This window comes from Gallinula chloropus (assembly GCF_964237585.1).
Source record: "Gallinula chloropus genome assembly, chromosome: 8".
NCBI lineage: Eukaryota > Metazoa > Chordata > Aves > Gruiformes > Rallidae > Gallinula > Gallinula chloropus.
The window spans coordinates 5,470,829-5,538,922 of NC_140093.1; the positions used below are offsets into that span (position 1 = coordinate 5,470,829).

Genomic DNA, 68,094 nt, shown 5'->3' on the forward strand with positions numbered 1-68,094 from the left:
ACTGTAGAAATGCTTGTTGAACGACCGTGCTATCTAGAGATGAACAAAAAACCCCACTAGACAATGCTGAGCTGCTTTAGATACAGAAAATCTGGTCTAGCCCTTCTCCTGTACCACTGCTATCATCAGGGTAGTAACAGGGAGACGTTAAGCATGTCTGAATCTAGACACCAACGGCATCCACCGCACCAAGCACGCGACAATCTCAGAGCAGTTGTGTCAGTGGCAGGATCCAGAGGAGGCTTCTCACTCAACAACTTGATAAACACAACTACCACACTAACTCTACAGAGCTGGAAGCGCCACAAAATTATGTGGAACACAACTGGAATAATCAATACTTAAAACACGGCTCAATTTATTTTAATTAAAACTCAAACTGTCTTACCAAAACCCAAAGGTTTTGACATGGATATTGGCACGCACATGCCTTGAAGTTGCTCTACACATACTATCCTCCTTCTCCTAAGTCACACTTCAGCCCAACCACGGCTCAACACTCCCCACACCACCCTAGGAACATGCAGAAAGCCCAGCGTGGCTGCCCACAGCTTCCTAGCATAGGCCAGTCACCAAGTCACCAGCACCCATCACAGAAGCCTTCCTCCTTCTCTCTGTCACACAAAACCCTCGCTATTTTTGCTGTCCAACAAGCTCAGGGCCTCCAGCTTGGTGTTTCTGCCTCTTCTCACCTCCCAGCACCAGTCAGAAGCCATTGCCTACACTTGGCTTCTCCCCAGAGCCACAGTTCCCAGCTCCGGTACCACCAGATGGTCCAACCGCTGCTTCTCCCACACCTAAGGCGAGGGAAACACCACAGCTACACGGCGGGGGTCTGCGTCCCCTTGACGAGCCAAGGAGCGGCCTCTCCCCACCGCGGCAGGCAGCCTGCCCGCCCCTGCCCGCCATCCCCTCGCCCCGCTGCCGCCGCACTAACAACTCGGGGTGAGCAACAGGAGCAGCGGGCCAGGGCGGTGGGGACAGAGGGGCCATCCCAGCTGCGGGGCTCCAGCCCCACACCGGCCCCGGTTTGTGGCGCCCTCCCTCCCCCCCCCCCCCCCCCCCCCCCCCCGCCTCACACACACCAACCCCGCCTGTCCCGCCTGGACGCCAGCCAGACGCCGGCGGCGCTGGGGCGGCCCGGGCACTCCCGCCGCCCGCCCCCGGGCCTGGCTCAGGTGGCGGGCCGGGCCGGGCCGAACCGGGCAGCTCCCGCAACTTTCCCCTCCCCGCGGCCACGGCACCAACTCCGCCGCCGCCTCCCGGGCCGGCCGGGGGCCGCCGCCACCGTGCCCCGCGCGGCGGAAGCGCCACCCCCGCTCCGCCCGAGCATCCCCCGCCGCCGCCGCCCGGGCCGCCCCCGCCCCCGCGGCCCTGGGCCGCGCAGCGGGAGCGCCGCCGCCGCCCGGAGCGGGGCGCAGGCCCGGCAGCGGGAGAGGCCGCCGAGCTCGGCCCGGCGCCCCCGGCAGCCCCGGCGGGGACAATGAGATGGCGGCGAAGAGCGCCGCGCCCGGGGGACCCGTTGCTCCGGCAGGAGCCGCCCCGCCCCGCGCCGCCTCCTCTTCCCTCCCCTCCCCTTCTCCTCTCTCCTCGCACGGGCAGCGCCCGCTCCCGGCCCGGCCGCCGCGGAGACCGAGCGAGCGAGCGAGCGGCCCCGGCCCGCTGCCCCCGCCCCTCGCGCCTCCATCTTGGATCGGCGCCTCAGCGCCCTCCCTCCCCCGCGCCCCGCTCACCTCGGGCCGCGCCGCGCCGGGCCGGGCGACACCCCGGGAGCCTGCGGAGCGGCTGGCGTGCGGGGTCCGGGCGGGTGCGGGCCGGGGCCGGGGCGGCGGCGCTGGCGGGGGCCGCGCTCACCGGAGCCGCAATCCTAAACCGCCATCTGGCGGCATTTCCGACCCGCCAATGGCGCAGCCGCCGCCGCGCGCCGGACCCCCAGCGCCCCCTGGCGCCCGCGGACCGCCACTGCCCGCCCGGCCCGCCGCCGCGCGGGGAAGCGGCGGGGGGGGTGCGGGGGAGGGTGGGTATAGCGGGGGGGGGGGGCGCCGCAAGTCGAGACAGCCCCGCCCAGCACGCGGGCGCCGCAAACGTCTTTCGCGCGAAAACGCCGCGCATGCGCGCCGGCGTGGGCGCCCGCGCGCGGCCGCGGGGCGGAAGGCGGCCGGCAGCGCCGCGGCTGAGGGGGCGGGGCGTCGCCAGGGCGACAGGAAACCTCCCGGCGGCGGCGCGGATGCGGTGGTCGGCGCCTGTCGTGACAGACGGCGCAGGCAGCGCCCGGGTCGGGGCCGGGGGTGGTCCCGGGCTCCGCGAGGCAGCAGGGGCGCGGCCCTGGGGTGGGGCGGGCGCTGTCGCGTTCTGCCTGCGCGCCCCCCTCGGGCGCCGGAGCGGCGGCCTCTCCTCGGCGGCTCGTCTGGGACGGGCCCGCGGCGATGCGGCCCGTAGGCTGAGGGCGGGCCGGGGGCTTCCCGGGATGGGAGAGGTGCGGAGCGGCCGCTGAGGGCGCGGCGGCCCGAGGCAGCGGCGTCGGGCGGGTGTTTCGGCACCGGTAAGTGTTTCGGAGCGGGAACGGGCGATGGGGGGGGTGGGGGGTGGGCGGGGGGCGACAGGGGGTGGGGGCGAAGGAGGAATGGGGAGCTGCAGAGCCGGCGGCGAGCGAAGGGCCTGGGGGGGGAAGGGGCCCGAGCAGCCCCTCGCTCGCCTCTCTCCCAGCCGAGACGCCAGACCTGCCCTGGCCACGGCGCGGAGCTGCTGCTCGCTCTTGGCTTGGTTTGTTTCTTTATAAGCCTCACAGAACCCGGTGCCCGTGGTCTCACTCCAGGTGCCCTATTTCCTCTGCCAGGCAGCCTCTGGTTGGTGGTACAGACGCGGTACCTGCCGTCGCAGCCCCCTCCGTCCTCTGCGTGAGGGTCCTGAGCCCCGTCTCCCGATTGTCACTCGGCTGTCCCCTGCTGCACGCACCTCCCGCACCCCCGCGCTCTGCCTCGCCGGGTCTTACGCAGTTTGTCTCACTACAAGAAGGTCCTTGAGTGAGTCCAGAGAAGGGCAGCCAGGCTGGGGAAGGGGCTGGAGGGCAAATCCTCTGAGGAGCGGCTGAGGGAGCTGGGGGTGTTCAGCCTGGAGAAGAGGAGGCTGAGGGGAGACCTTATCCCCACCTCCACTGCCCTGCCAGGAGGGTGCAGAGAGGTGGGTGGTGGTCTCTTCAGCCAGGGGACAGGAGATGGGACAAGGGGAAATGGCCTCAAGCTGTGCCAGGGCAGGGTCAGGTCAGATGTGAGGGAAAAGTTCTTCCCTGCAAGAGTTGTCAGGGCCTGGCACAGGCTGCCCAGGGAGGGGGCTGAGTCCCCAGCCTTGGATCTGTTAAACAGATGGGTAGTTGAGGTGCTCAGGGATATGGGTCAGCACAGGACAGGAGCGGTTAGACTTGATGATCTTAAAGGTCTTTTCCAACCTGGTGATTCTGTGAGAAGAATCAGAGCAATAAATAAATTTTAACCTGTGACGTGTTCTAGTAAACATGAATGTTCTCATGCTGTTTCATCCCATTGTAACGTACCCTTTAAGCCTTTCTTATGTCTAGCCAAGCTGTTTTCACGTGCTGAAGCAGACTATATTTAAGGTTTGGTGTGTTCTCTGGTCTCTCCTCCATGCCTGGAACTGCAGTCAAAAGGGGTTTGTTCAGATCAGGGGGTTTTGAGCGGGAAGCTTGCCAGTAATAAAGCAGCTCTGCTGAAATCATGTAGTGCAAGTATTGCTGCTGCAGCAGAGTAGTCGCAACAGGCAAGAGAGATGAATGCAGAAAGTAGGGAAGAATATTTTCTTGTGGAACTGGACATGTTTGGAGCCCTTATACAGCAAGAGAAAAGGTTAGTGACAGCAAGGGAAATGAGAGGCGTCACATGTAATCCCACTGAAATCTTGTGTGGCAGCTTTATTAAGCTAGCACAAATGCAGGTTGGGTTTTTGGGTAGTAAAAGACTATCAGGAATGCACTGACAATTTGTGGGGCTTAAGCACTTGTATTTGAGTTCTGTGAAGGGTGTACTGGCTCTTCCCTTAGGCAGTGCTGTTGGACGTGACTCAAATTTGAAGAGAGGAGTTACTGGTTTGTTGTTTTATGTATCTTTGCGCTTGTGCTTAAGTACCAGAAACGCCTTTTGTGTAATTGCAGTTTCATTTCCTTAAATACCTTTTATTATTCATTAAGTACCTTTTATTATTCATTAAATTTTAATAAGGATTTTAGTTTCTTTGCATATATTTTTAATAAACCAGGCCATCTGGCTGAAAAGATAAAGGCACTCGGATTTTTCCAGCGTGCACCTTATCAAAATAGTTTAAAAGCATGGAAGAAATGTTGGCTGTTCCAGTGATACTGACATTTGATTGCCTGCTGTGCACCTTATGCTGCCTTTCTCCCTCCCCCATTCACATTGTGTTACACTAGTCAGACATCCTACCAGCCTGGACCCCTTGGCATGTGCAGTTGCCTGAACTGTCAAGCAGCGAACAATCTCCAGCGAGGTTAAGGTGGTTTAATGGAGACGGTGCTGAAACTGGAGTTTAGATTCTTTATCAGATGCAGGAAAATAGAAAGAAAAACAAAAAAAAAAAACCCCAAAACCTGAGATCTGGGTTGTGAGAAGTCAGTGTAGTGTGCATGGAAGGGCTTAGCGAGGGTGGCACGAGTTCAGCCAGTTGCTGGGAATGGTTTGTAGGGATGGAGCAGGGCTTTCCCATATCTGGTCTGGGGCCCATAATACAAGAAAGATGTAGATCTGTTGGGAGAGGGTTCGGAGGAGGCCACAAAGATGATTAGAGGGCTGGAGCAGCTCCCCTACAAAGAGAGGCTGAGGGAGCCTGGAGAAGAGAAGGCTGCGGGGAGACCTCATTGCAACCTTCCAGTCCCTGAACAGAGCAGAGAAACAGGAGGGGAATCAGCTTTTTAAAAGGGTAGACAAGGGGGATGGATTAAAACTAAAGGAAGGAAGGTTTAGATTAGATATTAGGGGGAAGCTTTTTACAGAGAGAGTGGTAAGGGGCTGGAACAGGCTGCCCAGAGAGGTGGTGGGTGCCCCATCCCTGGGGGTGTTCAAGGCCAGGTTGGATGGGGCCCTGGGCAACCTTGTATATCTCCAGGCCTGGAGGTTGGTGGCCCTGCCTGTGGCAGGGGGGTTGGAGCTCTATGATCCTTGGGGCCCCTTCCAACCCAGACCATTCTATGATTCTCTAGTTTTCAGGGAACATCGTTAGTCTGCAGTTGTCCTGTAGAGATTGCCTGCAGCCCCTCTGCTCATCTCGGTTTAACCCGGTCAGGATTCAGGGGCTTTGCCACAGAAGAGGCGAAGGACAGGACCATCCCTGCCAGGCCTTTCAGAGCGTGGGGATAGCAGACTTCTCATTTTTTACTTTGTATGGACTGTAATTGCTGTGTCTGGAAATCTTTCAGTCAGCTGACTGATATGGCAGGAGATGAGAGGATTTTCCTGAGCCTTTATTGAAAATTGGTGGTTAGAATTGACAGCCAGACCTCTTCCTGCATGGCAAGGAGAGCGCAGCCTCCCACCACCAGAAGTCAAGGGGCATATAATCACCTATTTCTGCCTTGCTCATCAGCACGTGTGTGGTGATTGGAGCAGAGGAGGAGTTTTATTTTAGAGATCCTGGTGTGTATTCTGGTAATGATTTGTCATGTGTATTGAATCCATTGTGAGTATCTGCTCTCCCATGAGGAAAAGGGGGTTCGCAGTTTGGCAGTCAGTGATTTCTGTGAGCTGGTAATTTAAAGGGGTGTCCCAGGTCATCATTTGAATTGAGAATGTTTGCTTTGTTACATAAGGTGATAATTTGGCACAGTGTTTAATCTTCAGCCTTGTATTAAGACATGATTCAAAGTCAATTTGTTTTATTTGTGGAAAATGCAAATAAACCATTTTATGTTTCCAGATACGAAGAAAACTTAAAACTTTGTGTGGCCTCCACAAAAGGCACTAGCAGAAAGAGAAGTGGCAAGTTTTCCCATGTAGGCTGTGCTGATTTTCATTTATTTTAAACTGGTGTCTGGGCCAAACACTAATCTCAGGCTCAGGTTGAGATAAGCAAGGTCTCCAAAAAGTACACTCAATTGTTCTGCATGAGCATTGGCGTAAGGCTTGTCATATACTCAATATGTAGTAGAGAAAATTACCCTTTGGGTTGAACACCCCTGTTATTTTGAGCACTCTGTTACTTCTCATCTCCTGCCTTTCTGTTTTCTCATGTGCTTGCCCTTCTGCTTCCCAGACCTGCCTACAGTTAGTGTTCTCAGCACTGAGTGCTGGAGGGAACACGGCGTCTGCACAGCACAGCCATTTTGAGCTGCGTGCTCATGATCTATTGTTTTCCTCCAGAGAGCTCTCTGAATGCATGATGTGGGTGCAGCACGAAATTTCCCACTGCACCTTGTCTCTTGTCTATACCCTTTTTCTGTATTTGTTGGAAGAAAATGTGATCTAAACTCGGGAAGCAAGAGGAAACACCGCTGTGTGCTGACTGAAAAGCAAACAAAGAAAAATTGGTGATTGTGGGTTTGTTTTCATGAACCAATAGCTGCAGCAGGTACTTGGCTCTTTCTCAGTCAAACCACGGAGCTGGTGCAGGCTGGATCCACTGTCACTCAAGTAACAATGGCTGTTGGGCACCTTTTGTCTCCTTTTCCTCCCACGTACTCAATTCCCAATCAATATAATCTGTATAAGGCACAAGACATTTTTTTTTTAAGATGTGAGGGCAGCAAGGCAGAGCCTTGAAAATGCAACAGGATGAAAATGTGAGGTAGGACAAAGCTGTGCTTAGGGAAGCCACTGCCTTCCTGGACTCATTCAGTGCTCCTGGCACTCCTGTATTGAAAGATGCTGAGATTAACAGGAAACCTGCAAGTAGCAGGTGAGGCTGGGATAGATCTCTGCTGGCAGGGTGTTTTTAAACTGGGGGCTGTTTGAAGTGCCTGCTAGTGCAGCTGATACCCAGCTCTGACCCTCTTTCTTTACCCTCCTTGGCATTTCAGCCAGTTCTTCTCAGGTTGCTTGCAGGGTTTGCACTGTGTGTTACCGGGCACTCTGGAGAAGCCTCTGCTGCTGATCTGTGAGCAGGGCATGCTTTGCTTTCACAGCTCCTCTGAGAATGCGCTGGCAGCAGAAACAGGAGGGTTGGCACACGGCCTCCTGCATTGACAAGGGTGTTTCTTGTCCTCAGAGCCTCTCACTGAGGTGTATCAGGGCTGGGAGCGTGGGCTGCTAAAGCAGGAGTGAGGTAGTGCCCCTGGATACCTCACTGCTGGTCCAAACCGCTGCTCTTCCTGCTCCCACTTATCCAGATCCCTACCAGGGACTTGCTCTGTCTGCAAGAGGTAGGCTGCAGCTTAGCTTGGCTGCAGCAGGGGCTGCAGTAAACACTCAGCCTGTGAGGGAAAAGGAAGAATGTCTCATTCTTATGTAAATTTTGCCAGCAGACACAGGCAGCGCTTGGTTGTCACAGATTACAGATGCGAAAATGCAGTGATATTTTAGAAGTGTTCCTATGAAGAGCTATCCCACCTACTTTTACATTGCTTTTTGATCTGTGGTCCCCCAACAAGCTGCTCTTGTGCTGTTCAGCTTGATTGTCCACTCAGTTGTGGTCTTGCACCTTCAGGACCCACCTGCTCTGTTCCTTCCACATCCCTGCAGACTAGGACTGTCCATGCCCATCTCCTGATGATGCCACAGAGGCCAGACTGCTGCTGCCTGCCTGCCTGCAGGGCTCCAGTGTGTGAATAACTGGATGTGGAGAAGGTTTCTTCCTGGGCATCCTCTCCTCAGCAGCACTGGTGAGGCAGGACAGCAGGCATGGGATGGTGAATTTTCTAGTAATTAAGTTCTAGGAACCTTACCCTTGTTCTTTGGATTAGTTCCATAGGTAATTCTGAGAGATGGCTGAGGAGTGGTTTTGGGAAGACAGCACCAATCGCTTTCCTTCCATCTGAAGCAGTTTGGGTTTGGGTTTTGTGGTGGTGTTTTCATAATGATGTGCCCGGGCTGCCCGTTCCCAAGGAGCGTGGTCCCAGAGGCGTGCTCATGCTTCTCAGATTTTCAACTTTGAAAAACAAGCATAATGTTTTATGCCTCCCTTGGGTATTGCTTTCTGTGCTGAGGTGGTTGTAACCTTTTTCATTGGTATCTGAGACCATCTACTGTTTCTGTTTAGACACCTGGACAAAGATGTAGATGACCGAGAGGTGTTTTCCCCTGCTGGCTTGGGATTAGATCTCAGTTGCAGGTAAAGTCTGCACGTGTTTATTGCTGGGGCAAACAGAAGGCAGGGAAGATTGTGTTTCTCCTGCCACCCTATTTGGAAGGGTGGAGAGCACTGTGGAATCTCTGTGACATCCCTTTGCCTGAATTCAACCGATCCAGTGATGTCTCGCTGGGTCTGGGGACAGCGATGGGCACGCTCTGAAGAGCTGGAGGGGTTCAGGCCACAGGTGGGCTGTGTGCAGGCTGCACCCATCTGTGGCAGCAGAGACAACACAGTGGTCGTGGTGGGGAAGGCTGGGTGCATGAGGGGGTTGCTTACTTGTTTTGGGGGGGCTGATGCCACTGTTGTGACACCAGGCGTGTTGCTGCGTGCATTGGGGCAGTGTCCACAAATCAGGGTGCTGAGGGGAGAGCTCACCCCATCTGTGCCCCGTGAAATGGGCCTTCAACAAGAGAGGGAAGGGTGGTGGTTCTGTTGCTGTGGCTTTTAAATGTTTTCCAAGGGAAGGTCTGGTTAGTAGCTGCATCGGCCCTTCTACGTTTTCCCCATTAAAAAAAATAAAGTATCAGATTTGAAGAACAATTCTGTTTCAAAAATCAGTCACTGGAAAGGGGAGGATGTGAAAAGAGGGATTTTTAACACTGTCAGAGCATTGTTTGGAAACGTGTTGTTTACTCATACACCAACTATGCAGACATGCTCAGGGATAGTCTCAGTTTCCCTGTGTTACTCCCAGTGAGTTTAGAAACAAGGCAATCCTCTCCTCCAGCCAAATTTCTTCCATAATCTTGTAACATTAGGGAGCAATTAACAATAAGTGTAATTCATAATTAACAGGGTATTTACTGTCCAAAAAGCTTAGCAAGAGAGAACTTTCTCATTAGAGTAAGAATATATGTCATTTTCAAAAACTAGCAACTGAAATGAATTTCCTTGGTTGGCTTTTAAGGAGAGCAGAAGGGCTGGAATACCAAAAGTATTTAGCAGCAAATCCACAGAAAATTAAAACAAAACCAAGAACAATCTACTGGTATTTGGACTCAGTTGATAAAAACAGCTTGTAAATACTAACAGCATTTACATACTAATGACACTCTTGCTATTCATTAAATAAAAATAATAGTGCATCTCCACATTTTTTTTTTCTTGAGACCAGGACATTTCTCTGAGGAAATGGATACATCTCCCCAAAAATACCCAGTCAAAAAGCGAGTGAAAATTCATCCCAACACAGTAACAGTGAAATACACTTCTCACTATCCCCAGCCAGGGGAAGAGGGATATGAGGATGTCAGTGAAGACACTGGAGTATATATGGAGGATAATCCCAAGAAAAGACTACTGAGTGATGGGAAAAGGAGAGAAAGGACCTTTTTTGGTACAATAGACACCAAGCTTCAGCCAGCACAACTGCCAAAACCCGACGAGATTGGGCAATCCCAGCATTTCCCTGAAGGAAATATCCTGCAGTCGAGGAAAACATGGGTAGTCCTGTTTGGATCTGCCATGGCTCATGGCTGTGTGGCTCTAATCACGAGGTTGATCTCTGATCGTTCCAAAGTGCCATCCCTAGAGTTAATTTTCATCCGTTCAGTCCTACAGGTGCTGTCAGTTACTGTTGTGTGTTACTACCACGAGCCACCCTTCGGCCCCAAAGGCTACAGACTCCGGCTCTTCTTTTATGGGGTCTGCAATGTTCTCTCTATTACCTGTGCTTATACCTCCTTCTCTATCGTCCCCCCCAGCAATGGGACCATTATGTGGAGAGCTACCACTACAGTGTTCAGTGCCATTCTGGCCTTTTTACTCATAGATGAAGGAATGGCTTACATCGACATCATTACTGTAGTCGGTAGTGTATTTGGTGTTTGTCTGGTCATGATCCCCAACATTGTTAAGGAGGAAAACTCTTTGCTAAGCACCTGGAAGGAAGCCTTTGGCTATACCATGACTGTTATGGCAGGTTTGACCACTGCTCTCTCCATGATAGTCTACAGGTCAATCAAAGATAACATCAGCATGTGGACGGCGTTATTCACCTTCAGTTGGACAGGAACAGTGTGGGGAGCATCCACCATGTTCTTACTTCAAGAGCCAATCGTCCCACTGGATGGAGAAACCTGGAGCTATCTCCTTGCCATCTGCCTGTGCTCCACAGCAGCTTTCCTGGGGGTCTACTACGCCCTGAGCAAGTTCCACCCTGCTTTGGTCAGCACCGTACAGCACCTGGAGATAGTCATTGCCATGGTCCTGCAGCTGCTCGTGTTGCGGATCTTCCCAGGTACTTACGATCTTGTTGGGGGAGCAGTTATTTTGGTTAGTGTTTTTTTCCTTGCCTGTTATAAACTGTCCTGGAAGAATTTAGGAAGACAAGATTATCAGGAGATTGTGGATTCTTCCATTAAATGAATGGCAGTTTTGCCGTCCGATTCTGGCTACGTGACCACGCAACAGTAATGTCATTTCAGCTCTGTGTGGTGTTCTAGCATAGTGGCCGAGTCCTCTACCATTTAAATTCACAGGTGACATAACAATGTTTGTATTTCCAGGCTTCCATGACAGGTGAATTTGTTCTAGTGCATACAACCACTGCCATTCTGTCAGACAAGAAGAGGCTGTTTGTCTCAGGTGCATGTGTGGAAGCAGAGGCTGGCCCACAGACGTGCAGGCCAAGCCGTGAGCGTGATCTTCCTCACCTTCCCTGGGTCTAGTAGTACAGACACAGAGGGATTCACCAGCAGCTCTCATTCCCATGTGGTGTGGTAGTAGGAAAACGAGCAGTAAACCCATTCAAATGGTCAACCACAGCATTCCTATCCTCTGTGACACATGTTGTGCTTTGGCTGTAATGCTCTAAATGAAGTAATGCTAATATTTCTGTGGTGAAAACTCACGCCTCCTGTGTGTGTAAAGTAGTAAAGCTTTTTGTGCTTTATGGTTAAATTTCTGTCTGAATTCATGTAGAAAGCCCAGAGCCTCCTGTGGGGGAAAGAGTAACCCCCCCGCCCCATACTGCATCTCAGGTGCAAGGGAAGGTCCCAGAGACCTGTAAGGTCCATGGTAGGTTAAAAACCTACCCTTGAAGCAGAGCTATATTCTTTTCTCTGGAACCACTTCTTCTAGAAGAGGTTTCAACTATTATACAAGGGAGAAAAAAGGGCAAAGAAGGTGGAGGTTGAGGCGTGAGCAGCAGCAGTAACACTGACAGGCATCCAGGGACACTCAGTCGGCACACTTGGGTCCTAACACTTCAGCTAGAAATCTGATTTACAGAAAGCCCCAGGGCTTTATGGTTCCAAACAGTGTTCCTGGCTGTGCTAGTGCACAGCCAACCAGGGCTCCGTGCCAACCAGAACCAGCGAGTGCTGCACCGTGAACTGTGCCAGAGGCACATCAGCATTTAGGAGGCACATGGGCATGGGACATGAACATTTTCTGATGGGAAAGACAGCACTTGGGTAACCCCCCAACCAGTCCAACTTCCCCCATGGAAAACACATTTTACTTGGGAAAAAGCTGCAGCAGCAATCGCTTTTATTCCTAAAAATTCCCAGAGAAACCAGGTTCCCTGACATCAGCCTACCCAGCCAGCACTGCTCCCAATCCATGTGGGTCTTGTGTCCTCTTGTCAGTGATGAGAGTGACCACCTGGGCCACGCTGGGCTGATGCAGTTCCTTGGGTGCTGGCAGAGTCACGGCTGCCTGGACAACTCCATTTCCTTTGGGAACACGTGGATCTGGCAACAGGAGCTCTGCCCACTGTAGGAAGAAGAGGAGCAGCTAACGCAGTGCAGTGCCCAACACCTTCCCAGCCAAAGCACCCCTTGGGCAGCTGAGGGCCCTAGCAAGGGCAGGGCAGCTTGCCAGCAGGTTGCTGTGCTTCTATCCACTCATTTCCCTCTGGGGCAGATGGCCTCTCCTCCTCTGAGCGGTGAGGCAGCGGGAAAACTTCCTTCATGGAAAGCAACCAAGTCAAAGGGCTCCACCTGCTCTGGCTTCCACGCCTGCTACGCTCAGGAGGGAGTCGAGCTTTGAGACTCCATCACGCCAACGTGCACACAACCAGCTGGGTAGGTGCTGGCAAGCCAGGAGCACCCAACGGCGAGACTCCCCAGCTGCCTGTACTGCACAGTGGGCATCAGAGTCCAGAGCAAGGCCTGGATGAGCTGCCCCAGCCCCAAAGCAGCCAAGCCCTCTCCCTGTCACAGCTCCCTGCTGCCTCCAGTGACTGCACTAGCTTCTCTGCAGAGCCATGCCAGCCCTGCTGTGATCCTGGCGAGCGCAAGCTGATAGAGCAAAGCAGACCTAAGCACACTGTGCCGAAACACGTGGTCCCACTTCCTCCTCCTGCCACTGCCAGCTGCCACTGCCCTCACGTCTGAGCCATGATGACAAACCACAGGCTAGGTCAGTTCAACTCCAGGATCAGGCACAAAACTAATCCCACCAAAACCTGAGCCCAATCTGCCCCAGGCAGCCAGCACCCAGGGGCCAAGCAAGGTGCAACCCCATCCTGAGAACCTGGGTGACAGCTACCGAGCGATTCCTGTGGCTATGGAGCTTGGTCCTGGTCCAGCTGCGCCACAGCCTGCACAAGGTCCTGCACAACCAGGTCTACGTCTGCCCGGGTGGTGTCTCGCCCCACGCTGAGCCGCAAGGCATTCTGTGCCACCTCGTAGGGGATCCCGCTGCTCAGCAGAATTGAGGAGGGCCTGAAACACAGACAAGGGGGCAGCAGGTTTAACTCGAAGGCTGAGGAAGCACGTGCATCACCAGAGAGCTTCACCAAGCCGTAGGAGGGAGCACAGCTGCAGATGCACTCCGGGCAAACCTGTCTGCTGTGCTGTGCCCTGCTCACTTCCCACAGGCACCTGCTCACACTGAGCTTGTTGCCCTTGGGTGGATCTGAGTCTCCCTCTCCAAGGAAGAACGTCTACCATTTCCCCATGGGTTGGTAGCTCTACCATGGCTCAAGATCAGGCCAAAAACACCTGCTGTCCCTACAAAGCCCCAAGGAGCCTACTGGGGACCCAAAGTGGGCTCGAGCAGGTGAGCCAGGCACACACGGATGTAAGGCAAACTCTTCTGACAGGGCCAGGCCCTGGGAAGTTAAGGCTCAGCGGGATCACCAAAGCCAGGAGTGACAAAGCCCTTCCAAGCAGCAGTCTGGCATTCAAGCATTGTCTCCTGCAATAACCTCCTTCACATCCCTTCAGCCCCGCTGGAGGGCTCTGCACCCTCTTTGCTCCAGGTGACGCCACCTACAGCCACCCACTGTCCCTTCTGCTGTCCTACTTCCCTCCCTCCCATCCGCTCTCCTCAGGGAAGACACCCTAGGCCTGGCAAAGCCAGCTACTTACCGATCCCCCTTCTCAGAGTGGCAGGCAGCCCCAACACTGGCGAGAAGAGTCTTGCAGCGAGACAGCACCATCCGCCCTGCAGCACACACAAACACAGGTCTCCCAGCACCCAAGGCTCTGTCCAGGGGCTGCTGCCAGCTTTACCTCGCTGCTGGCTTCATCTTCCTGCCCGGGCCATGGCCAAGCATGCACCGCTCTCTAGCCACAGGACACTGTGTGGGACAGGTGCTTGTCTCCATGGGCACCACCACAGGGCAGCAGTGGGGTAAGAGCTACCTTGAAGGCCTGGGCCCAGGATGGAGAAGTTAGAGGTGTTGCAGAGACGCTTGGAACCCGTAAAATGGCTGTTGAAGTGGATCCTCTGCTTCCCAAAAGAAGCCTGGAGAAATCAGAGGGCCATGAACCACTCCACGTTTATGAGCAGCTCTATCCTAGTGATGTGGTGGCAGGGCCAGAGGAACATACCCAGCCTGGCTCTGGGCCCTGCACTCTGCAGGCTGAGACCCCAGGAGGGAAGAGACAAACAGGAACTGGCTCCGCTCACCTCCAGCCTGGCCTCCAGGTAATCCCGAACACCCCGCATGTGAGCCTCGTAGGCCTCCCAGTTCTTGCTCACTAACTCTGCAGCCTGTGGAGAGAAAACAGGCTCCATCAGCACCCCTCCCTGCTGACACCTGCCTGGCACGTGAGCCCAGTCTGGGCATAGGCTCTGCAGGTGCCAGGTCCCCGGCGTCCCTGACAGGCTCTCAGCACACTGTGCTATGTGAGGTGCATGCCTGCCCACAGCAAGGGCTGCAAAGCCTGTAGTGAGCACTCCAGAGCCCCATTGCCTTTCCCTGGACTTTGCCCACCCTCCTACACCCTGGGTTTGTCACTTTTAATGACCGGGGAGTGCAGGTGGCTGTCCCCATGCTGGCTGGGCCTGGCAGCACCCCCAGGACACTGCTTACCCATGACCACTGGTGACTCACCTGGCCAAGGCCAGCGATCATTGGGGTATTCTCGGTGCTGGAAGGGAAAAGGCAGCAGTGCATTAACATTTCTCCAGACCAGAAACCCAACTGCAGGTCCCCTCACTGCTGGCAGGGACTCCTGCACCCCTCTCTGAGGTGGCTGGAGTAAGACAGTTCCACTCTCCAACTCCTCCTCTGGCAAAGCCTACACACCGAGCTCCTGTGGTTCCCACGCACAGATCCCTGTCCCTGCTCTGGGCTGCTCGGCCCAGAGCCAGCAGGTGACAGAGCTGCCAGCTCAGCTCAGCACTGGCTGTGTACCCACACATGGTTTGGCCACGGGCCCAAGGTCCAGCTCTCCAGGCCACTATCTGGCCACCTTACCCTGGACGGAAATTCCTTTCCTGTCCCCCTCCAAAGAGCATGGGGTGCAGTGGGGTGGTGGTGCCCGGGCCACGCACGTACAGCGCACCGATCCGCGGGCCATAGAACTGCAGGGAGAAAAAGCCATGGTGACCCTGTGGACACACTGACAGCCGTCCCTTTCCTGTACTCCTGCCCAAATCCAAGTGCTGAGCCTTGTGGGTCCCCCATGCACAGACTGCTGTCCCCAGCCATCAGCCTCCTCCTGCTCCCCCCCACCCCGACTCAAAAGCCTTGTCACCACCCAGCTGAAGACTTGTCTTCAGAGCACCATCCAGCAGGAAACCTTAGGGGCCTGATGAAATACTGAGCTGGGGACAGATGGGGATGGACCCAAAGTCTCCCTGGCACCCCAAGAGAGATGTCTTAGAGGGTGAACAGTGGCTGGGCCACGTGAGCAGGGCCGTACCTTGTGTCCCACAATGGTGAGGTAATCCACCCCCAGCTCCTGCACATCCACGCACCCCTTGCCAATCATTTGTGCCGCATCTGTGTGCACCAGGATTCTGGGCAGCCCCTCTGCCACTCTCCGCTGATTCAGGGCCTGGACACGCTGGCTCAGCTCCATTACAGGCTGGCAGGAGGGAAGAAGATTGGCATCCCAGGGACTGTCTGCTCCCTCTTATCAAGCACCTTTTTCCTCATTCCTGTCCCACTTGTGTCCCCCCCATCACACAGACTCACCATGATGACCCCAGTCTCGTTATTGGCCAACATTATGGAAACCAGGCAGGTTGTTGGCCGGATGGCAGCAAGGATGTCATCCACCTCAGCCCGCCCGCTCTGTGGTGACACAGCCACAAAGGTGGCTTCTGCAAGCCAAGAAGCAAACTCTGAAGTGTGCTGGGAAGCCCGACGGTGCCCAAGGCTGCCTGTGCCCCACTGAGCAGGCAGGAGAGCTGTGCAGGCAGCTGGCACACAGGCTCTTGGGGCTGGCACTGGATGCCAACAGGGTAAGCACTCAGCTTGAGGGCCTGGGCACCACATGGGGTGTCAGGGCTCTTTGTGGCAGGAAAGGGGAACTTCACAGAGCAAGCAGGTCCCCATCCTCAAAGAAAAGCCCCCCTCACAACGTCCCCAACCCGACCCCTGTGGTCCCTCTGTCGCTCACCTGCCAGGCCATCCTTCACCAGCTGCTCCAGCGGCAGACGGATGGAGTCGTGCTCCACACCCGACGTCACGACGTGCGGCATTCCCGAGCCGTCCCCAGGCCTGGCCTGGCTCTGCCGGGAGTGCCTGCAGGCGGTCTGGATCACCATGTTGTTCGCCTGAAGAGAGGAAGGCAGAGGGGAGGATGAGGAGCCAGAGGGAGCACGGTGCCCTTCGTCCCACCTGGCTGCCGTGAAGCAGCAGGCAGGGGCCCGGCACAGGGATCCCACCGCTCCCACCTCCGTGCCCCCGGAGGTGAAGACGATGTCCTCGGGCCGGCCTCCCACCATCCTCGCCAGGCTCTCACGGGCGCTGCCGATGAGCTCCTTGGCCTTCCTGCCTGCGGGACGAGACGTGCGAGCTCCGCCGCGGGCTCCCCTCCGCCATCACCGTCCGGGAGCCGCCACGGGGCCCTTACCTGCCGGGTGGGAGCTGCTGGGGTTACCCCAAGCCTGGCGCATGGCGTCCCGCACAGCCCGGGCCACCTCCGGGGCCAGCGGGGTGGTGGCGTTGTGGTCCAGGTACACCCTCCTGCGGGCCGGGCGGCGGGTGAGACGGGGGGGTGGGCTAAGGGGGGAGGACAGGGAGCGAGGCGCGGAGGCGGGGGGGAACAGGGCAAGGCCTCACCCCTCAGCCGCGTCACACCGCTCCTCCGCCGGCTCCGGCCCGGCGCCCATCGCTGCCGCCGTCCCAGGTGCCCGCGGCGGGATCCAGGTAGACGCCACTGCCGCCTATCCGGCCGCGCCTACCAATCAACCCCTTCCCCGCCGCCGGACGGATGCGCGCCCTGGCACCAATCAGCTCCCCGCCGGCTGAGCGATGGCCAATCAGCTCCTGCCATCCTCGCCGGCCCCGCTGCGGAGGCCAATGGGAGCCCCGCGGAGGCGGGAACCGTCCGGGGGAACGGACCACGGCTTCGCGGGGCTCCCATTGGCCTCCGGCCCCCGCAGCTCGGCCAATCGGCTCCGCCCGCTGTCCGCGCGGGACCCTTCTCCTCCTCGCCTCCCCCTCGTCGGGCGTGTGCTCTTTTTCACGCGCTGCTTCATGTTGCCCGCGCAACAGCTCTCCCGCCGGCCGCTGACGGCCGGAAACGGTCAGGAGCGAGGCGGGGCGCACTTCCGGCGCGCGCCGTCCCTTCCGGGAGGGGGCGGGCGGGAGCCGCCTTGGCGCTGCCCCTCTCCAAGATGGCGGCGGTAACCTCGGCCTGTTCCCCCCACTCCTTCCTGCGCAGGCTCCGCAGACCCCCCTCCAAGATGGCGGTGAGCCCCGGGGAGGGGAGGGGCCGGGCCGGGCCGGGGGCAGGGCGCGCCAGGCTCCGCCGACCCCCGCCCGGGGCCCGTGGGCCCACAGGAGGCCTCAGGCGGGGCGGGCGGGCGGCGCCCGGGGCCCTCTCACGGTGCCGCGCCGTGACTCAGCGCTGCGGGGGGGAGGGGGCGGCGGGCGGCTTCGGCCCCGCTCCCCCGGCGGCGATCCCGCAGCACCCGGCGTCTCCCACCCCACCCCACCCCGCCTCCGGGACCCGCCGGCCGAGGGGGAGCGGAGGAGAACCGAGGCGGCGGGAGGCCCGTGGGCCTGGCCGAGGCCTCCCGGGGGCCCGGTGTCCTCGGTGGGCTTGGGCCTCGTGGTTCCCCGCGTTCCTCCTCGGCGGCCGGGCCGGGTCGAGCCGCGCCCGGCGATGTCTCCTCGCCCCGGTTCCCCGGCCGGCCGGCGCGGCCGGGAAAAGCGCCAGTCATGCGGCGGGGCCGGCCGGGCTTCGGCAGGGCCGCAGCGGGCTGCGATGAGTAACGCTTGGCCGAGGCCTCGGTGCCGCGGGCGGGGCCGGGCCGGGCGCCGGGGCCGGGGGTGCCGAGGAGAGTCGCGGGGGAACCGAGCCCGCCTGTCTCCCGCAGCCCCTTACCGGCGTCGCGGCACGAGTGTGCCCGACGCCCTTGGGCTGCCTCCCTTCACTGTTCATTTACAATCCGCAGTCCCGGGCCCAATTAAATCCCAATTAACGCACGCAGACACACCGTGGCGCTGGGGCAGCGAGGCACCCTGCATGTGCAGATGTTTAGAGGGGCTGAGCTTGACACCACAGCTGCCTGATGGCAATGGGGTTTCACCACAAAAGTCCCAGACCTCGTTGGCCCGAGCTCGTTTGCTCCTCTGTTTGTTCTTGCTGTGTATGTATGTAAAAAACAAAAAGCAGCTTCATTTGACATAGTTCTCCCCCCCTCCCCCTTTCCCTCCTGGTCTTTCAGATTATGTCTTAACTACAAGTTAAACAAGCAGTGATGGAATCACTGGATACCGAGGTGAGAGTACGGAAGACTCTGGGGACTGTTGAATACATAGAGTCTTCGGGTTTCACCCAGGGAATACTCCCAACCAAGAAGGATGTGGTTCAGAACATGCTGTACCTCCTGCAGCCCAAAAGAGCTGGCCAGGCCCAGCGCTCCAAAGAGGATGCCGCCCAGCTGCTCGCTGAGCACCTGCAAGAGCACTGGTTGGTTTGCAACTTGCACACCATTGCGACGCAAAACATAAAGAAACTCATCCTCAAAATGTACGAGGAGTTCACCAGGTTGTACCAGACCAGAAAGCAGAGACAGAACCAGGCTTTCTCCGAGCGAGCAGACAGATTCAACGAGAGTTCGGAGAAGCTCTTTGACGTGTTTTGCACGGACACGCCGATGAGAGACAAACTGGAGGAGTACAGTGGGATAAAAATGACTAGCATCGAGTGGAAGTTTCTGGAAGATCAAAGAAGCGAAAGGAAAATGTACTACCAGGATTTCACAGACAAGCAGGAGCTGAAGATGATGGAAAGAAGACAGAAGATACAATGCCTGGAGCACTTCAGAAAACTTGCCAGGGAGGAGAAGGAAGGAAGCAAAGCGAAGGAAGCGAAATTCAAAAGCGACGAGCAATCGGACGAAGGCACGAGCGTGGATGAGTCCTACCCCGCCGAGGAGGAGAACGGCGGCCCTCCCGCCTTCTCGCTGCGGGGCCGAAGGAAGCGCCGCTGCACGGCCACCGCGGGGAGCGCCGCCATGCCCCTGGAGTGCCAGCATATACGGATGAGCATCAGGAGGGTTAGGCCTGGCTTCTACGAGACTGTGGAGAAGGTGAAAAACTGCTAGCGCACGCGGCGCGGTCGGCAGGCAGAGCTGCTGGAGCACGAGGTGGCAGTGCACACGTGAGGCAAGTTTGAAACCCCGCCATCGATTGGAAGTGATTGTTATAGATTCCCCAAGCCAGAGCTCAGAACATCCAGCCGCCGGGGAAGAGCGCCGGGACGACAGCAACAGCGGCAAGGACTTAAAACACGTGAATCTGGAAGGACAAGGAGTCGGTGGCCAACGATGTGAAGGCTCCAGCGTGGCTGATGAGCTACAGTTACGTAGCATGTAAGCCTCATCTTCCAAGGTCCCGTCCGCATCAGTTGGGTTTGGGAAGTCTCTCACCGTTTCTGAGCCAGTGGTGGCCTAACAGTACAGAACAGGACTCGCCGTTGCTGCAGGGAGATAACTTGGACTGGTTTGCTAAGGGAGAATCGGTGTGCTGAACAGCCTGAGCTCCCACGGGTTTCAGTGGGAGTTGGGAGATGCTCGGCCCCTTTCGGCGGCGCTTGGCGTTGTTTCTACAAGGAAGAAAGCTGGTTTTCAGCTTGAATTACCTGGTCCTGGAGAGGCACCCTGCAGATTTGGGAAGGCATTGCTCTCTTGCTTGAGAAGGGGGTGGGGGAGAGAGAGAGAGAGAGATGGGGAGACGTTTGAGTGCTTTGGATGTAAAAGCAGTGTTGATTCCAAATGTTTTATTCTAGATTCTATTTTACTGACGTTTCCTTGGTCAGGATAAACCTTCCCATAATTGGATGAGTTTTAACATGAAGTCCCTAATCTAGGATCTGAGGTGTGAATCCTAAACAGAGTGGTAATGTTTTATCTTCTGGGGGGTGGGGGGAGTGAAGCAGGGGTAAGGCTGCAAATCTCCTTGTTTCTAGTTTTAAGATGGGAAGACTTGTAAACTCTCATCCTGCCGCCTTAGGATGCAGGGGAGGAACAAGCCTTCCCAGGTGGGGTAGCTGTGGTACATACAGCAAAAGGCACCTGAATCTGGGCTTGTTCCCCCTTCCCTCTCCCCCAGGCCCAGGTCCATCCAGGTGGAACTGGCTGTTTGCCACCTGGAGTTAGAACAAAGCACAAACCCCCTCGCCCTGAGAGACCTCAGTCTGAGCGATGTTGTGTCGGTTGTAGTTAGAGTTGCTTTCCCGGTTTCTAAAGGTGAGAGACTTGCCCTTTCAGTGCAACCCAGTGCTGCAGGCCTCTGGTGAGATGCCCAACCCTCACCAGGCTACACTGAAAACAAAAAAAACCCCCGAGTCTCCATCTGTCCGCAGAAGTTCTCTGGTAGAAAGAGTGCAAACTTGCCTGGTTTTCAGATTGCCCTTTCCGTGTGAATGCTGGTTTCCCCACTCCAGTATCCTCCCCAGTTCCTTCCCGCTCCGTCCCGCCCATGGTTTCACTGATGCCGTTTCATCCTTTCTGGCTTTTGCTCCCTTTAACAATAAATGCATGTACGAATGATTTGACAGTTCCTTTGCTTTGAATGAATCAGCTCTTGGACTGCTTTCCAGTCCTATGCCAAAGGAGGAGCGCAACGTGCCGTGAGCTGCTGGTCCGAGCGGGACGCAGCACAGCTAGCGAGAGGCAGCGGCGCTGACCCCGGCCTTGCTGCTCAGGCAGGTTCTGGTGTAACTCTGCTCCGTCCCTCTGCCTGTGGATGGATCTGTCCGGCTCCGAGTGACACGCCGGCTTCCCAGTGACCTCACTCGTTAGTAGTTACCGGGATCCTCATTTCATGTCTCTCAGAGGTTCTTCATGGTAAGTTGCTCCAAAGTACTTAGTGAGTCCAGCGTATTCCCCATCGCTCGTAGCGTCGTTACAGGTTCCATTCTGCGCCACCCTTTGGCCTCCACTGCTTGAGAGCTCGCTGCCCTCTCTCCCCTCCTCTCTCTGACGCGCTTCACTGACTTCCCTGTGCGAATTATGTCACGTTTAAACTATTTGTCTTCCAGCCTGGAGGTGCTGGACTCAGAGCCTCTCACTGGGCTTCCACACCAGCAGCTCTGTTTGAGCAGGGAATTGAGCTTGGACCTCACCGAACTTCAAAGAGTTCTTATGATATAACTGCTGTAACCCCCCCTTTGCACCACAGGCACAGCTGGCAGGATCAGCGCTCGCGTGAGAAGCAGCTCCGCCGGCGCTGACTCGAATGTGGAACGCGGCTGTGTAGTGCTTTACGATTTTCAGGGATTCAGGGAATTGAAGGGGGTCGAATCCGACTTCCTGCGTACCCCAGGGAATTACATTTCATTCACAAGCCCCACGACTCAGCCTGCCGGCTTTAGTTCAGCTCATGTGTCTTAAAATGTCGAGCCGAAGGCGTCAGCAGTCCGCTGTCTTCCTCGGTTACATACTTAGTGGTTTGTCACCTTCACTGTTTTTAGCTAAATGGAAAAAAAAAAAACCAAAAAAAAAAAGCAGTCCGACTGTCTTGTAGGCTGTGAGTCTTTCCATGACATCACGTACAGGCTGAGCAGTGTTTATCACATTTAAATCATACTTGGTTGGTTGTTTTTAACTGGGTTTGACTGTGGATAGAGCCAAAGCCTGGCTCCGATTCTGCTGCAACCGGGTGGGGGGGAGGGAAATGTTTCTAAATGATGTATTCTGATTACTATTCTTTGGGACCATGGTGCCTTTTTAATCAGGACAGTAAATCTTGTCCCAGGATTCTGTACTTTTGTACGTTAACAGTTGTTGACTCTTCCTTTTATTTTTGGTGTGTCCCAAATAAATTAATATAACGTACCTCTGGGGTTTGGTCCTTCTTTCTGAAGGGGGAGGAAAGAGGAAACTGAAGCTAAAAATCAATCTTCTTTACTCCAGCTCTCCCTGCTGGGCTCTTCTGAGGCATCCGGACCACGTGGGGCAGCGGTAGCTGCTGCAAAGGGGAGTTCAGGATGAGGCCTCCCCCTTTTCTTTTTAAAAACCAAAAATGGTGAAAAGGGAATGTCAAAGGGAAGGGGTGAGGGTGGGACCCCTGCGCATGGTGGCAGCACTGCACTTGGGCTCTCGGTGTCCGAGACACAGTGTAGGGGCACCTGCCTTCCCAGGGTGATCCCATGGGTGGGCTCCCCGCTTCTGCCTGTTCTCTCCCGACTCTGATTCAGGGATGTGTTGTATGAGACCAGCCTGGGGCAGGTGGTGTCCAAGAGACCATTGCACTGTGGGACCTCTGCACAGATGGGAAATGGGAAGGGAAGGGAAGGGAAGGAAGGCAGGAGGGTCTGTTTGCTTCAACGGCTTTTTGAGGGAGGAGGGAATCGAGGCGCATCCCGGGGGCTACAACCGCTTTGGGCGGAGGCCGAGGTGGTGATTTAACTGGGGTGTAACTGGGGGCTTGTGGAGAAACAAGTTCAGCCTTTGCAGTCAGATTTGAGCTCAAACTGAGCTTGCCTTCCGTGCACCTTTCGCTTTGGTCTCTGCAAGGGGAGTGATCCAAAAGAGAGGGCATCCCAAAACCCTGGCGGGGAAATGCTTCTCTCATCTCCCCAGGGCACATGTGCCTCTTCACCTTGTTGCTGCTCTGTCCTCTCAGGAAGGGGAAGAGGCATGAGAAAATGCAGCCCCAAAACACAAATTATTGCTGCCCCTGAGCAGGTTGGGTGTGGGGCAGCCACCACCAGAGCTTTGCCCTGCGTGATGGTGACAAACCAACTGTGACTCTGCAAGCGGGACACGGGTGACAACGCTTTTCCTGGGAAGGGTGGATCAGGCATGTGAAGCAGTCGTGAACGTGCTTGAGCTCACCTGCACCCGTGGCTGGGCTGCCGGGGATCTCTGGGAGGGGATGCTATAGGTCCCGGTGCCTCTGCAGGGAAAGTCACTCCAAGTCCTGAAAGGAGCTTCAGGTAGTTGCTGTGGGTAAGACATCAGTCTATTAACCAGAGACATATGTGGGCGTTTCCTGCTCTTGCAGAAGGTGTTGGAGTTCTGGGACAGCAGTCTCTGCCATTGGAGCCAACGGATATGGCTCCAGTGTTTTAGGACTTGCCAATAACCATCCCTATGTGTTACCACTGTGCTTCATGCAGTGCAGCACCCCCTCTTGCACCCCTTTCCCATCCCACTTGGGCTGGGTTTCACTGCACAGCAGGCGCAGGCACTGCCCTGTGGCATGGGGATGGCTGTGCATGGTCAGGGCAGCCGGGACACAACTCTGGAGGGAGAGAGGCTGGAAACTACTCTTGGAGAAATCCCAAATGTTCAGGAAGAGAGATGGGAACTTTAGAGTTTGCTCCTTCTTGGGGTGCCCTATAAGGAGCAGCCAGGCCCCCTCACACACCCCCCCCCCCCCCAAATTTTATACACCTGATGCTCCCAAGGAGCCAGTTTTGCTCCAGGTTTTTGACTGCTGCGCATTTCCAGTGACATCACTTTGTTGCCCAATTTCCCAGAGGGTGATGACAGAGGTGTGGGCAGCACCCGCCCAGGGAATCCCCAGGCTCACCCGCGGGGCTGCTGCGCCTGTGGCAGGCTGGTGGGCAGCAGTGCAATGCATCAAGCAGGCTTGTAACTGTACCCCAACTCATGCTCGTGGAGTTCCTTGGGTGTCAGTGCTTCCCCAGGGGCAGCAGTTTGCCAGCTGCCATGGGCAAATATTCCCAGTTTCCCCCACTGTGGAGACGTTGCTTCCCACGTGCTCCCACGGCCGAGTTTCTGGATGAGAGCAGAAGGTACTGTGGAAAGTCCAGAAATTTTGGGCCGATGCCTGGCTGACCACAGGGATGAGTGAGAGAGACGGGGGGTCCCTGCACCAGCACCCTGTCTGGGCCCTCTCCCTGACCACCCTGGGGTGGTCACCATGGGGTCAGGTGTCCTTCACGGGCAGCGAATGTCACACCGGCTGTTGATGTCCCAGGCTGGGAAACAACCCGACCCTCACGCAGGGCTGGGGGATGTGGTGGTAGTGCCAGGACAAGCCCGGCCACGCCGCAGGGACAGCCAGCGCGGGAGGGGGGATCTCGGGTTACGCAGCCTCTTACCCAAATGAGTGGGGCTGCCGGATCCTGACCGAGTCACCGCTGTCTATTAAAGGGGAGCGTTGGGGCGCGCTGCTCAGCCCGGCATGGCGGGACCGGGGGGCGAGGGTGACCTGCGGCACCTGCTGAAGCTGCACCGCACCGAGATCGCCATGGCGGTGGATGATGTCTTCCCGCTGCTGCACGGCCTGGCCGACCACGATGTCGTCCCCGAGCACGTCTTCAAGGTGAGGCTGTGGGGTGAGAGAGGATGCCCGCGTCGCAGGCACCGGGGTCGGCTGGTGGCACCGGGACGCTTGCCGATGGGCCATGGTGGCACTGGCAGGAGACGCTGAGCCGGACGGAGCGGGAGGGCTCCCACCGTGCTTTCCACGCGCTGCTCACCTGGCTGCTGGGCCGCAACGCTGCTGCCATCCACGACTTCTGGACCGTCCTCTTCAAGGACTACAATCTGGAGCGGTACAGCCAGCTCCGGCCCCTCCGTGGCTCCTTCCCCAGAGGTAGGAGGGGGACAGATGGGCACAGGCTCTGTGGGGGCTGCCAGGGATGACGCCTGGGGCTGGCTGTGCCTGTCCCTCTCCCTGTCCCCTTCGCAGAGGTTGAGCTGGGGAGGCAGCGTCGCAGCAGGCGCCTCTCCCCCAGCCCCACGGCCCCGCACAGACCCCAAGGCAAGAGGAAAGCCCCCGAGGAACAGGGGGATGGGGCCCGAGCAGCGCAGCCCTCCCTGCGGCACGGAGCCAGTCCTGGTACGGAGACCTGGGGTGGGATGGAGATGGAGTGCGATGCTGGGGATCCCCAAGGTGCAATGGGGTGCTGTGCTCCCTGATGCCCACCCTCTTGCCGCTGCAGGGCCCCTGGCAAAGGCAAGGGCTGTGAAGAAGCCTGAGAGCGCAGATGCCCCCCGCACACCTCGTGCCAGTGGTGAGTTCTGAACCCACCCTGGGACAGCGTCTGCCCGCATACCTTGTTTATTTGCAGGCAGGGAGGGGGGGGCTGCCTGCCATGCTGAGCACCCCCCACCTCCTGTCTGCAGCTCTCCAGGTGGTTGCTGCTTCGGGGCAGAGACCGGTGGTTGTGGCGGGCAGTGAGGGGCCGGTCACCCATGGTTCTGTCGAGGGCATCCTCCTCAAACACATGCTGGAGCCAGGTAGGTTCAGCCCAGCCCAGCTGCCCCTGCCCAGTTCAGTCCCCAAATTCAGAAGTACCTCCTGGGCAGGAGGGCATGGAGGAGCTGCACTGGAGCTGCTCTTGGCCTCTCTTGTAGGTAGCACCAAGTTGGGCAGCAAAACCAGGGATGAGCCATACGAGGACCTGGGCACCAAGAGCAGAAGTCGCAGCCTGAAACCCCCGACAAGGCCCAAGGCATCCCAAAGTGTACAGACTTCCCCCCCCGTGCACACTTTCACCCCCCTTTTGCAGCTGCCTGAGGCTGGAGCAGGGGGTCCCCATTACCTGCACCACGGTCATGGCCTGGTGCTGTCCCCCTGTGCTGGGCTGTACTGGCAGCTCCTGCAACCCCTCTCTCATCATGCCCACAGAGCGGGGAGCCTCGACTGCACACCCAGCGTCAGCTGCCAGCAACCCCTGTGCAGAGCCTGGACACCGCACCCCACCAGGTGAGCCCTGGGCATGGCACCTGATGCACCCCAAGGGGTGTCTGGTGAGCTGGGGGCTTCCGGGCTGTCCCTGACATCTCCCTTTGGCCTGGCTGAGCACAGGCAACCCAGGGCTAAGCTGATGGTGGTCACCAGGCTGTGGCCCCCAGAAATGGGCAGTTCCCACCCAGGAGAGGTTTTGTGTGTTTGGTGCAGGGTGGGTGTCAGAGGGGCAGAGGGTGAGGAGGTTGAAGGACAAGGAGAGGGGAGTCTCCTGCCAGCAGGAGCCCCACCACAGCCAAGGTTGCAGCTTGCTGGGTGGCCATGGCGCTGGCAGTGACCCCCTGCCCACTCCCCCGGGGCAGGAGAACGAGGATGAGTGCGCGGTGTGTGGTGATGGAGGTGAGCTCATCTGCTGCGACGGCTGCCCCAGGGCCTTCCACCTCGCCTGCTTGGTGCCCCCACTGCCCCGTGTCCCCAGGTGAGCCTCAGGGTGCCACAAGGACCCCACTGTCCCTTGGCTGTCCCTCACTGCCCCGCTCTGGCTGTACAGCGGGACATGGCGGTGCGGCTCCTGTGTGGTGAACGTGTCTGAGCCAGGCCAGCTTCAGGAGGGGGAAACAGCTGCAGAGGAACCCTCCAAGAACCCAGAGGAAGAGGCATGCAGCACCCAGCGAGGTGGAGGTGACGGGAGCATCTGTGGCCGCTGCTTCACACAGATCCCCATGTCCCAACACTGTCCTGCACCCAGCAGGGACCCCAGGTGAGCCCCTGCCACTCCCTACATCCCAACCTTAAACCACCCCCTAACCCCCCCAAATGGTCTGTGTCACCCCCAGCGATTGTAGGGGGTTGCTGCTCTGCACATCCTGCGTGGGGACCCTGGAGACAGGCAGCCGGGAGAGCGCAGTGATGGGCAGTGACCACCTGCTGCAGGCCCCAAAGGTCAGTACGACCAGTGCTGGGGGGGGCAAGGGGGGCAGGGGGTGGGAAGGGGCTGGAGGCGGCAGCAGCAGAGGGTGCAAAGGGAGCGATGAGGCAAGCAGTGGTGGTTGGGGTGGATGGGGACAGGCTGGCTGCAGCAGTGGCGAGTTAGTGAAGCGATGCCAGAGAGGACGAGAAGGAGGAGCGGAGGCTGCAGCAGCTGAGGGCCTGATGGCTGGCACCAGCCCTGTGCTAGAGGGGTGTGGGTGGAGGGTGGGCAGGGAGGCTGGCAGGACACCTCTCCTCCCCCAGGCAGAGGACGGATGCCTCGATAACAACCCCGTGCTGAGTCGGGACGAGCTCGACACGCTCCTTGGTGAGGTACGGTGATCAGGGTACCACGACTTTGGTGTCACCCACTGGGTGACATGATGTGGGGTGGGGTTCAAGGCAGGACGAGCCAGGGGATGGTGAGGGGGGTGGGGGAAGGGGGACAGAAAGGGATTGACTCTCTGGGGCTGTTATTCAACAGGGCACCTGGGATGGGATCCTACAGTGGGCATTCCAGAGCATGGCCCGACCCTTCGCAGACACCCATGGGGTCTTCGCATAGGCTGTGGTGACCTGGGAGCAGCAGCTGTGAATGCAGGAACAGCCTATGGGTGTAGGAAACACAGAAACACATGGACAGAACAGTGGACAGAAACACACTGGAAAAGAGCAGCCAGAAACATGAGGATATCACCACACAGTGCAATGCCAAAGGTACCAAAACCTCAGAGAAAACAGGAAAAACACACTACAGCAGATGACTCCCTAAAAATCATGCACACAAGATAAATGAATATATAGAGATGTAAAAAGAAAAGTTACAGAAGTTTCTTTCAAATGGAAAAAAAATGGGAAGTACAAGGAGTGAAAAAGTGAACATAGTCTGCAGACTGAAAACAGAGTAACACACTGGACACTGCTGCCTTTCTGACACAAAGCTCCTGCAGTTTCTGGAGCTGGGAGAGGAAGGAGCTGTGTGTCCCATGGTAGGATCTGTTTTCCTCCTGGGCAGCGGATCGTTGACCACCTGCTGCTTCCAACCCCAAAATGCCTCCACACCTCTGTGGTCTATGAACCTGTGATACCAATTGGACCAGGCAAGGCAGGAGGCTTGGACATCCCCTTGCCTACCTTGAGGAGCCCAGGGCTCATCCCCTCCACAGCACTGCTCCTGCTGGCCAGGTCCTCAAAAGCTTCCAGGAAGAGCTGCCTCAGGCCATCAATCTCTTCATGCAGCTTTTTCCTCTCCTTCTTTCACTTTTCCAAGTCTTTCCTGCCCTCCTCTTCTTGCTGGTGAGCTCTCTCCATCTCCTAAAGGGAACAGAAAAAAAACCAGGGTGGGAGATGTCTTGATTGCAAAGCAGAAGCACCAAGGGTTGGGGCTTCTGCCCTGACACTGGTGGGATAAGCACTAACACTCTCATCACACCCACCGTGGCTCAAGGCTGGCCTGCACACCATGGGGAGGTTAAGGCAGCACAGTGTGCTTCCACAGTCCTTCTTTCCCATGGGAATATTTTGGGATGGATTTTCCAAAGGAATAAGCACAACCCCCACCATAAGGTACTTCCCAGATACTTCCCAGGGACCTTTTCACCCCTGCTTCCAAAACTGCTCCGGGTCTCAATGCTGCTTCTACGCATTTCTTATAAAGGGGCAGTGGTGCCCTCCCCCAGCCCCCCACCCCACCAACTTGCTCCCTGTGCAGCCTCTCTGCACCCTCTCTGCACCCCTCTGCTTCCAGCTGCTGCTGCATCTCCTGGAGTTTTGCCTTCAGCTCCTCAGCCTCCATTTGCTCCACCTGCAGCCTCTCTGCAAAGCCCCTGGGGCAACAGAGGTGCCGTGAGCAAGGGATGGGATCTGTCAGCTCCTACCAGGTTTTTGCATGGGGTGGGGTGGAAAAATGCTACTAAAGCACCAAGTGAGACCACGGGAGGGTCTAGGGTTGGAGGGGCAGGTAGCTGAGCTGCAGGAAGAACCATGCTGGATGTGGCCACGCAGCCTCTGATTGTTTCTATTTATGTATTTATTTAATTTCTGGTAAGCTGGGAGAGCTGAGCAGCTGGTGGAGCAGTGTGGCTGCACACTGGGCTTCCTGCCTCAAGCAGCTGAAACACCCTGGTTCCACGTTTGGGGCTGCACCAGGGAAGGTGCCTCTAGAGCGCAGCTCAGCCTGTTGCATTGCATCAGCCCTGGGCTGGGGTTTCAGCCTGCCAGCAAACAGCACAGGCAGCTTTTTTATCTGCCAGCTTCAAGTGCTGGGTGCAGGTGAAGCTGAAACCGAGCCCGGGGCTCTCTCACAGCACGTTGCACCTGCACCTCTCAAAGCGTCTTGTAAAGAAAATTGATTTCTTGCCAAAAATGGGGCATGGGGAAGGTGAACCCCTCGCCCACCCTAGCAAAACACTCTCCTGAACTCCCCAGTGCAGCCCCATCCCTATGGATTTTTAGGGTGGAGAAGGTCCTTAGGGAAACTGAGGCACAGAGATGAGCTGTCTAATACTCGACTGCATGTCCTCCCTGTGCTTGAGGGGAAGGCTGCAAGCAGAAAGCATCCAGCTGATGTTCACAGAAACAAAGAAGAAAGAAGTTAGAAGAAGTTGCCTTTACCCTCCTATGATCACTCTGGCTTCCAGCAGCTACATCCAGTGGGGAAAATCCTTCTCTGGGGAAGGGGAGGGAGACACTGTCCAGTGCTCACCTGCCTCAGTGGCCTGTGTGTGCCAGCACTGCACGTGGGCTTGCAGGAAGGAGTTGTTCATGAAGGCTTTGTTGCAGAGGTGGCACTGGAGAGGGGGGGAATAGTCAGCAGAGGGACTAGGGTCTGCAGAAAGGGGCACTCCACAGGTCCCCCGCAAGGCAAACAAAGCTTTGCTGCTTTAAAGCAGCAGGGGAGACCTCAAGAGATAAGGCTGTTGTGTTTGGAAGCGCATAGATGGAAGGTATTAAGAGTCTGTTTGGTCTGAAACCAAAGGAGAAGGCAGAGGACAAGGGTCAGGGATGCTGCTCAGGTAAAAAAAAAATCAAATCCTGCTTTCCACAACAGCCTGGTGCAGTGAGGGGACTGAAGTATCAGTGAGGTCCTGCACGGGCCTAAATCATCTGCTTTGGGTGGCTTTTGCTCTCCAGGAATCAGGGAGTGGGTTGGTTTTGTGATGGGGAGGAAGCAGGCAAGGCACTCCCAACCCCAGCAGGCTTCCTGCAGAAAGGGTGGGAAAAGCTCAGAGAGGGAAGAAGAGGAATCACCAGGAGCATCCATAAACCCTTCACTGGTCTGAAGGACAGTCTCCCTGGCATGAGGCATGACATGGGGCTCTCAGCAGATGTCCCCAGCCAGCCCTCCACAGACCCCCTCCCTCTCTCCCACACTCTGCAGCTTTGACTACCTGTAGGTAGCAGAAAAAAGGGAGATTCCCCAGCAAGGACCTTTGAGGTCTCCGTGAAGGTGGTGAACCAGCTCCAGGGACAGTAGCAGGGCTGGCCAGCACTTTTCTGGGGTCAAAATGTAACCCCAGCAGGGCTACAAAGACAGGATGAAGCAAAGAGCATCCTGCACGGGAGTAGATTTTACACCCCTAATGCCACGTACCTTGCAGTATGCGTTGGGGCCAGCTTGCAGGAGGAGCTGCTGTGTGGCAATCAGCTTCTTCCACCTCCTGCTCTCCTCTCTTGCCCCGCAGAGCTGTGCTGCCTGCTCTGCTGCCTGCTCTGCTGCCTGCTGCCAGGTGCCAGCCAGCTTGGTGTGGGCATCTTGCAGGCTCCATGTGTGCATGGCCAGGCTGGTCCCCAGGCACTCCTGGCAGTGCAGCTGGTACTCGATGCTCAGCTGGGCCACCCAGAGAACCTTCAGCAGGATGGGGTCTGCCAGCTGCCCGCAGTGAGGGTACCACTCCCTGTCCAGGTTGCAACCCTGACCTGCTGCTTGGTGGCATCGCCCCATCGCCTGCTGCAGGCGTGCCTGGGGTTGCCAGAGCCTGTAGGTTTTCTCCTGTTTCTCAGGCAGCTCAAACTCTGTTGGTACACTAAGACCACCACCTGAGGCAACCAGGGAACCCAGCTCTGAAGAGTGATTTCTTCTCTTCAGTTCTTGCTTGCATGTGCCCAGGACAGGTCCTTACCTGGCATAAAGCTGTCAGGATAAAAATATTTTGATTTCCATGCTGTAACGTGATGCAACGGCGGCTGGTCGGATGGAGCTGCTGAAAGCCATCCTTATCACCTTTATGCTGATATTCCTTTGCTAGGACTGAGATTTTACCTGCCAGGTGATGAAGGCTGCATCATGAAAACCCCCTCAAGGGCTGCAGAACTGTTGCTGAGGTAGCAGCTAGTACCACAGCTCAGAGCTGAACATGGGCACCAGCACTGTTTCCACACTGCTGTGTTAAAACCAGCCCCACCAAAGTGGTCTCAGAAAGCATCTTCTGGGCTGGCAGATGGTATGGTTCCTGTCCTGGCTTGCAGTTGCTGGGCTGGCCTGTTGCACAGTCCCCTTCACTGCAACCCAACTTCTCGTTTCTTCCTCTCCCACCGTTCCCCATCACCACCACCCCCAGCTTCCCAAACCCTTCTAAGGGCTTCTTCACTCCCATCAAAGCCTAAGGATGCCCTAGGTGCCAGCACCCCTCTGGTCCCATCGACCTTTGAGCCTGGAGACTTTGGGAGATGCCTTACCACCCTGCTCACAACCCACTCAGGCAGGACACGTCTCCGGACTCTTCCCAGAAGCAGCCATCGCCTCCCTCCCTTTCCCAGCCTTTTCCTCTCACCAAAACATACATTCCCAGGACTCATGCTGGGTGGGTGCAGGTGAAACCTCCCTCTAGTGAGACTGGCTGTGCCTGCTGCCACCAACCCTGTTTTGCTCTGAGTCCTGACAGCACACGCGGGCGGGAGAGAGAGAAGTAAGACGGGGTCTGACCTCATCTGCAGACGAGCTGCTACATAACCAACAGAGCCTCAGAAAGAAGTAAGTACTCACGTGTTGCCAGAGGCAGAGAGCGAAGAGAGGGGAGGAGGATGGGAGCAGAGCGATGAAAGGCGTCTGGGAGCAGCCAGGGCTGTGCAAAGCAGTGCAGGAAACAGGGAGGACTTTCTGGGCTGTAAGTCTACCCTCCTCCCCAGCATCCTCACAGCCCAGTCACAGAGGAAAAGCAGCTCCTGATGCCACTGGCAGGAAAAACCGGCTGTAACAGAGCAGGAGGCAAAACGGAACCAGTGTGGATGGCACCAGGATGTGAAATTCATAATGGGAGCTTCACCCTGTGACAAGGAACAGCAGAAATACTCCCCAAGTGCCACATGTCTGCTCCAACAGCCCACAGCACTTGGCTTTGTGCTGCCTGCCCTTATACTGGTGCAGCTTGAGTGCTACTGGTGGGGGACTGGAAGGAGACCAGAGCCCGGTGTCCAAACTCAGCACACAGCACACACCAATGTGGTGTGCAGAGAGGGCTTTCTTCTCCCAATGAACACTGCTGCCATCTCCAGCTGCAGGACCCAGGCTGCCCATGGCAGCACGCTCGTTAGGCAGCACGCTCATTAGCTGCCATGTTTACAGAAGATAGCATTGTGCGAACGGCAAACATTGGATGACGGGCGAGCGAGTCGCCCCCGCCTTTCTGCTCCCAAGTTAAAAACAGCTCTTCACATAGAGGAGATTTGCAATCTGGGCTCCTATTTTGGTTTTTTTTTTGGGGGGGGGGGGGGGGGGGGAGGAGGGGAGGGATTGGCATTACTCAAGGTGGGGGAAGGAAATAAATGCAATGGGATGCATTGATTTCCTGCATCAAAAGAAGTCGCTGGGCACTCTGCTGGGGTTAACCAGGGATTTTCAGGCAGCTGGACCTGAGCTACTGCACCTCATTTCCACACAGTTGAATTCCATTTATTCCAAAGGGCCATCCCTATCCTTTCCTGGTGACTCAGCATCACTTTTCCAGGGAGAGATGTGACTCCCTGCAGCCAGAACTGACCTCCAATGCTGACACAGCGCAGCACTGCCTGGAAGGAGCCAAAGCAGGACTGCAGAAGCACAAGCATTTGGCGAACAGGATGCGCTTTCCAGGGATGCTCAGAGGAGTGGTGTTTATTAACCATTTTATTGCCACTTGCACTGGTAAGGTCCCTCTCAAAAATGTAGGGTGTAAAGTTCATGTGAGAAAAGCACAGATTAGTGAAAAGACGGTAGTTTGGGCTTCTCTTCATTAGCAATTACTGCCATCCTTCCTTTGCTACACGTTTGCATTACGCTTGCCTCAGAGGCATCAGCCCAGTCCAAAGCCTGTTGTGTTTGCAACTTTTCTGGCACAAGAAGCTGCCAATAGTGCCAGGAATTGCATCCAAAGTTCCTCCCAGGAAGCCATGCCTCTCTTCAGGAACTTTCCTCTTGGAAAAGCTCACTAGTAAGGCCCACAAGTCCCTCTGGCTCAAGAAGGTTTGGTTCATGAGCACCTCTGAAGAAACAGAACGAAGGCAAAGGTGTCCTTGAAGTCACTGGAGGCTAAGTCTGGTGGATACCCACCACCATTCTGCGCGTGCTCTGTAGCATCTCAAGGGAGTAGGGCTGGGTCCATCTCTCTCCTACAAAGGCAGCTAATGACACCAATGGTGACTGTATTTTGACCTCAGGACAGGGAAGGCTGGGAGGATCAATGCCCCCTTCCTCCCTACAACACGTCACACAACATCCTCAGCGTCCGTGGTATCCCTCAGCTCCGCGTTTTGGATCAGGTCCTCGTAGGTGGTGGGGCAGTAGGCTTTGTACAGTTTCTCAGCCAGCGTGTTGCTGCCTGCGACCACAGCTTTCCGGTTGTGGTTCATGAAGTTCCACAAGTGCAGCGCGTAGGAGTGGTTGAAATCGGGGCTTTTGTCCCACACCTCGTAGTACCGGCTCCAGGCTGGGTACGGGATGGGGTAGAAACGCTGGGGATTGAGGAAGGAGATGTTCCTGCAGCTGTGGTCCTCGGTACCTTTGAAATCCGTGAGATTGCAGAGGGTTTTGAGCATCCTTGTCATTAAAAAGGGCCCCTGGTTCCCCCAGAGGTTCCCGTTGTACTTGAGAACAAAGTTCTCCATGCAGTCCCAGATAAATTTGTGGTGGGCAGGGAAGCCAAAGATCCCGTTGCTAGAGAACTGAGACTTCTGTGCTGCCAGAAAACTGTCCTCAGGGATGGGCCTGATGGAGATGACATCTGTGTCCATGTAGATGCCCCCATACTTCCAAATGAGTGCCAGTCTGCTGGCGTCGGAGCTGACGTGAACCCAGTTCTTCTCCTGCTCCGGGACTACCTGCAGAGTTGGAAGGGTGAGACTGTGATGCCGCTGGCAGAGAATGGATCACATCCATCCCCTGGATGCAAACAGCACCAGAAAACTACACCTTGCACACCTGCCAATGCCACCCACAGCCTTTTCCTCCTCCAGCTACTGAATTTTACCGGGAAGAGATAAGGGGGGCAGTGTGGGGCAAGGCTTGCTTGGTAAGATGAAGGCAGGAACGTTTCACGCGTGGTTCTGAAATCAATGGGACTGTGAATCACTGCCTGCTGCTTCAGTGGGACACTGCCCCCTTCACCCTGGTCCCTTCCAGCTCTTTGGGATGGGCAGGAGGGGTTTTTTATTGGCATTTGGACTAATTTTCTTTCCCTGGGAGGAAGAGCTTGGAGGAAATACACCCGCCCAGCACAGACATGGAGCCAAACAAATGTAACAAAGCCACTTGGGAGGGGTTTGCCAGGAACCCATTCCCACCTTGGCTGTGCATGTTGCTCTTACAAAACCTGCAATCGCTCCCACATCTTATCTCCTGCGGGCTCTGCTGGTGTGTGGCAGCCCCAGCACGTGCTGAGGTGACTCAGGCAGCACCAGCTTCTGTTGAAAAAGATTATCAAGCGCTGGTTTATCGCGACACGTAGGTGATCTAACTTTACCAATGGTTTGTTTGCCAAAAGAAGAGAAAAATTTGTAGCAAACCCAATAAAATCTGATTTGCCAGATATGGGAGGGGTGGTGAGAGGGGAAACACTGGTAGTGTGTTCAATAAACACATGAATCTCAGCATCACCAGCTTGGAGAAGACCTTTAAGCTCATCAGAGAATCACAGGGTTGGAAAAGACCTTTAAGATCAAGTCCAATCAATCCCATCCTAAGCTAAACCATATCCTTAAGTACCTCATCTACCCTTTTTTAAACACATCCGGGGTGGGGACTCAGCCCCCTCCCTGGGCAGCCTGTGCCAGGCCCTGACAACTCTGCCAGGGAAGAACTTTTCCCTCCCATCTGAGCTGACCCTGCCCTGGCACAGCTTGAGCCCATTGCCCCTTGTCCCATCTCCTGTCCCCTGGCTGAAGAAACCATCGCCCACCTCTCTGCACCCTCCTGTCAGGTCAGTGGAGATGCTGATAAGGTCTCCCTTCAGCCTCCTCTTCTCCAAGCCAAACAGCCCAGCTCCCTCAGCCGCTCCTCATATGATTTGCATCCGTTCCTGTCCTGTGCTGACCCATATCCCTGAGCACCTCATCTCCCCATCTGTTAAACACACCCAGGGGTGGGGACTCAGCCCCCTCCCTGGGCAGCCTTTTCCAAAACGTGGCAAAAATTAATCTATCCTGAACCAAAAAGTCAAAAGCAAATACAGTGTCACATTCCCAAGCCCACATTCATCTATCTGAAGCCTACTTCAGAACTTCCCCCTCTCCCCATTTACTGCACCTGGTTGTACCACTGGAGCAGAGGGGTCTCCTGGAAGACAGTTTCCATCTGGAGAGGGAAAATGAAGACATTCTTCATAGAAGACAAAAGTGAGAAGGCTGCATAGCTGGAGTTCAAGTCCAAGGCTGTCTCATTTGTAAGTCCCTTCATGAAGAGGATGACGGGCCGGTCCTGGTAAGTCCTGGCAGCAGACTCCACAGAGCAGGACACCAGTGGAGGTGGCTCCAGGCGCTCTGTTGTCTCCAGGAAGATGATGCTTTTGCCAAGGTTCAAGACCTGCTCAGGTGTCAGGAAGTGCTTGGTCATAGGCATATAGGAGAAGAAGCAGCCAGACAGCAGGGAGATCTCGTATAAAATGCCCGAGACAAAGAAGAAGCAGAGGCATATCTGGATTTTCTTCAACATTCTTGCTTTCCCTGGGCCTTTGGTGTCATGCCTTGGACATGGATGCTGAGGAGAGACAAGGAACAGCAAAAATACATGGCAGTGTTATTACTTAGCAGGATTGGGAAGTGGTAGGATGTAGGTTTGGATGGCATAGCATGAAGGCAGTCTGGTGGTGCTCATGCCTTTACCCCAGGACAAGCCTAGCAAGATGCCTGATAGTACAGAGGGCTCTGCCCTGGGTGGGTGAAGCACCAGGGTCTCACCTCCTCCTTCCCAACCAGGCATGGGGACCTGCAGAAGTCTTGGGGAGAAGGCACATGTGGCTGCATCTCATGGCAGAACTACACAGCCAGTGGGTTGACAGAGAGGGAAGGACCAAGGCAGAGAGAGTGAGGAGAGCAAGAAGGATCACCAAGCCCCATGCAAGCACCCCCAAGCCCATCCCTGGGGCAACCTGGTGTAACAAACTGTTCCCAGGCACTGTGGCATCGTGCTGACATGTCCTTGTGCAGAAGCAGGAGATGCCCTGGGAATTTGAGGATTACAACTTATCAGTGGAATTAGGTGGCCAGGGGAGCTGTGAGTCCCAGTGAGGGGAAGGTTTGGGATGCACCAGTCAAAGCTAAAGCATTCACACCTAGGCACCAAAGTATTTTTTCTGATCTGCCCCTTCTGCCCACAAGGGGTATGAAGGACTCAGGTCCTGCAGGGATGAGAAGGACCTTCCTGGAGAAGGACCAGAGAGGGACAGATGGACAGAAAATGGATGGGTTTATACAAGAACTAGGACCTACCTGGATTATAGTTCTGATAAATCCACATTTCCAGCTTGTCTGTTTGCCATCCTGGTGGCAACCAGGCCCCCTTGAAGCCCAGGTCCCTGGAGAGGACACACAAACTGCCTGGAGCATGTACAGGGCCTTCTGAAGGCAGGAGACCGATGCACGGAGGAAACCTGACTCTGCTGTGGGCTGAATATCACTCCCAGAAATAGTTTGGGGCCAACGGGACCCACCTAAAAGGACAAAGAGACAGGTTTTAGGTGAGACTTATCCCGTGCCTGCATCATCCTGGCCCAGCTCCTCATCCCTGGTCTTGCTGTGAACCCGTACAGCACCAAGGAGTTCCTGCTGGTAAGAGGCAGGATTGAATCTTATCTGCACTGCCCAGTTTGACAGGCTGGTGACGCAAGGAAATTCCCTCCTGAAACACCACCTGCTGACACGTGAGCAGCCCGAGTTTGCTCACTGGGGACCAGGAGCCAGGGTCCCATGGTGGGGAGACACTTTGAATGACACCCCCCCCGTCCAAGCGAGCTCTGCAAGTGTTTAAAGCTTGGTTAATTAAAGGGAATGGGAGGAAATGCAGCTCTCTGTGCTCAGTTAATTAATGAGATATGTTCATGTGTCACTCAACTGGAACGTAGATCAGTCCACAACGTAGCAAACCCCATGGAAACTCCCCTGCAAGCGCTCGAAGCTGTGGCAGCTCCCGATCTGTTTCTCAAAGCCAGATCTCATCAAACTAAATATTAAAGCCATGACTGTTCCCACCAGCACAGCTCTCCAGGCCACACAGCAAATTCTGTGGCTTTTCCATTCCCGCTGCCCACTTTCTCATCGCACCCCACGGTTCCCACAGCAGCGCAGGGGAAGGTGCCGGGGCAAAGTGGGTGATGATGCTACAGCCACTGGGCACCAGTGTGGCTGTGGGCATGAACTGCTGGACAAAGACAGCTGGTTTGCAGCCTGCAGAGGAGGAAAGGCCGGTATTTTTATTATTATTATTATGGTGATTATTCATAGAACCCTAGAATCTCCTGCGCTGGAAGGGCCCCATAAGGACCATCGAGTCCAACTCCTGGTTCCACAAAAGGCTGGTCAAATCAAAGCATGGCACTGAGCACATCATGCATATGCTTGCTGCCCTCACCCCAGCTTGAGGCTGTGACCCCTTCCCTGGGGAGCCTGTGCCAGCGCCCGACCCCCCTCTCAGCACAGAACCTGTTCCTCACATCCAACCTAACCCTCCTCATTGTAGCTGATTCCTGTCGTGTTTTCTTTCTGCCATTGGCCCTGTACTCTGCAGAAGAGCCCCTGCTCGGAAAGGCAGCACCCTGCACCCAGGGCCTCCCTGCAGATATCAGAATTGGACGGAAGACAGGGAAGGGAGAGTAAATACAAGTGGTTTGGAAAGGACTCATTCCCAAGGCTGCCGATAACACGGCCCGTGCTGCTGCAGAGCCTCACAGCGCTGGCAATACCCGGCTGCAGCACCAACGCCTGCAGCCAAGCCGAACACAAACCACCTTACTTCAAACTCAAGGTTTTCCGTCCACATTCCCCTCCTGCCTCTTTCCCAGGCACTTGTTTTGTAAATGAAAGAGAAAGAAGAAGTTGCCTCCTGGCAGCTCCCTCAGCAATCTCAGCATGGCCAGATTTTATCTGTGCAATATGAGCTGGGGAGCTGCTTTGGCAGGGGGTTGGACCCGATAATCTCTCGAGGTCCCTTCTAACCCCCCTGTGACTCTGTGATTTTCAGGCTTCTTTTTCTGACCTAAACCATTCCTGACGCTGTTTCTGTGCTGCTCCAGTACAGTCCAGGGGCCGGAGCTCCCTCCCTCTGTTCCTTGCAATTTCTAAATCTTGATGCTACTCTCCTGGCAAGTTTTGCTCCAAGCAGAAAACTCGGGCTTTGCTTTGATTAGAAACGGGACCATCAGAACATTCCCATTACCAGATTAATATTTCTTCTTTGATGGTCTAAAGATCGATGGCTGTGGGCTTTCTGAGCAGCCCAGCAAAGCCATTCACATTTAAAATAGTCCAGGAGGCATTTTATTTGCAGATTGTGGGGAAAGAATAAGTAGCACCTCAGACAGATATCGGCTGCAGTGTATGACATTGTGAAGGGAGACGTGAATCTTCATCATCTCATTCCAGGAAATGGTTTTGCTTGGTTGGTTTTCCAAAACTCCCTATGTGGGGAGTTATGAATTCTCATCACATCTGACCCGGAGGCTTCTGTTATCAAAATGTTCGCTTCCCAGCTCAAGTTAAAAGGACTGCAGAACCGAGTGTTAAAAATAAATCCCAGCCATGGAATAGATTACCCTGCTGAGCGGGATGCAGTCCTGGGGGCAGCTGCCTTGGCCTGTGTATGAGTGCAGGATGGGGACGGGTGGGAGCCTGCAAGAGGGACCTCTAGGAGCGTGTGGGGATTCCTCTGAGGTGTCCGCAGCACACGTGTGGCAGAAAGAGACAGAGTCACAGAGCTTGTAGGGGTTGGAAGGGACCTCCAGGGCCCATCAGCTCCAACCCCCTGCCAAAGCAGCTCCCTAGGACAGGTTGCACAGGTCAGCATCCAGACGGGTCTGGAATATCTCCAGAGAAGGAGACTCCACACCCCCTGGGCAGCCTGTCCCAGGGCTCCCTCACCCTCACCAGAAAGAAATTCTTCCCCAGATTGGTGCAGAAAACTGTGCTCTGACTTGAGGCCATCACCCCTTGTCCTGTCCCCACAGACACTGAGAAGAGGCTGCCCATGTCCCTCTGTGTCCCAGCCTTCAGCTATTGATAACAATTGATCAGATCCCCTCTCAGGCTTCTTCTTTCCAGGCTGACCAGCCCCAGCTCACTCAGCCTTTCCTTATAGGGGAGATGCTTCAGGCCTTTAATCACCTTTGTAGCCTCTGCTGGGATCTCTCCGGGGGGACATCCCCCTAACCCCCCCCAACAAAGCCCATCACCGCCTGACCCCACGACCAAAGGTAGGGTGCTCCCCGGGGCTCGGTTCCACCACAGCCTGGCTCAGCAGTGGGGTCCCAGGCCAGCAGCCGGACACCCCCCCTGCTGCAGCCACCACCGCAGCTGTAACTTTAAAGCTAAAACTTGGGACAGGGGCTCAGCCGGCACGGGAACTGCCTTCTCACTGCCCAAAGGAATTGTTTCTAATGAAAAATAACAACAGTAAGAAGAAGAAAAGACCAGCCCCTGCAGCTTTCTGTCTGCGAGGCCCTCAGGTTCAGATTGGGTGCGAGGTTTAAACTACCCTGAATTAGTTTACAAGTGAATACACATGGCAATGCTGGACCATTTTGTCACTGACCCACTCCCTCCACCCCCCAACCCCATCCCCAGAACTTCAGAGCATCCCCCAAACTCCCCATCCACCCTCTTTTGCTTGTCCCCAAGCTGCGCCTTCCCTCTGGCGGTCTGTACCCAACCCAGGGGTTTGGAGTAGCGGTCCTCATGCCTTTATTTCGGGGGGAATGACCCCACGGCTCTGTGTGTGTGTGTCCCCGTTTGTAACGCCCGCAGCATCTCTCGGGCCGACAGACACCCCGTTCCTTTCGTGTCTTCCCGGGGCAGCGGGGCTGGATTAGAGCCGCAACCCCGTTAGCACACGCGCCTGCACATCAAAGCCGACCTTCCCTCCCCATGGAACCCCGGGCACATTTGGGACCCTCATTGGGATGGCGGACCCGCGGAGGGACGAGCCGTATTCCCCGCACACTGCCAGCGAGGCAGCTTTTCCAACGCCCGCCGGCGAAGGGGCTTCACCCCGCACCCCCCCCCCTCGCCCCTCGCCCCCCCAGCAGCCCGTCCCGTCCGCAGGGACACAGCACAGCTCACCTCCCGTCTGCCAGAGGCGGGCAGAGCCTGCAGCCCGCTGCGATGCGGTGCCCAGCGGGGCGGCGCCGGGAGGTACCCGCAGCCCGTGGAGGGTCCTTTGCCTGTGCCGGAGGAGCCGCGCAGCCTCTCCTCTGCCTCTTGCCCTGCCGGGGCTTGGAGCAGCCTCATGGCTCGCTCTCCTCCTCCAGCTCTTGGTGTTTGCATTCCCGAGGAACTGAGATAAGGCCGGGGAAGGAGCTGAGGGCTGGGTTTTCCAAGGCGCAGGCACAGGGGAGCAGCCAGTGGAGGTCTTCCTGGCCCCCGGCCAGGGGCAGAGATGGGTGGGACCGAGCAGGTGCCGAAAGACCGGCCATTAGCACCTTATTGGGGCCTTTAGAGCACGTTAAGTCTTTTCTCTTGGTGACCAGAACAGTGATCCTGGAGACTACCTGGCACCGCAGCCTAAATCTCTTCGCCCCTACGGCAAAGAAGAACTTTGCTGGGGTGGCATTGATGGCCTGAACAGTTCCCAGAGAGGACACAAAAGGGCCTCCTGCACAAAGACCAGCCCAACCAGCACCATGCATCCTGCCCCAGAATGACAAGTGTCACAGAATCACAGGGGTTGGAAGGGACCTCCAGAGCCCATCGGGTCCAACCCCCTGCCAAAGCAGCTCCCCAGCTCATATTGCACAGGTCGGTGTCCAGACGGGGCTGGAATCTCTCCAGAGAAGGAGACTCCACACCCCCTGGGCAGCCTGTCCCAGGGCTCCCTCACTCTCACTGGGAAGAAGTTCATCCCCAGATTGGTGTGGAACTCCCTGTGCTCCAACATGAGGTCATTGCCCCTTGTCCTGTCCCCACAGACACTGAGAAGAGGCTGCCCATGTCCCCCTGTGTCCCACCCTTCAGATATTGATAACCATTGATAAGACCCCCTCTCAGGCCTCTTATCTCCAGGCTGAACAGCCCCAGTTCTTTCAGCCTATCCTCGTAGGGGAGATAAGAAGCTGATTGAGTTTGGTGATCTATCAGAGTTTCTGCCTTGTCCTCACAACCTGGTCCCTGGAAGGATGCCTTGAGTGGTACAGGAGGGCCATCAGTGCCCCCAGAATTGGGGTGACCCACCTCAGGTTAGAAGGATTCCTCTTCCCACTCTGCCCCTGCGCTTTCCTGTCCTTGACTTCAGTGGCTGTCCTGTGCTGGGACAGCAGAATTCGGGAAGGAAAGGCAGAGTGGTAGTGCAGCAGAAATCCCCAGTGCAAACCAGCACTGCTCAGCCCATGTGAGACCACAGTATTCCCCTGGGATGCAACACCCCCACAGGGTTCCTGCTCTCCCACAGCAGTCAGGCTTTTTGCAGCTCCTCTCCTGCTCCTTTTTCCCCCCTCTCCTGATTTTTGACAGGGCAGGTTTACCAGCAGGGCCGAACGCTTGGGCCGGTGGGTACTGACAGCCCCATGTGTTGTACACTCATTTGCTGTCCAGAAAACCACCTCTCCCCACCACCAGCAACCACTGAGTGCTTAGAGAAGCTCCCAAAAAGCGCTCAGCTCGTCCCTTCCACAGCTTGTGATGGCAGCAAACAGCCAACCTGCCCGCAGAATATGCCAGGGTGTGCCCGTTTGCTCCTGGCCAGCGCGGGGGGACCCCACCTCGCTCCCTCTCAGGGTGCAAAGGGCCTGCCCCCGGCTTTGTTTGCGCTCCTGTGTACGTGTTTCCTGCTGCAGAGAGCTGGCAGAGGATGCAAGAGCAGCCAATGTTGCTGCAGTCAGGCAAGAGCAAACAGTGCCCACGGAAAGCTACTGAGATAGTCAGGGTTTAATCAGCAGATAGCGCCCTGGGCGACAACGCTGGGAGGGCTTCAACTCCAAACAAGGCCCTTGGGCAGTGACGTAGGTGAGGAGCCCCCGTGCCATGGCACACCTCTCCATGAGAAACCCTCTCCTTTGGCAAACACTCGCTCAGGCCCATCGTTGGCAGCCTGACAGACAAGGTCCAAAGCCGGGAGCTCCTTTGAGTGTGAACACATCTGTCCATCCGTCTACACATCCCTTCCCAGCGCACATATGCAACCCCCTCGTGCAAGAGGGGTGGTGTAAAATTATAGCCTGTATCACCAGCAGATGGTGGGGGTGAGGAATCCAGAGCACAGGCTCAATGTGCAGCCACAGGCGAAAGGGCTGTGCAGGAACACCAGCTGCCCACAGCTACCTGGCAGGAGCATTTCAGAAGGCACTTCAAGGCAGAAATGGGGTTATTTATTGAAAAGGGCTCTTCTGCCTACCTCTGCACTCCTACAGGCAGAGCCTCGAGGTTTGGCTGGGCTCTGATCTCCTCAGTGAGCATCTTTGCCCCAGAAACGTGCTTTTGAGACTCTTGACATGTCAGGCAAACTGAGGCAAACTCCTCTGTACCCTTTCTCAGCTCCCTGCAGCTGCCCGCATCTCACCAGGACTCTGCCCTCTACTCCTGCTCCACGGTGTGATGGGCCAGATGCCATGGCTATGACTTCACCTGTGCCCTGCCACCCTGGGACTTGAGTTTGGGTCCCCAAACGCCTGCTGGAAAGGCAGCAGGGATGAACACACACACGCACACACAAGAACACTCACACACACCAGCAAGCCCAGACTGCATGGAATTGGGAACTGCACTGGTGGATGGGGCACTGCCAACTTAGACTGAGACCGGTGGGTGCCTCACAGCCATGCCAAAAAAACCGGAATACTGGGAGTAGCCAAGATCCTGGCACTGATCTGCATTGCCCTCTGGAGGAGCCTGCATCAGGCTTTGCTGCGTGAGGAGCCCAGGCACACCGGAGTCTGCAGGCAGAGCCTGCGCCATTTGTGGCATATTGAAAGGCACAGGCTCCGACTGTGGTGGATCGAAGGCAACTTTAATATCAACTGGGTAAACTTTTATACCCTCTCGATGGCTGAGGCAGCAGCCTCGAGTCAGGTTTCAGGACTTTTCATTAGTGCAAGAACCACAACATTCCTATACAAAAGGTTGTCCCACCCTGGGGGACTCCTGCTGTGCAGGTGTCTTTCTGTCTGCACCTTCCTTAACGTGGACAAAGTACACCCTGCCACCTCCCTGCTAAAGGAGAACAAATTTACATCACAAATTTACATCTGTACACGACCCTCTCTCCTGCTTTTTCTCTTGCTTTTGCAGCTTCTCTCCAACAAGCAGAACTGTCTCTTTTCCAGGGCTGCTCTCCATTTCCCACTGTACGTTATTGAAAACTTGTGTATTTTTTAAAGTTGTGTTGATCTGATAGAAAATATGTTCTGTTTGCTCCTTTTTGAGCGTTCTTAGCTATTTTACCAAAAATCAATAGCTCTGGAAACAATCACAGAATCACAGAAGCACAGAACATTAAGCGTTGGAAGGGACCTCAAAAGCTCATCTAGTCACACCCCCTGCCAGAGCAGCATCACCCAGACTAAATCCCACAGGAACATGTCCAGGTGGAGTTTGAATGTCTCCAGAGAAAGAGACTCCCCAGCCTCTCTGGGCAGCCTGGCCCAGGGCTCCAGCACCCTCACAGGGGAAAAGTTCCTCCTGACATTCCCATGGAACTTCCTCTGCTCCAGCTTCACCCTCTGCCCCTTGTCCTATCACTGCCATCACTGAGCAGAGCCTGGCTCCATCCTCCGGACTCTCACCCTTTACATATCTATAAACATTAACAAGGTCACCCCTCAGTCTCCTCTTCTCCAAGCTAAAGAGGCCCAGTTCCCTCAGCTTCTCCTCAGAAGGTAGGGGTTCCACTCCATCATCTTGGTTGCCCTGTACTGGGCTCTTCCAAGGAATTCTCTGTCCTTCCAAGGAGTTCTCTGTCCTTCTTGAACTGAGGAGCCAATGGTGGAACTGTAAGGCACTTGTACTTCACATCCAAATGGACAGGAGTGAAGCTCATATCACTTGTTACGAACAGAGGGGCCCCGAATTACACCTCTCACATACGAGCTCGTCAGTCGATTCGGAGGAAGGCAGGACCATAGGACTAATGCACAGAGGAAAGAAAACACCAGAGGAAGGAATGCAAGGTGCTGAATTGTGCCAAATTACAGGCAATTTGTAAAGCAATGTGTTTGTGCTTAAAGGTTTCCATATTTATACTTCTAACACTTGCAATGTCCACAGTGCTTTAGAGATAAAGCAAGGGTAGCTGCTAAAAAGGCAGCCACCGTATCTGCAGGAGGAGAAGAGTTTACTTTCAAATGCCCAACTTTATTGATTAATCTTTTTGCACCTTCCCAGCATGGGCTATCATCGTGCTCAGCAAACACGTGCGTTATTACCGCCTTCCCCCGCTGTAATTGGGGATATTGATTTGTGCATATCAGGACTCTGGGAACTGACTGATTGTGTTTTCTGCCTTTTAAAAAAAATTTATTGCTGTGTGAGGGGTTGTGTGAAGATGTGATGTTGTGGGTACAGTATAGAGGGGGGTGGTTCAGTTGGGGGTGCTCCCGAATCCGCCTTTACCTCACGAAGGCTTTCTTTTTTGCGCCAGTATATCAGAGTGCAAACACCATTAGGCCTCAGGGGCCTCACTTGGCAAAAACCACCTTCTAAAAATCTCCTCCCATTAGAAACAGCTCTGTCACCTCTGACCAGAGCCAGGGTAAACTACCAGTTCACATGCTGGGGATTATATTTCAGCCACCGAGGCTTAGACCACGTTAATCCTGTGGTCCCCATGAGGCAAAATCCCCCTGCACACACCCACCGAGCAAAGTCCATCAGGAATTTGCAGGCCGTTGTGTGTGGGCATGATGGTCTGGAGCAAACCCACCCACTCACTGGTTTTGCTGGACCCCACAGAGCTCCCAGCCCCCCCCCAAAAATAAGAAACGCTGTAGAATGGTTAAACTCTAGATGAGTGGTTGCTTTGCCTCTATAAAGGGTGTTTTCTAACACAAGAAACATTCATGAGAGCCCTGAGCCAGTCAATCTGCCCCATGTTGTCTCGATTTACCCTGCCCTCTGCTTTTTGGGGACAGGGCAGCTGATGCCACCCCCGGAATGACACCAGGAGAAGGCTGCCTGCACGCAGGGTGAGCAGGCATGCCCCATCCTGCCACCGTCACCACGAGAAGGCGGATCCGACATGGATCCGGGAGCTGGGTGCTGAGCAGCAACGGATGGGTGCCTGAAGTGCATGAGAGATCTACAGAAGAAGCCTGTCAGAAAAAAAAATCAGGCTTGATTTTATTACCATTCTGCGGACAGCCAGCGAGAAGAGCTTTCTATATTCATGAATTCATCAGATCCGTGTTTCAAAAATAATAAATGTTGTTATTATTATTATTGGAATGAATTTCTCTATTATGCGGTGAGTGATTGTAACTACTTACTGCCTCCAGCACAGGAACCACCTAAAGAATAATACAAGCAAATAATATTTCTGTAGTGGTTGCTACAGGGTTGTGTTAGGCTTTTTTTAAGTGGGAAAGGTATTAAGCAGAACAACAGCAACAATCATAACAGAAATAAAGTCATTATGAGGTTGTGTATAACACTACCAGTTGGCTTTGTTTCTTTTTTTTTTCCCCAGGTAAATTTAGTTTGGGGCATACGACTCGCGCTGCTCAGAGATTTTTGCTTGAGTTCTTGGAGCTCTGCCTCTAATAACAGCTCCACACTCTCTGCCTGTGTACAGAGGAAGGAAAGCAAACCAAATCCCAGCGGAATGACTTCCTGATCCCAAGATTGCGAAGGAGGACGACGAGGCTGTTTGGTTCAAACCCCTTATCGACACCTATTAGCCCGTTCGCTCCCAGGGCCTGTGTGTGCCTCCTTGGCTCCAGCTGCTTGCAGACACCTTTGGCGCCGCGGCTTTTGTTTCCCCAAGCTCACCCATGAAGCGCTGTGCGTCGACACAGAGCGGAGGAGATGAACCAACCGACCATAAATTATGCACTTGCAAGCTACATCGAGATAAGCAGTGGTCAGAGGGGATGGGCTGTGATAGATGGCTTCCCTCCAGCTTGCTGACAGCGTGGGGAGTGGGAGAAAAAGGCAGAAGGGGCTGCAGAGCTGCCTGGGAGCCACTCCAACTATGGACTGGTCTCCCCTGCCATCACAGAAGGGCTTGTAGAAGTAACTAGTCCCTCTTCACCCTATTTTTTTCCTCTCCGCAGTGATTAGCGAGTCCCCTCACTGCCTCCACCCTGCTCCACCCCAAGCTCCCCTTTGACATGGTCAACAGGGCGCTGCCGCCCAAAGAGCTGCCCGGGCATGGTAATATAATTAGTGAAATGTAAGACTTCCCAAGGGACCAGATCTAGTTGTCAGCAAGATTTTGACAAGAGTCCAAATAGGATGGATTCAGAAAAGATGGGATCCCACCGTGCCAAAATGCAACATTTGGTTGAGCATCTGCCAAAACAAAACTAGCAGACTGCTGGGAAAGCTGCATTTTCCAGGGTTTGGGGGTTTTGTTTTGGGGTGTTGGGGTTTTTGTTTTGTTTGGATTTGTTTTGTTTTTAAGGCATGCACAATGGCAAAGAGGATCACTGTGAGCATCCTCAACTACCCAGCCCATGCGAGCAAGTGCCCACTGACAGCTGGAAGGGACATTTGTTACAAATGCCAGGCAAAACTTAAACTTGTGGCCTCAGAGCGATGGGAAATTGCTCCACCACCACACTGCAATAATCTCAGCATATCCCTACCCAAAATTCCCAATTTCCCCCTGCAATAATATGGAATAATTCTCCAAGTTGCAGACCCTTGGTGTGTTGCAATGGAGTGGAGGAGGGACGAGTTGCTTCTGTGTTACCTTCATTCCAGTCGTGCCACATCATCACCTTCTGAGAAAAATTACAACTACGTTTCTGTGGCTAAAATTCATAGGGAACTTGCCCTCATTAACTCTGCAGGCAACCTGTGTGTCTGTGACATCAGAATGTGAGCAGCATTCTGTGCTGGGACGTTTAGAGGAGGGCCTCTTCAAATGCTGGGTTCAGGTTTGGGCCTCTCATTCCAAGAAAGACATTGAGGCCCTGGAGCGTGTCCAGTGAAGGGCAGCCAGGCTGGGGAAGGGGCTGGAACACAAGCCTGATGAGGAGCGACTGAGGGAACTGGGACTGTTTAGCCTGGAGAAGAGGAGGCTCAGGGGAGACCTTGTGGCTCTCTACAGCTACCTGACAGGAGGTTGTGGTGAGCTGGGGTCAGCTTCTTCTTGCAGATAACCAGTGTCAGGATGAGAGGGGATGGCTGCAGCATCAGGGGAGGGTCAGGTCAGAAATGAGGAGAAAATTAGGAGAAAACCACTCAGAAAGAGCAGTTGGGCATTGGAAGGGGTTGCCCAGAGAAGTGGTGGAGTCACTGTCCCTTGGGGCATGTGAGAAAGGTTGGATGAAGTACTGAGGGACGTGATTTAGTGAGTAATATAGGTGGTAGGGGGACAGTTGGACTAGATGATCTTGGAGGTCTTTTCTAACCTTGATGATTCTGTGATCCTGTGATTCTCTCCTGAGGGTGAGAATAACTTCTGCTAGAAGCTGGGAGTTGCAGAGGTGTCTCTGAGCCATGAAGATCTACCCTGCATGGATAACTTGCAGCCAACCCTTCTTGCCTTCTGTTGTCACTCTTCAGAAGTTTGTGTTCATATGAGGGACTGAGATAGACTCCAGAGCTTAAGGAGGCTTATTAGAAAGATGGGGACAGACTTTTTAATCAGGGCCTGTAGCAGTAAGACAAGGGGTTGTGGTTTTAAACTAAGAGAAGGGAGATTCAGCCTCGATATGAGGAAGAAAATTTTATGCTGAAGGTGGTGAGACACTGGCACAGGTGGCCCAGACAAGCTGCAGATGCCCCAGCCCTGGAGACGTTCAAGATCAGGTTGGATGGGGCTTTGAGCAACCTGATCTGGTTGGAGATGTCCCTGCTTATGGTGAGGGGGTTGGACTAGATGGCCTTGAAAGGTCCCTTCTCACCAAACCCTTCTGTGAATCTATGATCTCCAGAGTAGGAGAGTGGATAGAGAGTTGAGAGGGACGGACACAGTACATCAGAAAGGTGATCTTCATAAGGGAGGACTACAGCCAGACTGAGCATGACTAGACACGTGTAAGGGAAAAAGAAATTCATTAAAAGTTGCCTTAGTGCAGGCAGAGAGGAGCTGGCCAGCAAAAGCAAGACCAGGGTAATCAAAGCATTCCCTTCAAATTAAACTAGTAACTAGTTTTTGATGGCAAAGGTGATGTGGATCAGGGAGTGAAGGTAGGCAGATAACTGGAATAAGAGGTGGGGATTGAGAGCAGCCACATCTGCAGTGAAAGCAGGACCCAGGAGGGGACTCAGATGAGGCCTGAGGGGTTGGGGAAATCTCCATCCCATTTGGAGAGAAAGAGGACATGTCGTGCAGAGGGGAGAGCAGAGAGTTCTAATGAGTTTTGTGGGTCAAATGGCACTGATTGAACCCCCACAAGCCAATGGATTATAAGGAAAGTAAAGGAAGATAAGGAAAATGAAAAGCATGAACTAGGCAGCTACAGATGTGTTAACCCATTTATAGTTATACACGAGATTGTAGAACGAATCCTGAAGGAAACATTAATTAAAGGCACTGAGAAAAATGAGATAAAGTGCAACACAGGTTTACCAAAGGCAGTTTGTGCCAGACTTTGCTGACATCTTCCTTTGATAAGATAATTGGTTTTCCAGACAAGGGAAATTTGGTAGATCTAATCTATCTAGAGTTCAATAAAGCATTTGATATGGTGCCACATGGGAAATTATTAGGGAAGCTTGAGAAAATGAGAATTAACAGAAGAATTCTGTAGTGGAGACTGGTGCAGAGACAGCAGCGGGATTGGCATGGGGGAAACCGGACTAGTGAGAGGTTGCTGGTGGGCGTTTGAAAACCCATCTCTTGAGGCCGATCCCGGTTGAGGTTCTCCATCCCTAGGGCTGGGAGCAGGCTGGAAAAGTTTGCTGACTTACCTGGATTTCCTGCAGCGTGACTCAGGTGCGCTCTGAGCTCGCGACCTTGAAACGCTTCGGATGGGAACATCACTTTGTAGGGATGCACCTGCACCATGAGATGGCAATGTTGTTCCACCAAAGAGCATCCCTCTCCTCTCATCTTCCAGCTCGAGTTTTCACTGTCTGGGCACATCTCAGTACCGTACTCTAAGAAATACCAGTAACTGCAACTGTGAAGTGAGGATGATGGTGGAAGCTAAATCAGTCCCCGCGTGGCTCTGGACAGTCAGCCTTTGTTGTCTTGGGACCGAAAAATGCTCAGGTGACATGGGAAGGGCACGTGTTTCAATGCATCAGATGGGAAAGAAGGCATCACTGTCTTCACTGCAGATCCAGTCCCAATCACCTTCCCCAGTACACCAAAAAATGAATAATCCAACAACCCCCAAACCAGGCAATGTTGCTCAGGGTAAGTGCAAACGCGTGTGTGCACGGCGGAGAACGTGACAGAGAGAGAGAGAGAGAGAGAGAGAGGAGGCAATTTTATATGTAGAACTAAAATCTGCTTATTCCTTCCCAGTATTTTTAGCCTAAATTACACCCAAATGCCATCTGATCAATTCAGCTGAAACGAGCCCTTAATCCTAATAAGTCTTGATCACCTTTTTAAACCTTGGGAAGCAGCAGGGAATGTGTTTGCCTGAAGTATTAACACCTTGATTCAAATCTCTTTGGCATGTGTCTAACTTACATAAGCATGAAAAAGCTCCCTTTAATATTAACCAAGATATGGGAGAGGGCCAAAGAACTGCTTTGGGCTGCTTCTTCCTGCCCGTGCATTGCATCTGATGCCCCAGCTCCTGTCTCACACGGGAAGGTACAGAAGATACATGAAATCTTTATGAATTCACCACTCGACGCAGCAGTGGGCTGAGCTAAATCCACCCCGTTTGGGCCCTTTCTGTGTGCTGGAGGTGGTTTTAATCAAAAGTAATGCTGGGAGGATCAAGCAAATAAGAGGCTGCTGAAGGCACCTAATGGGAAAGGAGTTGATGCTGGGTTTCAGCATCAGCGGCAGCGACAGATAGGGCGTATGGGTTTCTTGAATTCTTTGTAAAAAATACAAATTTTTAAAAAAAAAGCTTGGAGGAGCTCATTACTCCTCAAACCTAGAACAATTTTGTCAGTTTTAATAAGTCTGCAGGGGGACTTTTAAATATTGCATTTGCCAAAGGATGCTGTTTCAGAGAAATGTGGGCGTTAGCAGCCGCCTGTCACCCCCCTGCAATCATTAGCCATTATGATGCCTCCTGAATGTTGAAATTCAGGCATTATTATTGTTAGCTTCTAGATTTCTTACTTATTTTTTTTTTCCTCCCCAGTACCAGTGCAATCACTTCCTTGCCAGTGGTAGCCTACACAATAAAATTGTTTATTTCTCCCTCTCATTTTAACAGCTACCCAGGAATTTCTTAAGGTCATCTATCACTTACTAAATTACGGGTTAGAGTTGTAAGAGAGGAAGGGCTAGCAGGCAGAATCTCTTTTTATAGCAGCCTCACACAAGCTGCTCCAAATTACTGTGGAGCCAGTGGTGTAAATCAAGATGTATTCATTTGAATGTAGCAGTGATTATTTTTTCCCAGCTGAGTGTTTGGGGGGGCAGGGGGGCCTCTTCTGGTAAGCTTTGGGTTGGTCAGGGGACTTAGTGTTGAGAGTGCTTGTGGTGGGTGAGCATCCCTGGTGCTGATGGGAGAGGAAAGGTGTAGGGGGATTCCTGAAGGTGGTAGCATTTTCATTGCTAACCAAGCAATTTACTGTTGGCAGCAATGAAAGAGAAAGAGAGAGAGAGAGAAAGAGAGAGAGAAAGAGAAAGAGAGAAAGAGAGAAAGAAAAGGGAAGAAAGAAAAAGAAAGCAAGCCAGAAATAAAGCAAGAAAGCAAGGAAGGAAATCAATAAAGCAAGAAAGCAAGAGACAAAGGGAGGAAGGAAGGAAGGGAGGGAGGGAGGAAGGGAGGGAGGGAGGAAGGGAGGAAGGGAGGAAGGAAGGAAGGAAGGAAGGAAGGAAGGAAGGAAGGAAGGAAGGAAGGAAGGAAGGAAGGAAGGAAGGAAGGAAGGAAGGAAGGAAGGAAGGAAGGAAGGAAGGAAGGAAGGAAGGAAGGAAGGAAGGAAGGAAGGAAGGAAGGAAGGAAGGAAGGAAGGAAGGAAGGAAGGAAGGAAGGAAGGAAGGAAGGAAGGAAGGAAGGAAGGAAGGAAGGGAGGAAGGAAGGAAGGAAGGGAGGAAGGGAGGGAGGGAGGAAGGGAGGGAGGGAGGGAGGGAGGGAGGGAGGGAGGGAGGGAGGGGGGGAGGGAGGGAGGGAGGGAGGGAGGGAGGGAGGGAGGGAGGGAGGGAGGGAGGGAGGGAGGGAGGGAGGGAGGGAGGGAGGGAGGAAGGGAGGAAGGGAGGAAGGGAGGGAGGAAGGGAGGAAGGGAGGAAGGGAGGAAGGAAGGAAGGAAGGAAGGAAGGAAGGAAGGAAGGAAGGAAGGAAGGAAGGAAGGAAGGAAGGAAGGAAGGAAGGAAGGAAGGAAGGAAGGAAGGAAGGAAGGAAGGAAGGAAGGAAGGAAGGAAGGAAGGAAGGAAGGAAGGAAGGAAGGAAGGAAGGAAGGAAGGAAGGAAGGAAGGAAGGAAGGAAGGAAGGAAGGAAGGAAGGAAGGAAGGAAGGAAGGAAGGAAGGAAGGAAGGGAGGGAGGGAGGGAGGGAGGGAGGGAGGGAGGGAGGGAAAGGAAGGAAGGAGGGAAGGAAGGAGCTCCATGACCCCATGGAGATGGAGTCAGCTGTATGAGGGAAGGTGATGGGGGGACCGGAGTGGGTGTGAGGATGAGGATGAGTTGAGCAGTGCAACACTACCTGTGCTGGGAAATAAAGCAGTGAGGAGACTCAAAGTTATCCTGGCAGCAAAATGCTCCCAGGTTGGCTGGGTGGGGAACCACACTCAGGCTCTCCAGCTCAGCTCTCTGCTGGGAAGACTGAGTTTAACCCATAGGGAGCGTGTGTCACCTGCTCCCTTCACCTCCAAAGCAGGACAGAGGTATAATTTCTGCAGGGTCTTAATTTCAATGGGATACATGGAAATGGGGGGTCTCCTCCTGGGATCCACCTGAAGAGCCACACCGATCTCATGCCCTTGGGTGGTACGTGTCTTGAGTATTTGGTCTCCACCTTCTACACATTCTCCCATAGGACCAGACAAAGGCTCTGTAAGTCCTTTGGGGTTCCACCCTACAGCACCCAGAGACCTGTGAAGATCCCAAAGGTGGCTGTGCAGATATCCCTCCCTTTGCCAGCATTTCCCTTACTGGAGCACTGTGACAATGAAACAGCATTCAAGCTCTCCTCCCATTTAGCTGTAAATAAAAGGATCAAGGTCTTGACCTTTGGAAACTCACCATGACCTCATCATTGTGCAACCATGCCCAAAACACTGTATTGAACTGGCAGAGAACATAAATCTGGGAGGAACTAATGAAGACCCCCAGGGCCACCGTTCTCCATAGCTGTCTTGTTAACATGATCTAGGAAAGACAGGGGGCCCTTAAAAAAAAACCCCAAACAGATATAATAAGTGACTTCTCAAAGTCAGGGAGAGGCAGAATGTTGTCAGGGAGGTGTTGTGGTGCTGGATGAAGAATTGCAGAGCGTTGCACTTAGAACAGAGCACCACTGCCAAGGGACTGGTGGGAGGGGGTGGGGGCAGTTTTTCCTCCAAAACTTCAGTGACCTTCATGGCCCATCCAAAATAAGCATCATCATTAATGGGAATGATGAAAGGATCCATCCTATCACCTATCCCTCTTCTGTCAACAACAGAGTAGAAGTGAAAGCCCTCTTGGTTTTGTCTGAGCAGCCTGTGAATGGTGGGATATTAGGATCTCTCACTCATTTGAGAGGTCAGGATCAACAGTTTAGGAGAGGCAGGGGAAATTTCAGAGACACCCAAGGTGGCCCAAGGAGCAGAGGGCTGAGGTGTGAGAAACTGCCTGGGGCATTTGTGTACTCAGCACTGGTTGAAGGGGTAGGAGATATGGGATCAAATACAACAGGTGGCATAGACATCATGGCTTGAGCTGCCTTCCCAAATACTCAGCAGTTGGTATCCTCAGGGGTGATGAGAAAGGCCATGGCTTGTTCTGTTGGCAGAGGGTTCTGCCAAGCCCATGGGGATCCTGAAATTGAAGGTGGCACTCCAAGTCTTTTGGTGATGGAGGAAGCAGTGACAGTGGTTTGAGATTTGACTGTCACCTCTGTGGTGGCTGATGATCTGCTCAGGAAGGCTTGGTGGCCAGGGCCATCTGCCTGTGGACGCCAGCAACCCAGAATTAGATACAGCAGCGAGTCTCAGGTCCCCAAACTCGTGTGTCCTTGCTCTTGACCTTTAAAAATGACTGGCAGATGGATGGAAAAATTGCATGGGGCAACAGAGAGTCAGGTAATGACTGTAAAACCGTTTCCAACCCTGCTGCTTCGTCACAGTTCTCGGATGCTGCGGGACAGAATTGCACTGGCTTTCCAGGTAATGTAGGCACTGATTTCCCCTAAAATTGCATGTTGGCTGCTCACAACGCCATCACCGTCCCAGCTGCCATTGGGGATCCCAGTGGCACCAGGAATCCGATGGGTTCCCGTTGTGTTCATCTGGCAGTGAGGACAACATGCCAGGAACGGATTAAACCTCGACACCGGAGAGCCCGGGAGCCCTGGTACCAGCCTGTGTCCCTCGCTAATCCTGTTCTCTATTAATTTGTTATCCCATTAGCACCTTGCACATTTCTTTCTCTCAACACTGTGCTATCCTGAGAGACTTCTGGGGACCTTGTAATAGGGTATTTTGTTGTTAAGAGTGTAAGCCAGCAAACTCTTCTCATCTGAGCCTAGAAATCCCTTGATAGAAAGAAAGAAAACTGCTGCTTTGTTTCTTTCAATCAATACTATCCATTAAGATCTGTGTCTAACAGCTCTGAGTCCAAGTGAATAACTGAATGAGCTACCTCCTGCTCTCTTCAACCTTTGGAAATCGTAAATGCTCTTCTAAAAAGAACAATTTGCTATCCCAGCCCTGTCTGGACCAGGCAGGGGGGCAGCTCTCCTCTCTGATGTATGAAAACAAAACTGCTCATGATTTTCAGAGAGCAAAGGAGGGTAGAGAGAGGGTGACCCTGCTTCTCCAGTGAGCCCAGCAGTGCTGGGTGAGACTTCAGCTGGGGTAGACCTCCCCTGCCCACCACCAGTACACCAGCATGTCAGCGTTTGCAGGGGCCATTGGTGTAAAATCTCCAGCATCAGGCCATGGGTGGTGGACATTGTGCAGTCTCACGTCCTTCAGGGGTTGGCTGTGGGCTGAGCCTGGCCTCACTGCACCAGCTGGGAGGTGCAGGGGGTTACAGGGGACGTGATGCCTTTGCACCTCCTGAGCCCAACCCAGTGCAGGGTACAGGGCACCCACAGCACAGGCAGGGTCTGGCAGCATGGTACCCACACTGTAGGTGCAAGGTTTCTCTCCGAAGAAGAGGTCAGCCAAACCCTCAGGAGCTTCACAGTGAGAAACCATCTTAAACATCTCTGAGTCCAACTTGTCCTCCAGTTGTCCTTGGGCCTATTAATACCAGTGCAATCAGTATTACTGAGATCAGGAGTATCAGAGTCACCGATGCTCCTCTTTTCCTGGGAACCCTGGAACAAACCTTTTGCTTTAAGCAGGGGACCTGACAGTGCAAGGCCAGGTTTTCCATCTAAGACAGCCAACCCTTCAGGTGGTCTTGCCATGAAGCCATGCACGCAGCCCTTGAAGATGTCAGTGAGGGATTCCTGGTAGAGGTAGGCGAATAATCACAGCTTGCAAGCAGGGTGTCTCTCCCTGCCAACATTTCAGAGAGAAGTTGCAGCCAGAAACAGGCTTAGAAAAGGCTTAGGAAGGTGATGACAGAAACGGAGAGCCCATCTGAGCGGAGGTTGGTGTCTTGAGAAACACACTGAGCAACGCCTGCTGCGGTGCTTTGCAGAACATGTGGAGCTATGAAACAGTTTTCCCTTCCCACCTGCCACCCCACGGAGTGTGCCACAGAGTGAGCAGTAACTGAATGTCCCCCGGGAGTGTGATCTGTGTTCATTATTGATCTGAAGGTTCATCGGTTAGCATCAACGTGATCAATACTTTATTATTCCACCGATCGATTCCTGCTTTGTTTGTGAACTTTACCCAATTGATATACATTAAAAAGTTTAGCAGCATTGATAAGGTTTAAATCATGAGCTCCAGATGGAGAAGAAAAAGCCGTTTGTAATGCAGAGCTCCCAGCAGTGCAGTATCTCAGGTGCACGGAGACCTTGCAGGCAGATACTGCTTGGTTAACCTGGGGTCCTCTTCTCTCCAGTCTGGTGCTGGCTAACAACCTTGTGGTCACATAAAGCCTAATTATACCTAGACCCTGCATTGGGATAAGGTGAAGAGGCACAAGAGGCTTTGTGCAGACAAAGTTGATGGAGCAAATAACAGCCAAAAGGCTGTTGCTCCCTGACCATATCACCTGGGGGGCTTTTCCTTGCTGTAAGGTGCTGCTTGTTGTGTGGTGGTAGTGGGCATCACTCTCCTAAAGAGCAGCTGAGCTTGGGCTACCAGAGATCCCACTGGGTTGGGAGAGTGTTCGTTGTGCCCCTCAAGGAACTGCCTGCCTCTCCAGACTCATTTTATGTAATCTTGGAATTTGAGTCCTAAATGTCCTCAGTGCAGGGTGATCCTGGCTGATGCAGTCTGATGTGAAGGGCGAGAAGTGTCCTAATGAGCCAGGACTGCAATTCCCTGCAGTACAAACCTGAACCTGTGTGGTGGCCCTGGAAAGAGATCCAGGAATATTTTGGGCTATGTTGCCTCCGTGGGCAGGACCATGTTCCTCTGCCCCATGTTCCCTTGACCTTCTGGTGGCAGAAGAAAATGCTTTGAAAAGGTGTGGATCTTTGGTCTTATGGCCAGATGCGAATGGAAAGAGCCCCACACAAGGAGCTTTGCTGGTCACAAGACAAGAAGTCCTTGTGCCTTGCACAGGGAGATGACACCAAGGTAGTGTTTGGGTTGTACATGGTGCATTGTCCCACCAACCCCCCTGCACGCCCAGGGCAGCGTTTTGCTTGCTGACTCCCCTTTCTTTTATCCCAGGCTCTGAATTGCTCTGGCTGCACATCCACCCGCTGTTTGTCTGCAAAGCCCCTTCCTCTGCCAACACACGAGGGGGCCGAGCCTGGGAATTTCGGTGCCACAGGCTGGCTGCAGTGCTGTGGGCTATAGGGCCACTGCTAAATACTCATCCACCAGCCAAACAACCCTGGGAACACTCTGCTTTGGCTGGTGCCTGGCCAATCCCGATGGCCACGAAGGCTCTTTCCTACAGGTGCCTCTTCAAAATGACCCTCTCAACTTCATAACCGGGCGCTGGTTGTCTGTTGACTCCAGCGAAGAGTGACATATCCTGTCTGCACAGCCTGTTTCTGGCTTTGAAGGCACCCCAGATGTGCCCAGGCAGTCCTCAGAGCAACATACACAACATCTGTATGTCCCCACATGCAACATCTGCCCTGGCACTTCTCTACATCTGAGCCTGTGCCGTTCTCCGGCATAGTGCCGGTAGCGACCGCATCCTTTGGACTACACCCTTCCCTTCTTCTCCGATGGTTATCAAGGCAGGAGTGAAAAATATCAAGCAGCTTTAGGAAAAATAAAGCACACACATATTACCGAAAGCATCCTGATTAAAACCAGTTTTATAGCAGGATGTGAGCTGCAGCTGGAGTCAGCATCCGATTTGCCGGCCCCCGCTCTCCCCAAACTACTTGTGTATTATTCACCGTTGTAAATTGCTTTGAGATCTCTGGAAGACATTAGAGTGGATAAAACCCTATTTCTCTGCAGTCCTTTTAAACATCCCTGTGTAAAATCTATTAACATTCAGAGGGATGCATGAGGATGAAAGGCTGGGGGGGGGGCTCAGAGTCCGCAGTGCCCCAAGCTTCATGCAATTTTACCTGAAAATGAAGCTTTTGTCAGTGTCTTTTCTCCATGGGGCTTTTCCATTCCCTGATGTAATCTGAACATTTTACTATTTGTGTCATTACTGAACAAAAGGGTGAAAATGTGGTGTGGTGCTGGTGGATTTTTTAGGGGTTTTTTATTATTTTCTTTTTTTTAAATTAAAGGGCTTTTTCCCCCTCCTCACAGGAACGGTAAAAGAATATCAAATTATGGCCTGACAAGGTACACTTCTGAAAGAGAATCACCAGAGTACAGCAGATCTATATCTTATCTCTCTATGAAATTGCATGTCTACGCGGTAGCATTGTAACAGATTTCGGCTGGGCATAAATTCCTAGCATTGCAGGGTCTAAATAGGAAGCTTATTGGAGCCTAAATTGCAAGTGAACTATGTATGAACCAATTTCAATACTAATGAGCTGTTAGCCAAACCGCTGCAGAATATTAGCAAGGGGCTGTGGGCGAGGCTGTGGGGAGTTATTCTTCCCTCCAGGCAAGCCCTGAAATTTGTTAGCCTTCGCCTGGAGCTGGGACAGGGATGGAGGCAGACGTGGTGGTGGTTCTTCTCACTGTGGCTGGAGTCCTTCTTAGCCCCTGTGAGGTGGGATGCTGGTGGCAAAGGGTAGCCCAATGTGGACAGGCTGCTGCTTCTGCCTCCTTTTCATCCCGTGGAGATGCAACAGATCAGTATTTTTCATTGGCTTTTTAAATGAATAAGAAATAATAAGAAATACTAATTTTCAACAGAAGTGAAGGGAGTTACTTTTTAGGCTGAAACATCATCAAAACGACTTTTGGAAGAGTTTTTTTTTCCCCCCTTTCCTTCTGTCCAGTGTTTATGGAGCATCCTCAAAAGACTCAAACTGAGGAGCCTGATGAGCTAAGGGTGCTGCTTTTAATAAACACGAAATAAACGCTTCCTCCTCCTAACGCCGTCTCCTCGAGCGGTGGGTTTCGCTTTCATTTTCCTTTCCTGATGGATCTTTTGAGTAACTCATCCAGAAAGGAAATATTTTTAACAAATATTTTTCCAGATGATGGTTGGATTACTTGCCCTAGCGTTCACAAATAGCTTCTCTCTACAATGAGGTTGCGTATACGGTTTATCGGAGGGAGCTGTTGATTTATGGCAGCATTAAGCACGTACGTGAACACACATTTGAGGCTGATAAATACACGTCTTTAATATGCACATGCATCATTTTTATGTTTCTTTTACAAAGAGGCTTTGAGTTGTGTGTGTATTGTAAAATTACACCGAGAAGGATGCAGCCTGCAGCCTGCATGGGAGCCCAGGCTGTGGAGCGGGAATGAAATACACATCTTCTGCGATGCTGTGTGCAGGGTCGCTGTGGGAGCGGTATGAAATTTATCACATCCTCAGCTATTGGCTTTCATGGGCTTTCAGAACTTGGGCCTTGTAACTGCTGGTACCCGGAACTGTGGGAGCAGTTGTTGGTTTGCAGCTTTAAAGGCTTTTTTTTTTTAATGACTGAGTTTTATTGTTATGGTAATTAGTAAATTAGCCGTTTTCTGATGTTTGTGCTGTTTGTTTTCCACATTTTCTTCCTGGTTTCTTAAGGCAGTGGGGTTGGCACACTGGCTGGCAAGCTCTCTCGTAGCCCTTTCTGAACCACGGATTATTTCAACCAACATTTGGTCATGCAGATGATGTCCCAATGACAGTTAAGTTCATTAAGGTCCTGTAAGCCTTGTGAAAACTGCTAACTGAGCAGAGGAGGGGAGAGAGTTCAACCACTGCTGCTGGAGTCAGGGGAAGGGTGGCAGGATGGGGCTGTTGGCTTTGGCAGCAGCTGATTGCCCACACCAGCCTGTAGGAACAGGACAGATGGAATTCTGTATGGAGGTGTTTGGGTGATGAAGTCTGTATGGAGATGTTTGGGTGATGAAGTCTTCTCCTTTCAACTCGTAGCAGAGTTGCAAATAGCATGGCCCAGGGTGAAGTGTGTTTCGGTACAGGTGAAGGCGGCTGTTAGAGGTGACCGGCTGTTTTCAGTGCAGTCGTTCTCTGCCCACCCGCTTTATAGAGTGGTGGATGAAGACGGTTCACATCCCAGAGTCATTGTTTCAGACTCCCTGTAAACTGAGAGGCACATACACCTGCTGCCTGCAGCTGGGCATGGACCCATGGGCTATGGGGTGGAGAAGCCAGATGAAAATCTGCAGCCTGCAAAGCTTGCCCATGCCATCACTGTGGCACTTGTTCTGGGTGCAGCTCATGGGACATGCACCCAGCTAAATGCTTCAAACGATGTGGTAAAATAACTAGTTGGTGGGGTTGCTGAACTATGAACACAAGATGAGAAGTCACAGCAAGGTGAACCTCTTCCAGCCCTGAAGACATCGGCCAAAAAAATAGCCAGCAGGCTGGCTTCCACTCCACACCTTGAGTCAGGACCCAGACAGACCCAAGGGCTCAAGACCTTGAGCTGAGCCTCTCTAAGGAGAGTTAACAAGCCTGTCGACATGGTTTGGTACTTCAAACATCAACTGCATAACCCCTCAGCATTTTCCTGGAGAGAGGATAATGAGCTGCATAAGCACCAAGAGGAGCAACAGCGGGGGAGAGAGGAGGTTTCTCCAGGTGCAGGGAGGTGGGAAGATCCATAACACTGTGATTTCCATTAATGTTTTTCCATGGACACAGAAAGATGCTTTGCTAGCAACTGGGAAGATCACCAGGGAAGAGCTGGCACAGGTGAGGCAGGGTGAGGGGCCAGAACTACTGGGATTTTGTAGGCTTTTCTTCTGTAGCTGCTCTTGAAAAAGAACAAAAAACCCTAAAAAGAAATCTGCATGTTTTTCTTTATTTATTTGGTTGACAGGATTGTGTTGTTCTCAACATCACAAACCACTCTTGTGTTTTCTGACCACCAAACCTGCAGTGCACAGACCATGCCACCACTGCCCTCCCAGCTTGGCCCTTTGGGACAACATGCCATGAAGGACTTGTCAGGGACCATCCGACACTTGGTAATGGGACAAAACCACCCAACGTAGTCACCTTCATTATGGAATTGGGAAAAGGCTGAAAGCAATAGGACAATGTTTTTTAATGGTTTCAGGTATGAATTTGCATAAGCTGCCTGAGCACACACTTACCTGAAGACAAATTTCCTCAAGAATTCGTCAGATGTGATGGTTTAATCTCCCTGTTAGTGATTCATAACACACTCCTGTACAGTTAGGAGAGTGGAAATAATGTGTGTTAGTAGCTTAAGGGGAAGTTAGACAACTCTTCTGGCCAACTTCTACACCAGCTTCACATAGGCTGTGGGTCCTCTGCATTCATGGAGCTTAAAATCTATAGTCACCAGGCTGGATGTATCACTGGGGGAGATTTTCATGGTTTTGCGTGAGAAAAACACTCTTAAAGGATGATTCATCCTGTCATAACACAAGGAGACCTCAGACAGGAGAGAAATCACCCATTACAACTCCCAAATCTCCAAGGTGCCCTGGCCTCCAACCAAACCATAGCACTCCTGTCAACGTCAAGGGTTTAGGAACACCTCTTCCCAAAAGCCCTGTTTACAGAGGCCTGTGGGGAAGCCCACAGCAGTTCCCAGAGGCTGGCCTTCAGCAAGGCAGAATGGAAAACAAATCAGTGCCTGTGGTCTGGTGCTGGCATGGATGACGACAAAGCTTTTCCTGGATGTCCTGGATTGAGGATGTCTGGGAAGGGTGCCCGTTTTTCCCACACGCCAGTAATGCCTGTGTTTCTTGCCAGGAGCACGGTTGTCTGGTGTTCTTCTCTAGCCTAATCCTCCCTTTCTTTTTTTGGGGTTTTGGGTTTTTTTTTTTAATTATTCCCAAGTGGTGTAATTGGAGAATATCCTCTGCTCAAGGGGTATCAGCTGCACACGTTGGCTTTGACTTGGTTTTGGTATGCTGCTCCAGGCAACATGGAAGAACCTGTGAAATGCAACTGGTAAGTGCCTTTTTCAGATCTTTTTCAGAAGTGTGTTACTCCAAAAAATAGGGTTTTTTGGGTTGGGTTTTTTTTTTTGTTGTTGGTTTTTTTTTTTTCTCCTCTAAACCAAGCACTGGGTTCCAGCTCCCAAAATATACCACGGCTTGTCGTTTGAAGAGGGTTTTGGAAATGAATGGAGCACTGATCACAATTAGTAGAAAGTAATTTAAAATTATTTGAAGGGCTTTCATAGCATGAAGTGTTCCAATAATTTGTAATTACTTAATGTTTCACCTGCTCTGAATCCCATTTACTTCCCAAATCAAGCCCTTGAAGGGCTTTGAAGTGGCACATATCAAAATGAACAGGGCAACCTGGAGTAGCTGCTAATTCTAGAAGCACTTCTGGTGCTCCTGCATAACAACGAGGGGTTTCTTTTTTTTGATGCAATACCCAAATGGTCACTTAAAGATTATCTCCAAAGGTGGGCAGGAAAGGCTGAGGTAAGGCGTGGGATGTCTGAATGCAAGGAGGATGGGCATCCCATCACACAGCAGCTGTGAGGACAGCAGCAAGCATGGGAAACATGCTCTGCAGACCACCTCCAAGGGAGGTGATGTGAGCTGAACTTCTGAAAAGTGATGGAAAGCCACCAAAAAGGAACAGAAGAGTCCAGCCAGCGACTTGTCAGAGCACCCTGAATAAAACTGCAGTGTAAAAGCGTTATTACTCCCACATCTGTCACCACCAGGAGCAGGGTCTGCAGGATCGATGGGTTGCCTCTTTGGTCAGAGTAACTCCAGGAGGTCATGGCTGAAAGCAGACTCCATGGGCTGGCCTCAGAAACTTGTTTAGAGAATCTCTTTGCTGGTTCTTTCTCCCATCTCTGCCTGTCCCTGGGGCACAGGAGTGTGGGACTCGTACAGAGAGATTATCTTGAAGAGTTGTCACTGATTTTGAGCATCATCAACGGGTGAAACCCACTTAAGGCTGTCAATTGTTACACAGTGATGCTTTAGCGACTAAGATCATCCTCGTGCAGCACAGCATGGGTCCTCCCTGCAGCACATCAGCAGACCCTCAGGGAGCACCCCATTTTAGCTTTTCACTTTGGAACTGGCCTGAAGCCAGCAGAAAAATATGGCTGAAGACAGTAGCCAACCTTAAATGTCAGGACACAGAGGACAACCAAACAATTAACCAACGAGGGGAAGAGTAATCATATATTCACAGCACTGGCCAGCCCCTCAACATCTCTGAGAAGTATCTTCTCTGGGGAATGGAGGATGCTATATCAGATCGAGTGCAGCCTTCAAGGCAGATGCTGTTTCCAAAGTGCCTCTGTGGAGATGTCTTGGCAACATGTCTAACTAAAGAAAACTGGTTGGTGTTTGTGTTTTGTTTTGGTTTGCTTTGCTTTGTTTTTTCCAGGATCAGTTATAGTAAGAACAATAGTTTAAGGTGATGCCTGTGCTCCACTGGCCATCAGGCTGTGAACACCTGGTCAGAAACACCATCCTTCGGGCTCCATCCAAAGGGCCACAGCTGATGCCAGTGAAGGGAAGCTTGTTCTGCAGTACCTTCCCCTGGTAATCAGTGCAAAATTAGTTTTACTGCATGTCTGCACTCCTGAAGCTGCTTCCTTTTGCCTTGAAGGCAAATGATACCTTGAATGAGAAGGAAAGAATCGGCAAAAATGTTCTGCAGGGGCTTGTAATGAAGGATCTAGATCTCAGGCACCAGGAGCCCTGAGGGATTAGTGATGGGGCTTGTTAGCAGCCCTGGTGTGCCTGAGCACCTGATTTGGAAGTGCTGCTGTAAAAATGTACAGCCCAGAGCTGTGAGCAGGGCTGGGATGCTGTGAAGGGAGGAGGGATGGTGGCAGAGGACTCTGGGACTAGTTTCAGCTCATGGGAAAAGCCTTTCTCTGATCTGGGGGTTCTCCAGGACCCCCTTGTCTTCTGGAGGGGAAGCATGTCTCTATGCAGGGGGCTCACCTCCCTGCGGTGTGCTGCAAGAAGCAGACAGAGAGACAGCTCCATCATGAGAAATCAATTGCTCCTACACAACCACCAAGAGCAAAACTTCCCCCAAGAGAGTCAGCTCTGATGGCAAATAACACAGCGATAAATAAGAGGGAGCAGTGGTCCTAAAATGTTTGGAAAAGGGAGAGAGGAAATGAAAGGGAAGAGAGGCAGCAGGTCTCTGCTGGTCTCACTGCAGATCGAGTGGGAGAAGGGGGTCTGCTGCTCCTTTCTCAGGAAGGAAAAATGGGTGTTGGGGCTGGTGGGGATGTGTGTACAGGTACCTGTGATGTGGAAGCGGGTGGGAGGCTGCAGAGGATGTCTGGAGAAAGTCAGACAAATAGCCCACGTGCTACGTGAGCCGCAGCAAAGTCAGGTGGTGGCTCCTCATGTTGCTGGGGAATGGGAAGGGTCTCCCCAGCACCGTGCCCCCATGTGCTGGAAGGTGTGTGTCAGGGAGGAGGACAGGAGGCACCAGTTTAGCTTCTAGTCACAATGAGCCTTCAGGGTACCAGCAAACCCTCCTGAAAAGCCTTTTCTCTCTTCTTTGGGCACTTCTGTGCCCTCTTCCCCCTTTTATTTCCATTTTTTTTGCTGTTATCACTGAGTGCATCATCTGAAACACTATATGAGCCGCATTTCTTCCCTGGGAAACGCTGCTGGGGCCAAGGAGTGAAAAACACTGATTTAAATTTAAATTTCAGAACTGAAGAGAGGATTAAGCGTCTTGCAGCGAGGTCTGCAGTCCTCCTGTCCTCCAGCTCATCTGGTCTTAGGGTTCAAACAGCAGTTCAGGAGGATGAGAAAATGCCTTCCAGTTTCTATTGCCTCAGATCTTTCTTGGGGAAAACCAACTCGCTCCCTCTGCCAAGTGTGAGTGGCTCATTAAAAGTTCTGGTTTGAGAAACGACACTTTTGGGAACGCTCTGCTCCAGACCACTTCCAGTTATTAGAGCATGTTAAGGGCTCAGGAGAGAAAATTTGCTCTGAATACCTTTGGGTGTAAGAATCAGCCCAACAGTGCCTTACCCTGGTCCTGCCCACAGCTCACACCCGTGTCGGTATGAGGAACCACAGATTCCTCACCAAACCAACCCAATCAATGGAATAAACAAGGAAATGGGTCCCAGTTGGGGCTGCAAATGCTCCAGGCTGCAAAGAGGCTCAGCAAACACAGCGTGAGCCGAGGGCTGGTCCAGCTCCTCCCGCACGGGCAAACACGCGCGGCGGCGTGTGCACCCGAGCAAACCACCTCCTCTCGTTTCCAGATCCAGTGCAAAGGATTTAATGACTCAGTTGGGAGAGGGCAAATATTTACACTGACGAGCTCAAGTAGGCAAATAAACCAGGCTTTTAGCAAATGAGGCAAACACCACATGCGGGCTGTAATTCAAAGGGGTGTTTGTGTTTTGGGTCTGGGTCTCCAAAGTTGCTCCGTACCCTCGATGAACTTCCGCCAACCGCGTTCCTCCTCGGAGAGCATCAGTGGCAAGGGCATGCAATTAAGTCTGTGCAAACACACGCTGTATTAGCACTCCTAAATTGGGAGGGAGAAAGGAATGGATTCTGGTTAGATTTGCAGTTACATCAGATTAATTTTTGCCTCCTTAGCAAGCTGAGCCCAACTTCCCCATTCTCACGCTGCCGAAGTTGCACATTTCAGCAGCAGCCCTGTGCCCTCCAGCACGCAGTAACCTCCTCCCCGATCAGCCTTTCGTGACAAATAACTACTGTTGAAACACTAAAAGTCCCTACAAAGCCTCGAGTAAACACAACGTTGATCTTTTTATAGGCTCTGCAGGTTCAGCCGGAGAAAATGAGGGCTGCTGGTGCGGGGGCCGAGCGCATCTCACCCAGCCGGAGCTGTTGCGGCTGCCGAGAGGAATCTGTGCTGCCGGTGGTGGGATGCGGAGCTGCTGCTGCAGCTCCCCTGTCTGCTGCAAAACGTTCGCGACGGTGGCCCAAAAGCCCGTGAAATAAATCACACTCCCTCCTGCTCCTGGTGTGAGGCAGATGCTCCGGCAATTAAGGTACATGCATCTCAGAAGATGCTCCGCCACGCTGGGACATGGGCTCATGCTGAAGCGAAGGTGGGAACACACTTCAAAAGAAGCAGCAGTTCCACTGTCAGTTTGCAAAGCCATCCGTCTGCAGCCCGGTAACAGCTGCCCTGACACACCAGCTTTGCTCCCGTCAGGTAGGGATGGGGCCGCTCGTGTTCCTGGGACTCTGCAGGTCCCAGGCAGGTCAGCATGCTGCCCCCAGACCATCATTTTCGGGGTGCCACCCCTAAAATCCTCTTTGCAGCAGGGTGGTGGTGGTGGCTGCCTTGGGGCCTGGAGCTATGCTCAGCAATGGGGACTTCGGGATGTCTCCTTGGGTGGCAGGTGCCAGGCTTTCCCCTCGCTGCAGGGGTTTGAAGGGTCTCAAATCCCATTGAGGCTGTCCTAAAAGCCACAGGCTAGTGCTTTGGGCTCTCAGCAAGAAAGCTACGGTAGCTTTCCTGCCCTGCAAGAATGCAGCACAGCAGGGTGGGGGCCTGGGGAGGGCACGGTGAAAAGTCCAGAATGGACAGGCAGTGATTTGTTATTAGATTTTTGAGGTCAAACTGAGCTAAGCAGCAATTTAATCAAGATACTGGTCTGCAGCTGTCTCCTGCTTCCCCAGGGCAGCCCTGTGTCTACTAGCCAGCACAGGGGGGTTCCCTCTGTGCCCTCCACCTAGCAGGACCCAGTGTGCCGCAGCACTCCCCCCCCAGCATCTCCACCAGCAGCCCAGGAGTGTGAACTATCGATTAGTGGGCACTGCAAGCTCATTTAAACAGATGGGCTTTTAGGAGTGAATTAGAGGAAGTGTGCAACTAGAAAAGCATGAAAAATGTATATGATTCCTCGAGCTAATCACAGCAATAATGCATGTTTACTGACAAGGCTTTCTTCACGTAAGGAGCAACCCCCATTTATCCAATTTATCCATTTATCTGGAAAGCAGATATCACGGTAAACAACGACTCAGAGGCGAGTCCGCAGCAATAAATCAGTGTTTGTTTTGTTGGGTTGTGGGGTTGGTTTTTTTTTCCAGAGGAGTAAGTAGAAGAAGGACAGGCTTGGGTGTAACAGCTTTACACCTTCAAGTAGAAATTACTCAATTCCAAAGCCTGAAAGGACACCAGCAGCCCTTGCACCTAGCAGGCACTGAATTTTAGTTAGGTTTCTTCTTCATTTGCCATGCCAGCACCAGGCTCCGAGTTAAAAATATTATCTTTGCTTTAAGAGAGGCCTGTACTCCAGCTGAGCATCCCCACTGCTTATAGGAAATGACAGTATATTCTTATTACTTCTCATGATATCCCTCACAATCAAATCACTTCTCATTCTCCTCTCTAGGCTAAATGACTTCAGTGCTTGCGATGCCTCTCTGCGTCCTATTGTTCTGGTTAATTATTTTTTTCTCACTGCCAAAAAGCTAACAAACAGAAAGGGAGCAAGAGAGTGGGGGGGGGGGGGGGGGGGAAGAGAGAAAAAGACAAATAAACCCACAGAAATTTGACATGGTTGCAAAAATATTTACTTTCTTTGCGTGAAAGGCATCCAGAGTTCTTTAATATTTCCAGGTTCGGCAGAGAAAAGTAATTTCTGCTCGTAATTAAATGCTTAGATAGAGTCTGCATCCAAGTTTGCCTTCCATAAATGGGCAAGCAATTAATGGCTTGCATCAGTGCTATTTGTCTCCTTCCTCTTGCAAGTCTGCCTGATGGGAGAACAGTCTATTACGAGGAGGAGATAGCTGTTTGGGTCAAAAGGATGCCTTTTCAGGAATATGGGTTTCCAGACCCAGCCTGCTGGTGATCTGTATTTGCAGTTCCTGTCATATGCTCAAAGATTCATTAATGAGAGATGGGAAAGGCAGAGCCATGATGGGAGACGCCATAAAAAGCCTATTTGTTATTTGAGCAACATGAGAAACATCTCAATAGATTGGTTTCCATGAGAAAGAGGGGAAAGAAATGATCCTTCCCTTCTTGTCTTTTAACCGTGGTGGCCGTTGCTGTCGATGGAGACGGCCAACCACCTCCTCCCCTCATCAATTTTGACTGTCAATGCTCTTTCTGGAGGTGGAGTTCATTTTTTTTTGTTAGAAATGTTTGCCCACAGGACAGCAAATGTCAAGCAGACCTGAGCACTGTTCTTGGCTGACTGTCCTTCGGGTGCTCTTTGCTCAGAAAGCTGTGTACAACGTACTTCACATTAATTACAGCCTCATATATCATCTTCCCCCAGGTTTTTTTTTTTTCCTTCCAGCGTGTTGATGGACAGCCCACGTTTGCTGGTGAGCTTCCTGGCAGTCTAGGAGCCTCTTAAACCAAACACAGGAGAGCATTTAGCAAGCTACATTTCACTATAAAACGCTTTCCTGGGTAGCATTCGCACATAAGCATGTCATTGGCGCTCTCCAAGCACCAGTCTCGCCAGATGTGTAATGGGAAAAGCTTCTGCTAATGCTCCAGCCTCTCTCCAGGATGCTGCTTTGGCCTCAGGAGGGGACTGGCTGAACATATGTGTCAGCTCCACCAAAATGCTTGGTGGCTTGTCTGGAGATGCAGAC

General features: G+C 53.4%; 6 protein-coding genes across 9 annotated transcripts; 3 read left to right on the forward strand and 3 right to left on the reverse strand.

Annotated features, from left to right (window-relative positions):
- Positions 1–9,426: 9,426 nt before the first annotated feature.
- Positions 9,427–10,756, forward strand: SLC35G2 (solute carrier family 35 member G2). The gene has a single exon (XM_084267557.1). It carries the CDS (start codon positions 9,442–9,444, stop codon positions 10,675–10,677), a length of 1,236 nt encoding a protein of 411 aa, XP_084123683.1. The 5' UTR covers positions 9,427–9,441; the 3' UTR covers positions 10,678–10,756.
- Positions 10,757–11,785: 1,029 nt separating this feature from the next.
- On the reverse strand, positions 11,786–16,910 carry SCLY (selenocysteine lyase). Of its 3 annotated transcripts, none has more exons than XM_084267549.1 (13): positions 16,781–16,910; positions 16,572–16,684; positions 16,393–16,493; positions 16,116–16,272; positions 15,689–15,816; positions 15,414–15,578; positions 14,966–15,072; positions 14,600–14,636; positions 14,173–14,256; positions 13,905–14,007; positions 13,629–13,704; positions 12,805–12,980; positions 11,786–12,027 (listed from the first exon to the last, which is right to left on the reverse strand). In XM_084267549.1, exons 1-12 carry the CDS (start codon positions 16,828–16,830, stop codon positions 12,821–12,823), a joined length of 1,281 nt encoding a protein of 426 aa, XP_084123675.1. In that variant the 5' UTR covers positions 16,831–16,910; the 3' UTR covers positions 11,786–12,027; positions 12,805–12,820. The 3 variants fall into 3 exon arrangements, with proteins under 3 accessions (XP_084123675.1, XP_084123677.1, XP_084123676.1); XM_084267550.1 differs by having other exon boundaries at positions 11,927–12,027; positions 12,790–12,980; XM_084267551.1 differs by lacking the exon at positions 12,805–12,980.
- Positions 16,911–17,328: 418 nt separating this feature from the next.
- LOC311194346 (uncharacterized protein) lies at positions 17,329–21,825 on the forward strand. 2 transcript variants are annotated; one of them, XR_014617443.1, is made up of 3 exons: positions 17,329–17,412; positions 18,394–21,018; positions 21,213–21,825. XR_014617443.1 is itself a non-coding variant. In XM_084267435.1 (2 exons), exon 2 carries the CDS (start codon positions 18,427–18,429, stop codon positions 19,273–19,275), a length of 849 nt encoding a protein of 282 aa, XP_084123561.1. In that variant the 5' UTR covers positions 17,329–17,412; positions 18,394–18,426; the 3' UTR covers positions 19,276–21,825. The 2 variants fall into 2 exon arrangements, 1 of the variants encoding a protein (XP_084123561.1); XM_084267435.1 differs by having other exon boundaries at positions 18,394–21,825.
- A 2,503-nt stretch (positions 21,826–24,328) lies between these two features.
- AIRE (autoimmune regulator) lies at positions 24,329–27,374 on the forward strand (the record flags this gene model as incomplete). The annotated part of the gene is made up of 12 exons (XM_084267153.1): positions 24,329–24,469; positions 24,568–24,742; positions 24,839–24,988; positions 25,092–25,163; positions 25,276–25,389; positions 25,507–25,616; positions 25,781–25,858; positions 26,203–26,318; positions 26,391–26,600; positions 26,686–26,782; positions 27,074–27,142; positions 27,294–27,374. The coding sequence occupies 12 exons, from the start codon at positions 24,329–24,331 to the stop codon at positions 27,372–27,374; spliced, it is 1,413 nt and encodes a 470-aa protein (XP_084123279.1).
- Positions 27,375–27,645: 271 nt separating this feature from the next.
- On the reverse strand, positions 27,646–30,752 carry DZIP1L (DAZ interacting zinc finger protein 1 like; the record flags this gene model as incomplete). Its single annotated transcript, XM_084267176.1, is given in 6 exon segments — positions 27,646–27,762; positions 27,965–28,066; positions 28,070–28,123; positions 28,506–28,624; positions 29,514–29,598; positions 30,402–30,752. Coding segments are annotated over 6 exon segments (828 nt in total).
- A 2,738-nt stretch (positions 30,753–33,490) lies between these two features.
- Positions 33,491–36,823, reverse strand: A4GNT (alpha-1,4-N-acetylglucosaminyltransferase; the record flags this gene model as incomplete). The annotated part of the gene is made up of 3 exons (XM_084267749.1): positions 33,491–34,102; positions 35,526–35,975; positions 36,707–36,823. The coding sequence occupies 3 exons, from the start codon at positions 36,821–36,823 to the stop codon at positions 33,491–33,493; spliced, it is 1,179 nt and encodes a 392-aa protein (XP_084123875.1).
- Between the last annotated feature and the right edge of the window lie 31,271 nt (positions 36,824–68,094).

What these genes read in the sequence shown, in the direction of transcription:
- SLC35G2 (XM_084267557.1), top strand. Translation starts at nt 9,442, where the DNA reads ATGGATACATCTCCCCAAAAATACCCAGTCAAAAAGCGAGTGAAAATT.
- LOC311194346 (XM_084267435.1), top strand. Translation starts at nt 18,427, where the DNA reads ATGGAATCACTGGATACCGAGGTGAGAGTACGGAAGACTCTGGGGACT.
- SCLY (XM_084267549.1), bottom strand. Translation starts at nt 16,830, where the DNA reads ATGGGCGCCGGGCCGGAGCCGGCGGAGGAGCGGTGTGACGCGGCTGAG. An exon ending in GAAAGGAATTTCCGTCCAGG is followed by an intron (nt 14,637 to 14,965) that starts GTAAGGTGGCCA and finishes TTTCCCTTCCAG; the next exon opens with CACCGAGAATACCCCAATGA. An exon ending in ACCTGGAGGCCAGGCTGGAG is followed by an intron (nt 14,008 to 14,172) that starts GTGAGCGGAGCC and finishes TGATTTCTCCAG; the next exon opens with GCTTCTTTTGGGAAGCAGAG.